This window comes from Vicia villosa, linkage group LG1 (genome assembly GCF_029867415.1).
Source record: "Vicia villosa cultivar HV-30 ecotype Madison, WI linkage group LG1, Vvil1.0, whole genome shotgun sequence".
Lineage (NCBI taxonomy): Eukaryota > Viridiplantae > Streptophyta > Magnoliopsida > Fabales > Fabaceae > Vicia > Vicia villosa.
Window position 1 is genome coordinate 128532871 of NC_081180.1, and position 54912 is coordinate 128587782.

The 54912-nt window shown below is 32.9% G+C and overlaps 2 protein-coding genes across 4 annotated transcripts; both read left to right on the forward strand.

The window, feature by feature from the left end:
• The first annotated feature begins 21583 nt into the window (after nucleotides 1-21583).
• Nucleotides 21584-37352, forward strand: LOC131644172 (histone-lysine N-methyltransferase SUVR4-like). 3 transcript variants are annotated; one of them, XM_058914595.1, is made up of 11 exons: nucleotides 21584-21914; nucleotides 22052-22133; nucleotides 22688-22743; nucleotides 23932-24305; nucleotides 24460-24904; nucleotides 25058-25632; nucleotides 28115-28380; nucleotides 32129-32195; nucleotides 32848-32898; nucleotides 34194-34287; nucleotides 36915-37352. In XM_058914595.1, the coding sequence occupies exons 4-11, from the start codon at nucleotides 24075-24077 to the stop codon at nucleotides 36962-36964; spliced, it is 1779 nt and encodes a 592-aa protein (XP_058770578.1). In that variant the 5' UTR covers nucleotides 21584-21914; nucleotides 22052-22133; nucleotides 22688-22743; nucleotides 23932-24074; the 3' UTR covers nucleotides 36965-37352. The 3 variants fall into 3 exon arrangements, with proteins under 3 accessions (XP_058770578.1, XP_058770579.1, XP_058770577.1); XM_058914596.1 differs by having other exon boundaries at nucleotides 21584-21910; nucleotides 23900-24305; XM_058914594.1 differs by having other exon boundaries at nucleotides 21584-21910.
• Nucleotides 37353-43293: 5941 nt separating this feature from the next.
• Nucleotides 43294-46391, forward strand: LOC131616670 (protein PHR1-LIKE 1-like). Its single transcript, XM_058888068.1, has 8 exons — nucleotides 43294-43446; nucleotides 43728-44170; nucleotides 44315-44549; nucleotides 44630-44706; nucleotides 44806-44845; nucleotides 45120-45174; nucleotides 45571-45640; nucleotides 45774-46391. The coding sequence occupies exons 2-8, from the start codon at nucleotides 43772-43774 to the stop codon at nucleotides 46053-46055; spliced, it is 1158 nt and encodes a 385-aa protein (XP_058744051.1). The 5' UTR covers nucleotides 43294-43446; nucleotides 43728-43771; the 3' UTR covers nucleotides 46056-46391.
• The last annotated feature ends 8521 nt before the right edge of the window (nucleotides 46392-54912 follow it).

The following is a 54912-nucleotide window of genomic DNA, read 5'->3' on the forward strand; positions in this document are numbered from 1 at the left end:
AATGACAATCTCATTTGGTCATTCCTAGCAATTTTATACGTGGTGAATTCCCCCGTCCACCTGGAGATGAAGTACCACAACGATTCTAGAAAGATAGTTGTAATCATAGTTAACCTACTTAGGGCGCGATGGATACATGAAGCAATGTTGAAGAGTCCCCTACCAGCAGTTGTCTTCCTTGAGAAGAGAAGGAATAAGGTCTGTGAAACAACAAGCATATGTGATAACTTATTATAGTTATGAATATAGGGGCCGACTTACCCACCCTAGGTGAATAAATGACTAGTTGAAGGATTGAGGACCAATGTTGATCACATCGTCACGTGATGCCAGACATAGACCTCAATGTATCATATACTTAATTAAAAATTGATCCTGGTGCCTAGTACATGCCCCAAATGAGAAGGCGACAGTCTTTTGAAAAGGCTAAGGTGACCATGGAAACAGTCTAGGGTTTGTTGGATGCTAAATTTATCTCTGAAGTAAGATACATTGAATGTTTATCAAATACGGTGTTAGTAAAATAAGCTTTCGGGAAGTGGAAAATGTGCGTAGATTACACCAACCTCAATAAAGTGTGTCCTAAAGACTCATACTTGCTCGTAAGCATAAATAAGTTGGTGGATAATTTGACTAGATATAAACTTTTTTCGTTTATGGATGTGTACTCTAGCTACAATCAGATGCTCATGTGTGATCTAGAGAGAGAAAACGACCATCATGAGCGAACAAGCCAACTACCGGTATAACGTAATGCATTTTGGCTTGAAGAAGGCAATAAAAACATATAAGAGGATGATGAATAAGGTTTTCAAAGAATAAATAGGTGAAACACTGAGGTTAACATGGACGGCATAATTTTTAAGTCCAACAAAGAGGGATTACACGACCAACATCTCGATTGTGTTTTCCGAAGAGTTCGACAGTATAATATGAGGATCAATCCAAAAAAATGCACCTTTGGAGTTATAGCCTGAAAGTTACTGGGGTTTTATATTATAAATAAGGGCATAGAATTAAACCCTGATAAATATGACGCGACCCTCCGGATGGCACACCTACAACCAATAAGGAAGTGTTGAAGATTGTTAGGTTTTGGTTTGTTGGATGTATTTTGGTAAAACAATAAGTTCAACAAGATGTTGGACATGATGTCATGACATGGTGCTACGCCATTGCAGCCTATGTTGTTTCTATTTCTGGAAGACCTATTTCTATTGTTCCAGAAGATTTGCTTTGTGGATCAAGAAGTGCATTAAAGATTGGACTCTCTGAAGGTTGTTTCAAAGTTGAAGAGATAACAAAATATATGTTTTTCTGGATTGGATGTCAAAACCTTTTACCTTGCATTTGAAGTTTTAATTAGGTATGGTTTAATTTGATTTGATTTGAAGAAGGTTATAGTCAGATTGAATATCCAAGCCCAAGCGTTGCATTGGCTTATAAAAGGAGATGTTTAAACCAAAGAAGATTATGAAGCTGGGGAATAAGGATTATTATCTTTTAGGGTTTTATATGTTCTTTGTGTATGTTACTCATGCATCTTGTTTGATGCATAGAGTTTGACTGATTGTTCATTGTGATTCACTCATGAGCTTGTAAGCAATAGTGCAACCTATTTTATTGGAAGTGTGTTATTTTGTCAATTGTTATTGTTGACAATTACAGGTGTGCAATTGTGGGAAGTGAGAGGGGGTTCTCATATTTAGGAGTGTCCTAAGTAGAAGTTGCATGAGGTAGTGATTATGTGATAAGTTGTAAACTAGGGTTATTTAGCTTTGAACTAACACTATCATAGTGGACTTCCTGGCTTAGTAGCCCCTAGAGTAGGTGAGTTGCACTGAACTGGGTTAATAATTGATTGTGTCTTTTACCTTCGACTATTTACTTATGCAAAATTTATTGGTTTGGTAAAAGTATTATGTCAGCAGATGATGTCTTAACATCTGTCTTGACATTGTGTTTTGGTGTTGGGACGTCAGTCTTGACATCAATTTTAAGTGCCAAAATTTCAGTTGGCATCAGAGCAGGCACCTTGTTCTATTTTTAGGTGAGCTCTAGAGAAAATACTTTATGTTACAATGGACAAGGAAGAAGGATACAATAGCATACCACCTATGCTAGATGGTGCAAATAATGACTATTGAAAGGTTCGTACGGTAGCTTTTCTAAAATCCATGGACAACAAATCTATGATAGTTGTTTTGAAAGGATGGAATCATCCTGTTGTGAAGGACAGATATGAGAGCGAGTCTTTGAAGCCAAAAGAACACTGGTCCAAAGAGGAAGATAAATTAGCTCTTTGAAATTCCAAAGTCTTGAATGCTTTATCCAATGGAGTGGACAAAAATGTTTTTCAAGTTAATTAATATCTATACTCTTGCTAAAGATGCTTGGGAAATCCTCAGAACAACTCTTGAAGGCGCATCTAAAGTGAATATGTCAAGACTTCAACTTCTTACTACCAGATTTGAGAATCTAAAAATGAAAGATGATGAGAGCATTCAGGACTTTCACATGAATTAGAAAATGCACCAGTGCCTTGGGAGAGAAGATGCCAAACGAAAAGCTTGTTAGGAAGATTATTAGGTATTTACCTAGAAAATTTGACATGAAGATAACAACTATTGAAGAATCTTAAGACATCAGCAGGATAAGAGCTGGTGAACTTGTTGGGTCACTTCAAACTTTTGAATTCGCTATTAGTGACAAGTCTGAGAAAAAGAACAAGCGTATAGCTTTTGTATCCAATACTGAAGATGAAGAGAGTCATGTTCACCTTGATTCTGAGGAAGATATGTCAAATTCCATTGTGTTACTTGGGAGGAAATTTAACAAGGTGCTGGAAAGAATAAACAGAAGGGTAAGACCTGATGTCAATAACATCTCACCTAACATTAGCAAGACCTATGACTTTCAGGAAAGAAACAGAGCTGAAGAGAAGTCATATCAAGATAAAGGTATTCAAGGTTTTGAATGTGAAGGCTTTGGTCACATTAAGTCTGAATGTCCCACCTTCCTCGAGAAACAAAAGAAGGGTTTCTCTATGTCTTGGTCTGATGGTGATGAATCAAAAGATGAAACAAAGGTTGAAACTTCAAAGCATATGACTGCTCTCAGTGGCAGATGGGATTTTGATGAAGACTTCCATGTTGAAGAAATGTCTTATGATGAATTAAATGTTGCTTACAAATAATTATGCATTAAAACTTAACTCAACTGCAAGCTAAAAAAGAAGATTTGTTTAATTGATATTTCTGATCTACATGATGAAGTGACTTTGCTAACATCTAAACTTAAGAATATGACCAAGTACATAAGGATGTTGAACAATGGTTCTAATGTGCTGGATGAAATACTTCAAGGTGTGTAAGGAGGTAGAAGATTTACATGTATAAGGTTTAATTATCAAACTTTGAAGAATAAGAAGAAATTTGTGATGAAATTTGTTTTTGGTGAAGTAAAGGATAAAAGAAAAATGCTTGACCAAATGTTACAACATCCTGTTAAGTGTCAGGAAACTCATATCAAAACCAAGCATCAGTCTTGGAAATGTCATAATTTTCGGAAATATGGACACATAAAGCCATTCTATTATAAACTGTATGACTATCCAAAACATTCACCACAACATAGAGTTGAGGGCTACGAATAGCGCCACCGTGATGGAATTCGCGTTTGGTGGCACGGGGATCTCCTGAAAAGTGTCGTCCAGTTGGGTTTGATTTTATTGAGAAGCATTATGGCGTACGTCCTCAAAGGAGGAAAAGGCGGTTTGCCCGTCCCCAGGGTGAGCCAACTCATGACCACTTGTCTCATTGTTGTCCTGGTTCCTAGTGAGGGTAAATGTGTTAAGGATGTTGTCTTGTTGGCGGGCTATGATAATCGGTAGGTTGATGTTATATTGCTTTGGTTTAGTTCAAGAAAATACGGGGAAGCAGAGTTTTCCCACAGACGGCGCCACTGATATGTGCTTGATCAGAAGATCTTCGTGACCTGTAACACTTGACTATGGTCAATCCAAAAAGGAGGAGTGGGTGTACCTGCAAGAAACTCCGATGCCATGGTGAGGTTTAGAGTGAGAAAGTAAGTATGAAGTGGGGAATGAAAGTGATTACACGACCCTCATATGAAAGAGGGTATTTATAGCCCCCAACGCTGGGCCAAAGTCTCTTATTTTAGGCTGAATTTACAAGCCCAAAATGGGAGACTTCTAGGATCCTACGTAGGTAGGGCAATATCAGCACATGATCTTACTCCTAGGTCAACTTCCTGTGATCTTCGGAAAGTGGAAGACCGAGTATTTTGGAAGGCAGTTGGCCACGTGGCCTCGGGTAAGCACGTGGGTGAGAAGCTCCCCAACGGTCATTGTTGTATGGGTCGCTCTTACTTGGCCTTCGTTGCAGTGTAGTGGACAAGGCTTTGCCCGACGTTGGGCCAACCATAGGCCCAGTCCAGAACACAATCCATCCTAGAGAATTTTTTCAAGCATCTTTAAGTTCCAAGATTTTATTATCTTCAACTAATGTTTTCATGACAAATGCTTTCACAAGAAAGATATATAGTGGTGGGTGTATATAGTTTGTTGTGGATTGTTGTCTTTGCAATATCTTGAGAGTTGTTCCTTTATGAATGTAGGGTATAGATTTGTTGTTAAGGCTTTGTAAAAAAGTCACTCAGTGTTTTTAAAAAATCGAGGGAAAAAGTATTTTCTTTTAATAATAAAAAATTAATAAAATAAGGTAATATGACTCAAGCAAAAAATGGTGAATGATAAAAAAAATGAAAGTAATATCTCATATTTCCATTTCAATTTTTTACCAGTCACCATTTTTTTTGTGCTTGCAATTTTACCTATTTTAGGAATAAATTTCTCAATGTTGTCAACCTAGAAAAAACAATATTATTTTCTTTTATTGACAACATTGAAAAGTTATTCCAAAAATACAACAACAACAAAAACATCAACACCAATTATATGAGATAGATTGTAAGGGCATACAAAATGTTTTGTTCAAGATAGATGAACATTGAAGATTTTTTATGTCTTGCAATCCACCCCAAAAGAATGATGCATATGAGTGTGAGACAGTTACATATAAGTTATGATTAGTTTATACTTTTAAAGAAATAAAAATATAAATTGCAATAGTTGTGATTCAAAACATGCCATGAATTGTTTGTCCCTTTCGTTATATTAAAAACCGAGGAAATATGTTGCAGTATTTAGTATTTGAAATGATTAATTATATTCGCGTTAACTCATAAGATGAAAGATGATGCAGTATTTAGTATTTTTGAACAACTAAATTATATAATGACTTTCAAAATAATGTTGATAATTCTCAAGTTAGCAAAACGTCAGAGGATAAGCAATGAAATCAATCAAGATGAAGGAATTTAGGAGTGTTCGTATGCCGGTTTGATTCGGTATATCGAGAGAATTCTATGCACAAGTATATAAAAAATATAGGCAAAATATCCTTTTTGGTCCCTTAACTATACCCCAAGGTACATTCTAGTCCATTATCTTTAAAAAGTGTCAAAGTGGTCCTTTAATTGTTAAAAAAGGTCCACGTTAGTCATTTCCGTCCATTTTTCTTGAACGGTGTTAGTTTTTGCTTAGGTGACATCTGACGTGACACTTGGTCATACGCGTGACACGTGACTAGGCACCCATTCATCTTCAAGGTTATTAAAATTCTAAAAAAACATTCCAAAACAAACTTACCAAGTCATTAAATTTGCAAGCAATAGCAACTTACCACTAAACCATTTCACAATTGATATTTATTATTTTAAATTATTTATACTAATCATATTCAGTTCAATTGTAATCAAATGAGCTATGAGCAAAACAAACTCCATTGTTAAAGCTTGCAAAACAAACCAGAAAAATAATATTACAATGAGCTATGAACAATATTTAATAGTTCTTAGATGTATTCTAATAGTAAAAGGAAATTGTTTTTCTAATGTTATTATACTTTAAAAAATAATGTAATAAGTATCATTGTTTGCATTTATTGTGTGACTTTTTTTAAAAAATCTTAACATTCTCTCATTTATATTTAATGAGGAAAATGAAGAAATTCTTAATTTAGTAAAATACATAATGCAATGTTACAAAATATTATATAGCTATTATTAAAAAAAAATCAAACGAACTGATTTGCACTGTTCATCAGCATCTCAATCTTTCCTAAATTCTTCCAAAGCCATCATCCCAGATCTTCAACCAAATCTTCCCAAATTTCAAATCAAAAGAGAAAAAACAGTAATAAATTCAAAACTTTCCCAATCAATCATCTCCAAAAATTGCACATAATCTCAATTTGCATTAAACCAGATTCAATCATCTCCACTAAACAAACACAAATCCGATAGAAACAAATGAAATTCCTAAACCCTTGTTCTTCAAACTATTCTCAAAATTGTGAATAAAGGAAAAAGAAATATCCTGAAAATAAATAATCTTTTGTTGATTTAGGTTTATAATGATTGAATTTTTAAAGATGTAGAATTTAGGTACAGAGTTTTCAGGAAGATGATGAACAACGTTTATGGGTTTGATATTGGTTGAAAATTGCGTCAATCTTTCTGTTGTTATCTTTTATTTAGGTAGTATTGAACAACAGTATCCCTTCAAATTGAAATAATGAACAACATTTTATTAATTTTTTTTTACTCTGTAACAACAATTCCATCAGTAGACGATTATATTCCATCAGTAGATGATTATGAAGAAGAAGGAGATGAAAGGTCAAGGTGAAGATGAAAGATTTGATATAATAATTTTTTCAGAAAAGAATTGTATTCTCTTTACTGGATGAAGAAGAAATGTTTGAATTGTAAATTTTAATTAATAATGAGAAAGTTAATAATAAATAATTAAGAATGCGTTAGATAAATATCAATTGTAAAGTGATGTAGTGGTAAGTTATTTCTCTTATATGTAAAGTGGTTTGGGTTCAAATCCTTTTTAAGTACAAAATTTGAGAAAAATGGATGGAAAGGACTAATGTGGACCTTTTTGAACGGACCAAAAATGATATTTTGCCAAAAATATAATTATTTTTCGTGTCAAATTTTTTGTCTAATTAATGACGAATTTAGCGATCGGTTTTTGAATTTTTCTGTCGCTAATTAGACGAAAAGGACTAACAGAAAATAATGAAGGGACCAATCTGAACCGAATGATAATTTAAGAGATCAAAATGGATATTTTGCCAAATATCTAATTTACATCAACTGATTTTGCATAATAATATAAAATTCATAATTTTTTTGTTTCTCCATATAAGTTATAAATATCACAAATGGTATTTTATTTTATTTTTCTTTTTATAGTGGAATATCTTATACTAGTTTTCAATGGAATATTTTATACTAATTTTCATGATAATGATGATATAAAATAAATTATATGAATTGATATGATTGGTTCAGATAAACGGACTCGCGGGAAGAGTTTTTGAAATTTGTTGTCCGACCAACTAACATCGAGTTTTATTGATTTGGTTCGATTTTCATCCGAATGTTTGATCCAAATACCATAGTTTGGCTTTGTTTCTGATTTGGTTCAAATTTGCTAAACCAATTAACACCCTTAAAAATAATGACAATCTCTCATCCTATCCCTTGGGGTTTCTCACGCACCATGTGCGTTTCAAAAAATACCCCTGCTTTTGAAGGTGTATCTCCGGAAACATTTTTTTATTTAACGTTTTTGGTTCGAATTTGCTAAACCAATTAACACCCTTAAAAATAATGACAATCTCTCATCCTATCCCTTGGGGTTTCTCACGCACCATGTGCGTTTCAAAAAATACCCCTGCTTTTGAAGGTGTATCTCCGGAAACATTTTTTTATTTAACATTGATTTGTTCCGTATGTGCATATATGGAACCTTTATTTAACGTTGTTTATACGGTTCCGTATTTAAACGTTAAATAAAAAAGTTGTTAGCGCAACATCGGGGGAGAGTCGAGTCGGGAGCATTGTTAATTTAGGGACATTCCATTTGAGCAACACACCTTTGTGGGAGACACACCACTTCTCCACCTAAAACCTTAAGGTGATAGGTGAGTGGGTTCTCCCACTTATATATGCTCAAGTCACCACACACATTTCCAAAGTGGGACTATTATCCATAATCACACTTGATTCTCTTCCACATACAATTGTATCTGTTGACTTCAACTACATGTATCCGTTGATTCTCTTCAACTACATGTATCTGTTGACTTTCAACTACAAGTTTTAGTCGGTCCCTTTTTTCTCGAACCAAAGGCTCATGATACCATTGTTAGCGCAACATCGGGGGAGGGTCAAGTCGGGAGCATCGTTAATTTCCGGGACATTCCTTTGAGCAACACCTTTGTGGGAGAGACACCACTTCTCCACCTAAAACCTTTGAGTAATTCCTTATTGTTAAAGATGACAATGAAGAAAAATAGGATTAGGGTTTGCGGAAATATTAAAAGAGAAGGAGAAAGTATTTTCTGCAGAGTTTCTCTCTGCCCACAAATTGTGGAAATTCTGTTATTCACTTGCAACTGCAACTTCTGTGAATACAAGATAATGGCTTGATTACAAATAATGAGGGTTACTCCCTATTTATAGACTTAGGTTAGCCTTCTCCTAAGCCAAAGCCCAAAACTATAAAAGCCCAAAATACCTATTTTGGAACTAAATCAAATCTAATATATTTTAAATCTAAATCAAATCTATCTAAATTTAAAACAAACTTATGTGTAACAAACTGTTACACACTTCGACACACCTTGTGTTCGAGTAACAACCTGCCTCGACACAAGGAATTACAAATTAACACACCACCTAATTCATTGTGTCTAAGCTATCCACATTCATCATAGCTCTTAGTCTTCTGAATATTTCGACCAGCACTCCCTTCGTCATGATATCTGCAATCTGATTCTCAGTTCTGCAGTGTTCCAAATTCATCTTCCCTTTAGCTACCTGCTCTCGAAGATAATGGAACCTCATTTCGATGTGCTTGCTTCGACCATGTGCTATCTGGTTCTTCGCCAGATCGATAGCTGACATGTTGTCGATCTTCATGGTAATTGCTCCATGATCTTTACCTGTTATCTCTTCGACCAAGTTCACCATCCATGTTGCTTGACATGCACAAAGAGAAGCAGCTATGTACTCTGCTTCGCACGATGATAGTGCCACTACTGGTTCCTTTCTCGAACTCCAAGCAACTGGTGCACCACCTAGCATAAACACATATCCTGCTGTGGATTTTCGATCCTCAGCATCACTACACCAACTCGAGTCGGTGTAACCCACTAATTTGCATTCTTTTCCCTTATCAGCTGCAGGAAACAGAATGCCATAGTTGAGAGTTCCTTTCAGATACCTCAGTATCCTCTTCGCCGCTGCTAGGTGCGATACCTTTGGCTTCTGCATGAATCTACTTATCATACCTACACTGTATGCTAAGTCAGGTCTTGTGTGACAAAGGTATCTCAATGACCCAATAAGTCTTATGTATTGGGTTGGGTCGACATCCTCTTCATCTGGGTTCTTCGACAGTTGCAATCTTGTTTCAGCAGGTGTCGAAGTCGAATTGCATTCTTCCATCTCAAATCTCTTGAGAATTTCACTTGCATATCTTCTTTGATGCATCATCAAGCCTCTACTACCCTTGTAGAATTCGATACCAAGGAAGTATGAAATTTCGCCCAAATCTGACATTTCAAATTCCTTGCTAAGATCACCTTTGAAGCCTTCGATCTCTTTCTTGCAGTTACCTGTTATTAACAAGTCATCGACATAGAGACATAGTATAAGCAATTCACTCTTGCTTCTTCTTACATATACCCCATGTTCAGTTGTGCACTTCACAAAGGATTTCTCTCTTAGGAAACTGTCGATCTTCTTATTCCAAGCTCTTGGAGCTTGCTTCAGTCCATACAGGGCTTTATGCAGTCTATACACTTTTCTCTCTTCGCCGTGTTTCACAAACCCAACTGGTTGTGTAACATAGACTTCTTCGTCCAAGGGTCCATTCAGGAATGCACATTTAACGTCCATCTGACACATGTGCCAATTGTTCATGTTCGCCAGACTAACAACCAACCTGATCGTTTCGATCCTGGCAACAGGTGCAAAAACCTCATCGAAGTCAATTCCTTCCTTCTGAAGAAATCCTTTCGCCACAAGCCTTGCCTTGTGTCGAGTCACTTCACCTTTGGGATTACACTTCACCTTGTATACCCACTTCACATCAATTGCCTTCTTGCCTTGAGGCAATTCGACAAGTGACCAAGTATTGTTGTCTTCGATGGACTTCAATTCTTCATTCATAGCTTTCACCCACTTCGAATCCTTCAATACCTCAGTTGCATTAACAGGTTCGACATCTTCATAGAAAGCATAATGTACCAGCTCACCTTTATCATTGACTACATCATCTGATGTAATCACACATTCTTGCAACCTTGCAGGCATGTGTCTTGTTCTCTGAGGTCTGCCTGGGCCTGCATCACCTCTGACTTCTTCTTGTCGAACTTCTTCTCTTTCGACTTCAGTAGCTGGTTCGTCATAAAGAATTCTCACTGAATCCCTTTTGACATTTTCAGTCCAATCCCATTCTTTAAGCTCATCTATGATCACGTCCCTGCTGATCACTACTTGCTTGTTCACTGGGTCGAACAACTTGTATTCTCCAGTCGAATGATATCCTATAAGAATCATTTGACTCGACTTGTCATCAAGTTTTCTTCTTAACTGATCTGGCACATGTCTATGTGCTATAGATCCAAATACCTTCAGATGGCTCAAGCTAGGCTTCACACCAGACCAACATTCTTCTGGAGTAATTCCTTCTAGCTTCTTCGCCGGACATCTATTTAGAATGTATGTTGCAGTCGACACTGCTTCTCCCCAAAATTCTTTAGGTAAATGCTTGCCTTTCAACATACTTCTCACCATATTCATGATGGTTCGATTCTTCCTTTCTGCAGTTCCATTCTGCTGTGGAGTGTAGGGTGGCACCACCTCATGCACAATCCCTTCTTTCTCACATAACATGTCGAAGTCTTTCGATACATATTCTCCACCACCATCAGTTCTCAAAACTTTGAGCTTTCGACCACTTTGTCTTTCGACCATAGATTTGAACTTGACAAATACCTCTATCACTTCACTTTTCTTCTTGATCAGATAAGTCCATAGTTTTCGACTGAAATCATCTATGAATGTAACAAAGTATTTGTTACCTCCATTCGAATCCACCTGGATTGGTCCACATACATCAGAGTATATGACATCAAGGATTGCCTTCGACTTGCTTCCTGCATCCTTGCTGAAGCTATTCTTGTGTTGCTTTGCCTGCACACATTCCTCACATACCTCGTTTGGACTGTCGATTTCTGGCAGTCTTGAAACCATATTCTTTCTTTTCAACTCTTTGATGTCATTGAAGTTGAGATGGCCTAGTCGATAGTGCCATATCCATTCATCTCTGCAAGCTGCAGTTGCAAGGCACTCGTGCTCCATCACATTGAGTTCGATCTTGAAGGTTCTATTTTGAGACATAGGAGCCTTCAAGATTAACCTCCCACTTGCATCGACAACTCTCATCATCTTGTCTTCGATCGAAACCTTGTAGTTCTTTTCGACCAACTGCCCAATACTGAGTAAATTGCTCTTCATGCCTGGTATGTACAACACATTGGAAATTACTGACCTCTTTCCATCTTTTCTCGTAATCATTACATCACCAATACCTTCAGCTGCTAGAGTATTGTCATTTGCAAATTTCACCATGTTCTTCATCGAGGGCTTTATGTTGACAAACCAATCTTTCCTTCCAGACATATGTGATGAGCATCCTGAATCCAAGTACCACTGGTCCTTGAATTTATCTTTATCTTTTGTTGTGACCATCAGCAACATCTCTTCTTCTTCTTGTTTTGCAAGCTTTGCATCACTTTCTTGACTTTTATTCTTTTCTGGACAAGCTGTCGAATAGTGACCATACTTCTGACAGTTGAAACATTGAATGTGACTCTTGTCAGGCTTTCGACCACCACCTCTTCCTCTACCTGCAGCACCACCTTTTTGGTTGCCTTGATATGAGGGTTTTCTCTGATTCGACCAATTTCCTTCTTGCTGATTTCGACCAGTTGAATTGTTGTAGCCATCTCAACCTTTATTTCCAGTCCAGCTTCCTTTGCCTTTCTTTTCGTTTGCTGACTGAGCCTGCAGAGCCACATCGTTCTTCGACTTGCCTGCAGCTCTTTCAGCCATTCTTTGTTCATGAGAGTCAAGCGTCCCTTGAAGCTCATCTTTTGTCAACTTCGACAAGTCCTTCGACTCTTCTATGGCTACCACGATGTGATCGAACTTAGGAGCCAAAGACCTCAATATCTTCGAAACAACAGCTTTTGTTGTTAACACTTCTCCACATATCTTGATTTGATTCACTAGTTTCGTAACTCTAGTGAAGAAATCAGTTATGCTTTCGCTATCTTCCATCTGAAGCAGTTCATACGTTCTCTTGTGAGTTTGTAACCTCACTTCTTTCACCTTTTCTGCACCTCCAAAAGACTTTTCAAGAATCTCCCAAGCTTCTTTTGAAGATTCTATATCACTAACCTTTTCAAAATTGTCTAGACTCAGACATTGATGGATTATAAAGAGAGCTTTATAATCTTTCTTCTTCAATTCTTTATGTGCGGCCTTTTCTTCCTCCTTCGCACCTTCTGCAAGCGGTTCTATCCCTTCTTTTACAAGATCTCAAAGATCTTGACAACAGAATACAACCTTCATCTGCTTGCACCAATTCTCATAGTTATGTCCTTTCAGAATTGGTAGTGTTGCTGGAAAATGCCCATTCGGATGATTCATTGCCATCGCCATTCTTCTTGCCTTGAATCGATTAACCGGAGCTCTAGATACCAGATGTTGGAATTAGACTCTCAAACCTTTGAGTAATTCCTTATCGTTAAAGATGACAATGAAGAAAAATAGGATTAGGGTTTGCGGAAATATTAAAAGAGAAGGAGAAAGTATTTTCTACAGAGTTTCTCTCTGCCTACAAACTGTGGAAATTCTGTTATTCACTTGCAACTGCAACTTCTGTGAATACAAGATAATGACTTGATTACAAATAATGAGGGTTACTCCCTATTTATAGATTTAGGTTAGCCTTCTCCTAAGCCAAAGCCCAAAACTATAAAAGCCCAAAATACCTATTTTGGAACTAAATCAAATCTAATCTATTTTAAATCTAAATCAAATCTATCTAAATTTAAAACAAACTTATGTGTAACAAACTGTTACACACTTCGACACACCTTGTGTTCGAGTAACAACCTGCCTCGACACAAGGAATTACAAATTAACAAAAGTTGCTTCCGAAGATACATCTCTAGAAATAAGGGGCAAAAATGAAATTTTGCCAAATGCCTTAGTGTATTATGAGGTGAATTGAGATATTGTCAAAAAAAAATTTTAGAATATCATTACAACTTTATTATAAAATATTAAACAATAAACTTATTTTTATTATTATTTTAAATTAATATAATTGATTTTAAATTTTAAATATTATTATTTTATATATCTCATTAATTTTCATAATAAATTATATGTATAAATTTAATATATTTTGAGGCTATCTTCAATTTTTCATATATGTTAAAAATGTTTTCTATATTTTATGAATTTAATTGATATGCGTCGATAGTAAAACAGTTTTATACCATCAGTGAATCGTGACTGTTAAATATTTATTAAAATTTAACTTTTATTTTAATCATTTATAAAATAATATTTGTGAATAGTTGTGATGCACTAAATGTATAAAAAATTTACATTGACCGCATAGTAATTAATCTCTATTTTTATCAATACATTTACTTTTATCAAGTAAAAATTAATTTAATCATATACTAAAATAAAATAATGAAACTATTAATTTATTAATTAAAAATATTTTTTAAATTATTTTATATTTAACTAATATAACAACTAATTTATGAAACACTCAAATTTATTTGTCAACACCATCAATCCTCAGGTTTTCTCCCTATCTTCATCAAATAGTACATCATTCATCTTTTAAGAGGCAAGTCCCATTGTATTGTGTTATCTTTCATTCATTTTCTATTTTCATTCTCATATATGCTCAATATTTATATGTTAGTATTGTCGCAGTAGTTGAAACATAAAATTTGAATTTTTTGTGATGGGTGGAAAATTCAGTACTAGAATTTGGTAGAAATTATTTATGGTTATTGCACATAACTTGTATGATTGATTGTGCAATCAAACTCCTTCATAAATTGATAGTTTTAACGTTACAACTTTATTTCAGTATTTCTGTAATACTTTCGTTTATTTTATTTGCCACTGAAATTTGAAAATGAGTCTTAGTATTGAAATTTGAAAATGAGTACTAGAAATTCTGAGCTTTTTTTTTTTATTTTGGAGTAAATTAGTCATTAAAAACCTATATTTATTCAAATTCAAGTTTGATGAAAGATTAAAAATTGAAATATAAAGTTTTCTAGAAATATTTCATTGTAAAATTATAGTGATTTTTTTCATTCTCAATAAATTTTATGGTTTTTTCTTGCGTATTTGAATTTGAATTTGTATTTTTTCCAACCAATTAAACATAAATTTGGTTAACTTACACCTACCTAAATTGAACAGTTTGTATTATTTCTTGCAAATCAAATTAAATTTTGTTAGCATACACCTACTTAAATTGAATTTTTACCTACAAATATGTATTTTTTCCGATGAATCAAATTTAAATTTGATTAATATACACATATTTAAATTAAATTATTTTTCTCACAAAATTTATAGTTTTTTTTCCCACAAATTTGACCTAAATTTGGTTGACGTAATCCTACTTAAATTGATTTTTTTCACCCAAAGTGTGTATTTGATTATTGTATAACCAAAAGAAGAAAAAAAAATCAATTTTCTTTAATACAAAATCAAATTCCCACCATATAAATTGTGTTGACAAACAAACGGGTATACTTAACATATGTATAGTTAACGGTATACTTAGCATATGTTTAGTTACTTTTGGAAACTCAAAAAGCTAAGTCTTTTTTATATCTATCCCATTTTTAAATATATTTTGGAAATGCATCTTCAAAATACCTCATGTAATTATTTATGATATTTTTATTCATTGAAATGATTTTATTAGCCATTCATAATTAACAATTCAATAATATTTTCGAAGATAAATATTCCAAAAATGTCGAAAGAAATTGAATAAAATAGCAAGATCTTCTTCTTTATGTCAAAAAGATCTCCCCTCAACTAAGGGCAGTGGTAACTTTTTACAGCGATAGATGAAAGGTAGGTAAAAAATATTTTTTTGGTACAAAAGAGAGAAAACAAAGAATCTAAAGAGAAATGTTAACTAACGTATAGACGATGACTATGTTGTTCAAATTAAAATTACGACATATATCACGAATTTAGAATCACTCTAAACTAATAAATTTATAAATTGCTCAAGCCAATCAAACTCTCGTTCAGGTAACATATCCACAGTTAAGCAATAAACACATCATATATGTTTAGCTTATTGTTTTTTATTTATTTTGATTACAAGTGAGTTTAATGTAAAATGATTTATTCTTACATAAATTTATGTAAAATTAGTTTGAACAGTGAATTTTAATAAAAGTTGATGTTTACACTTAAAAGTTTCAAATTTTAAGTTAAGCATAATCAATTTTAAATATAAAGCAATTCTATTTTAAAAAAAAATCTAATACTTCAACCTGATTTCAAAATTAATTTTCCATCTCACTTAATATGAACTTAGAAGTAATAGGGATCGCATTTCAAGATTAGTACTCTCTCCGTTCCAAAATATAAAAAAAAAACAAAACACACACTTATTAAGAAGAGTAAAAACACAATAATTTAGATGATGATTTTTTTGTATTTTTCTTGTAATAATTGTCTTGGAAATATGTAAAAACTAGCAAGAGACTCGTGCGTTCGCACGGGTCGCACAAATGTAATTATAAATAATAAATAAATATAATATAATAATGGTTAACGTATATAAAGATATACAAATTAAAAAGAAAAAATATTTGAAATTGTGATTGTCATATAAACATTAATTTAATCTATCCGTTCGCAAATATGTATAGTAAATATAGTGATGATTAAATTTTTTTTATAAAACATATACATATTAAGTAGTCGGAAATACGTATTTTAGTAGAAAAATAAATGAATTATGTATTTAAAAATGTCAGTAAATATCATTTATAGGTTAATATGTACCTATAAAAATAACCAAAATAATTAAGTAATCATCTATCCATGCAAACTGTCAAGCAAAGTTAAAAAATTGTAATAAATAAATATATTTTTTTGGCTAAAAATTTCAAAATCATCAAACTTTTCTAAAAAAATTGTAATAAATAAAAAAAAGAGTGAAGACCTATTTTGGTCCCTTATAAATATTACATGAGTCAAATTAGTCTCTCACAAAAAAATTGACCCAACTTAATCCCTTACAAAATTTAACCGGATCATATTAGTCCGCCTGCTAATATTTTTCTCAAATCGGTTTTTTTTCCTACTTCTAAACCGGTTCTTTTCATACTTTTAAACCGTGACTGGACTGACACGTTGTATTTTTTTATTTTTTATTTTTTAAATACTAAATTAATTTTTATTTAATTTCATTTTTAAACAGTTATCAATGAATAATATCAAAAAAGCCAAAATTATTTCTTATTAAGTAATTTTTAAATAAGTAATTTTCATGATTTCTACTAATATTAACAAATTTTACACATAAATTTTTATCTATGAGGTCTCAAATCCAAGTCCCTTCAAGTTAAATGATTTTCATTTTACAACTAGACAAATCAATTTCTATCGTTAATAAAGTGACTATCATTTACAACTAGAAAAATCAATTTCTATTGTTAGTAAAGTGACTATTATTTACAACAAGACATATCAATTTCTATTGTTAGTAAAGTGACTATCATTTACAACTAGATAAATCAATTTCTATTGTTAATAAAGTGATTATCATGTACAACTAGACAAATCAATTTCTATTGTTAGTAAAGTGACTAACAGTTACAAATAGACAAATCAATTTTTATTTTATTAAATTGACTGTCATTTAATCTGAAGAGACTTAAGTTCGAGACCATATTGATACAAATTTTGTATTTTTTTATTTTAAATTTAGAATTGTTTAAGATTAACCACATGGGCCTGAGTTCAACTTCTTATGAGAAACAATTTTGGCTTTTTTATATTATTAATTTATAATTGTTTAAAAATGAAATTAAAAAATAAAAATTTAAAAAATAAAAATAAAATAAAATCCAACGTGGCAATCCAGTCATGGTTTAAAACTAGGAAAAAACCGGTTTAAAAAAAATATTAACAGAAGGACTTATATGATCCGGTTAAATTTTATAAGGGATTAAATTGGGTCTATTTTATTGTGAAGGACTAATTTGACTCGTGTAATATTTGTGAGAGACCAAAATGGGTCTTCACTCTAAAAAAAATATAGTTTTAAAATTATCAAACTTTTCTAACATTAAAAAATAAAATAAAAATAAATAAGTGCATTACTATTATTGTCACATTTTTATTGCCATTAAAATTGATTTTAATAGCTAGTTATGATTGTCACTTTACTCAATTACATTATTATCAATGAATAATGTATTATTATAATAATTTTAAAACATTTAAATTAATTGTATTTAAACATTTTAAAAGTTTGAAATATAATAGTTAAAAATACAATATCTTACGCTAATTCTCATTATTTAGAATCTTATTTAATAAAACTTGATCAAATATAATTAATGTCAAATTATTTAATAATAACAAAATAATATTTAATTGAATCGAAAATTAAATTAAATTAAAATGTCAAAAAAGGAATATGATTTAATAGCACAATATTGATTGTGTCCAAATAAATGGAGTTCATAATTTACATTATTTGTTAGACCATCTACAATGGTTTCAACACTCAACACCCACTTTTTCAACTCCCAACACTCCACATCATTTTCTCTTTCTTCGACCTAATAACTCAACACCCATTCAACTTTTACCCTCTCCAATGGTTTTTCACTCAACTTCCTACCCCACCACTTTTTATTTTCATATTCTTATTTAAATTTTATTTTTATTTTTATGATTACATAAAATTACAATTATCGATTAAAATTAAATTAAAATAATAAATACTTAATAATTTATTTTTTAATTTTTTATAATAAAAACGAAATTTATTTAAATAATTGGATACGATACAAAAGACACTTAACTTAAAAAAAAAAACACTAATAGAAAGATAATAATAGAGAAAGATAGTGAAAAACTTGGTTTTTTTTTCTGTGTCCAAATCAAATGAACCAAGTCTCTATTTATAGAGAAAAAAAAATCATGAATTTTGGTAAAAAAAAATAATAATAAAAAAATAATTTGCAACGAAATAATTGAGTTCAAAATATTAAATGGATAAAAATCTGGCCAGCCAATCAAGACCAGCCACGTCAGCCCCTGCGTCAGTGTACATGATGTTGAGTTTTCTCAACATCTCTCTCCTCCAACACACACTCAACACTACTCTAAACACACCATTGCACATGATTTTGCGATGTTGAGTTCAATTAAACACACCATTGCACATGGTCTTAGTGGTAATCATTCACCAATCACATCATAAGTTAGAGGAAAAGAAAATAAAGCAGTTTCAAAATTAACAACAACAAACTTTTGTTTACTTTTTATTCTATAAGGATTGTCAGATTGAGATATGATGCAATATTTTTCAAAAAAAAAAATTTGTATCTCGCTAAGAAGGAATTTGCTTAGATTAGATGAATCAATCGACTATTAATTCTCTTATATAGATAGATGAATCAATCAATGATAACATAATTTTATCTTCAATCACCATAATTACTGTATTAAAACATAAATAAATAAATCAATAATTGTGGAGAGCATAATTAGATATGTGGATTTTTATTGTTGAGTTTTAGGGTTGTGATTGGAAAATGTAAAGGCACATATGATTTTGGATATTGCTGATTAATTGTATTGAAAACATAAATTTGTAAGCAAAATGAAAAAATAATAATTAGAAATATGTGTTATTAATGAAAACATAAATTTGTTAGAAAAAAATAGAAATATGTGTTATTAATGACAGAGAAATACCAAAAGGCAATTGCAATTTTTGGAAAAAAACAAATAATTAAGAATGTTAATTATATAGCCGTAAAAAAAAATAGTAGATAATTTGATGGTCTAATATATTAAAAATTAATATATTTAATAACACCCTAAAATTTTAAAGCAATATTTAGAAGATAATACTCGTTCTATACTCATATAATATAACAAAATATTTAATAAAAATAAAAAATAAACAAAATATATCTCTCTCAATAGAATGCTCTGTAATTAAACTTTTCCACTTTCTATTTCTCATATTTTTTTTTCTTTTTCAAAAAAATAAAGTAAGAGTAATGTAGAAAAATGAAAAGTTAAGAGTTTAGAAAAAAGTGGGAAAATTAAAACCTTTCACTTTATTTATTAAAAAAACTAAATCTTAATAATTAAAACTAACGACTCTTAATTAATAATAATAATAATTAATAAAAATAATCCTAATTATTTTTATAAAAAGTGCTTATTTCACTCCAAAATCATTTTTTCTTTCTCTGATTTATGTCTTCTCTATTGTAATAAAAAGTAAACAACATACTCTCTTTCTTATCTCATTAAATCAACTCCACGTTTCTTTGTGGTTTCTTTGTGGTCGTTCTTGATGCAGTCAAATTTTCCACTCTTTGTCACTGCAAAAAAAATACATTAATGAATTAAAGGTAAGGAAACTGAATGCAGATGATGGTGCAAATCGCAAATCTATTATAAATCAAAACAAAAATTTGACTTCACATATCTGAATTTAAAATCCTGAAACAAACAAAAATTATATTAGAGAATCAAAAATTAAAATTGAAAATCAAATTCGTAGATATGCAGAATAGTAAGATCTGAAGTTAAGCAGAGCAACTGAATGATGGCAGAGCAGTGAATGAGGAACAAAGGAAGAGAATAAAAAATTGAGAATGCAAAGAATGAAGAAGGTGGAAATAAATAACATATAATGAAAGAAAAAAAGATATGCAAAGAGATAAATTGAGGGACTCATACAATGGTTCAACAATTCGCAATACACTAAACCGTAAAAGCAATAAAAATACTGTTGTGTATGGAATAAAGCAAATGGGTTTAGGGTTGAAGGAGAGATTGAACTTGTGGATGAGAGATGCATTATATAGTTATTATAGGATTGAAGAGGCAAACGAAATTGAATGAGAGGAATGGAAAAGGGTATGCAAATTTGAAATTATGTAGACTTCACTTGGCCTCTATGTCTGCATGACCCAATGAAAATGCACCGATGCATTGTTTAAAGAAAAAAGGCAATTAATTTGGTATGTGAATGATTACAAAGTTATGATTCCAATAAAAAAGTTTTGCATTAAATTAGTTGTTGGAATGTAATTATGATTAGTTGTGTAATTACACTCAGGGGTATGTAAAACCATCTTAAATTGATTGTGATTAGGGTAATCAAGGAATTTTGGTGGTAATCAACTTTTATATATTAATTTGAAATTATGTAGACTTCAGTTGGCTCTATGTCTGCATGACCCAATGAAAATGCACCAATGCATTGTTTAAAGGAAAAAGGCAATTAATTTGGTATGTGAATGATTACAAAGTTATGATTCCAATAAAAAAGTTTTGCATTAAATTAGTTGTTGGAATGTAATTATGATTAGTTGTGTAATTACACTCAGGGATATGTAAAACCATCTTAAATTGATTGTGATTAGGGTAATCAAAGAATTTTGGTGGTAATCAACTTTTATATATTAATATATTAAAGTAGACAATTACAATGGGTGGTTGCTTATAGAAAAAATGAGAGAGAAAATAAATTAAATGCAATTTGCATTTAATTCCATCTTGAAAAGATGAAAGTTAATTTTTTTCTCTTATATTTTAGAAGAAAAGAATGTTTTTTTTCTCTTTATAATATGAGACGGATGGAGTATATATGGTAGACTATGATAAACTATTTCCTTATGATATGGCAAATGTGTAACAAGTGAATCAATTAATCTCAAATTATCAATTGAAATTGATTTATTAGGTAAATATATTTTCATTCCACATCAATTATAAGCATTAAACATCATAATAATTCCTTTGATTCTTACTCTTTCCAATAGGTATTTTTAAGTGTTACTCTTTTTCTTGAAAGAAATTTCAAGTGTGTCTTAAAATAATACTTTATGAATAATGCTAGTAGCTCTTCAAAACTTTTTCTTAGAAAGTCAATTCGCAATCAAGATCTCTTGCCAAATCATATTCTAAATCTAATTTTTTTACTCTTTACTCGCTTCTCGAGGCCCAATTAGAGAATAAAAAAGACAAATTTATCTCATGTACTATATAACCATAAACTGGACCCAATATCAAACCCGCGACTCTCCGACTCCCCTGACTAAATACACCAACGCAGTCGCACAGCACACCTTTTTTCACTGATTTTTGGGAGCAAAACGGGATACACATTCTTACTCTTTTTTCAGGGTTTACGATTCTTGAACTCGTTCTTCGTCTCCACTACTACTGCTATTCCCTTTTCGCTCCGATTTTTACACGCCACGTTCAGGTTCCGTGTGTTTCAAGGGAAGCTTCATTCTTCGCTGTTAGATCGATCAATCACGTTTCCGTCATTTTATTCTTGATATTCGTTTTTCATTCTTCCATTCAAATTACTTCTTCATCAGAGCTACTGCATGTATGTATGTGAAATCGATTTTGTGTTTTTTTAAATTTATTTGTATTTTGACGATTGTGCTTGCATGGAGGGTTTTGGTTCCGAGACAATGACAATGTCAATTGGAATGAAAATTTAACCTACGTTTTTTCGTTTGTGTAGGATTCAGTTCAGTGGCTCAGCGTGATTTTGGTTTTGTCTCCGTTTGCTGAATGCTTATTCACTGGAAGAGTACTAATTCACAGTAAGTCTTCGTTATAATGTGCCACTCTTTCATCACATTAGTTATATTTTAATGTTCCCAAAGCAAAATGAGGTGAAAGGGGCCTGTTCAACGACTATAATACACATTACTTATTTATCGCTGTGGAATGTTTGGATTGACTTATTGGACATTTATCTATATCTATTGGTATTGGTGGTATCGTTTGTTTGGATTGACTTATTTAAACTTGTTTAACGGTATCGGCATGATCATTTGTGAGATTGTTTGGAAAAGTTGATGGAAACAAACTATGACACTTGTTTCAACTTTTTTAAAAGCTCTTTGTGATAGGTTATGAAAACATCTTATAACTTTTTTTTATAGCTTATACATAAACCCTTACTCTCTTTGGTTACTATTAAATTTAAAATAGACTTTTTTTTATCTTGTTGATTAACTAATATATCTGGTTTGTATAATAATAAAGGGCTTATGTATTGCTTTCCCGAGATTGGATTCCAAATTTTAAAAGCCTTGTAATGTTCACTGCTGTATATCTCACTTTGGCGCCACTCTTTCCTGTTTTGATGCAGAACAGAAGTTTGTTTTTCTAAAGGAGCAAAAAGCTAATCAAGTTTTCCTTCTCCGGGTAAATTAAATGCATTATTGTAGGAGCCTATGCATTTTTGGTATATTAATTATTGAGCATAATAATGAACCTTAGAAAGTAGCACAGCAGCTTAGAACTCGTTTTGTTACTCTTAGGTTGCGGGTTCGAGTCATCAACTCCAATTTTTCTATTTTTATTGTTTTATTTCATTAAAAAAATGCCAATTCAAGGACTTGATCCAAGGCACACTAGATTTAACCTTATATACCACTATACTAACATATGGTTATGATATTAAATTGAAACATTTTATGTATGTATTTCATCAAAATGCATAGTGACCCCTTTAAAGTGAACACTGCACAGGTATGAGTTTATATTTTCTTGAATTGTAGTGGGTTAAGCTGTCAAGGCTTATAACTTAAACTAGGCGAATAAAACTTAACTCAGGTCCATCATACAAAGACAACAAGATAGAAAAAGAAATCAGCATATTATCTATGCAGGGTTGATGAAATGTAGGGATACTAAAGATTATCATGGCTTTGTTTAATTTGTAGTTGACTTCATCTAGTGAAATAATGCTTTGGTTGTTGCTAATGCTGTTAATTACATCTTTATTTGCACTTTTAGAACAATCTCACTTTAAAAGACTGTTTTCTCAAAAACTGACATTCGTAAGAAGATTTTAAACATTGGAATGTAAGCAATCAAAACATAAGCATAGTTTCGTTTTAATAGTATTCCAACTGCTCCAAATTTTTAGCAAAACCTTAAAGCAAAGATACTGAAAAAGGCCCCTCTAAGTTAACTCTTCACATTTGTCAGTAGTTTCCTTGGTAGGCAATCAGGTAAGTAGGAAGGACTGCTATAAAACCCTTACCACAACTTCTAGCATACCCTTGCATTGAAATTTGATGGCCTTTTCTTCTCCTAAACTGTTATTTAACAATGAAAAATTTCTATTCTAAAAGTTGACAAACTTGTGATGTTTCAGTTCGCAAGTGTTGGATCAAGGTCTGTCAGTTTACTGTAATAACACCTTAAGTTTGCACTATATAGAATATGGAGAAAGACGTCTCTTTGATGTTTTCCTTTATTTTATTATTCTTCTGTAAAGTTCTCTTGAAATATACTGATAGTACTGTATTTGTTCTACAATAACTTTCTGTTTAATCCACTGACCCTCTTTTAGGCATTGCTATGATTTCATTTTGCGATTTGCAGGAAAAAGATTAACCATTGTGACTTATAAAGTTCAAATTGATAGCAAGGATTGGTAAAAGGCCATTTGGAGTAGCAAAACGTCTTGGCATACGAGTAGCTGTTGTGATAGTGTAGAATTGTGCAAAATTACTTTTGGAACTATCATGACTACTGATCCAAGGGCTACTAAGGGCTATGATGCTTCGAATGACTCAAGGGCTATTAAGGCCTATGATGCTATGAAGGATTTAGGAATCTCTAAGGAAGATGTGAAACCAGTGCTGAGAAATTTGCTTAAAGTGTTCGATAAAAATTGGGAGCTTATTGAAGATGACAACTATCGGGCTCTTATAGATGCGTACTTTGAGTCAAAGGAAGAGTCAAAGGAAGATAAGGTTTCTTGAACATCCTTTGCTAGTTTTTATATATATAAACAAACATTGATTTCATCAAAGTGTTTTGTATGTCTTTACTTGCTAATTTTCTGTCCTTATAATAACTTGTATTGTTAGTTTGTTTCCTGACTCATTGTTATTTTCGTTCTAAAAGCCAGAAGAACACAAGAGAAAAGTTCCACTCAATTCTCACGATGGGGAAAGACCAAAACAGAAACTTCACTTGGCAGATAGGGACAACAGTGTTCCATCAGCTGCCAACTCAAGAGAAGTGGTGCTTGTAGAAGACAATGACATACCTGTCAAGACTCTTAAACAGAAATGTATAAAATCATTTCAAACTTCATCATCACACAAACTTCTATCACAGAGAAGATTGAGTGACGATGAAAGGATATCAAGCTTACCTTCCATGGCTGCTAGAGGTCAAAAAAGTTATCCTGGGGCAGCTTCATCTGCAGGGCTTTATTCAGAGGAATCTAGCCATCCTTCTATTCTGATGAAAAATATGTCAAGTGATCACCATCAGAAGAAGATTACAACATCAGGAACTGAGAAGCCTAAGTTTCGTGCTGGAGCTTCTTCTACGAGTTACAATGGTAATTATGACAGACTTTCTAATTGATTGTCTTTTACTATTTTCCTTTTGTTGTCTGATGTCTTAAAAAAAGCATGTATTGTTATAAACCTGAACTTAGTTTGAAGTTTCTTGATATGTATGCTGCTTTGTGAATTTCTTTGATTTTCACTAGGCTCACTTGGCGCTTCAAATGGAAATCTTTCTGTCAAATCCCTATCAAAGGGGTCAAGACAAGCTCTTGTTGAAGATAAAAAGAAATTCTTTCGATATGTCGATGACATAACAAAAGGTTCTGAAAATGTTAAAGTTTCATTATTAGATGAAACTGAAAGTGAGGAGTTTCCGAAATTCAATTATATCCCGTCTAATATAATCTATCAGTGTGCCAATGTCAATATTTCACTAGCTCGGATTGCGGATGAGGGTTGCTGTACTAATTGTTCTGGCGACTGTCTTTCCTTATCATTTCCTTGTGCTTGCTCTCAAGAAACTGGTGGAGAGTTTGCTTACTCTTCGAATGGTTTATTAAAAGAAAAGTTTCTCGCAGATTGCATAAATGAACCCCAAGCTCATCATTATGTGTATTGTAAAGAATGCCCAATTGAGAGGTCTAAGAACGAGAGTAAACCTGAACCATGCAGGGGACATCTGGTTAGGAAGTTTATAAAGGAGTGCTGGAGGAAATGTGGATGTGACATGCAGTGTGGAAATCGGGTAGTACAACGAGGTTTAAGCCGGAAATTGCAGGTAAACTTTTCTCTGAATGACTTGCAATTTATTTGATGATAATTTTATTTACTTATGAAGCGCCGACACGCCATTCGGAAGGCGTGTCGCTGCGTCGGACACGTGTCGGACACGGATACTCGTACGACACGTGTACGACACGTTTTTGCAGTGTCCAACGAAAAAAAATAATTTAATTGCAGCGGGCACGGATACGACACCTTGTTTCAAATAAAGGACACACCTAACTCGGAAAATTTTAGATTTTTTTTTATAAAAAAATACCCAACTCAATAATTATCATATTTTTATTTATAAAAATAATAGAGTTTTTTTACTTTTCATATTTCGCTTCTCCACTATAAAAATAAGTAAATAACACATGATTCCTTTTTTTTTTTTTTTTCCTTATTCCACGATTTATAGGATAGTTTTATCAATATGGAGTGACTATGATATGATTTGTATTATTTTGTTTTGGTGGATTTATGTTTTTATTTTTGTTGATTGAAAGTACTAAGTTTAAATATATATAAATTTTGCTTCTCGTTTTAAACTCTTTATAAACTGTGCTCATACATTGCATTATTATATTAATATATAAAATATATATAGCCGTGTCCGTGTCCTATATTTTCTATATTAGCGAAGTCCTCGTGTCCGTATCCGTGTCCCGTGTCCGTGTCCGAGTTCGGGCTTCATAAAGTAATACTTTGTTATGGTCAGTAGATGAAGTTAAGGCAGGTGAGATTTGCAATATGTTTAGTCAAGGATTTGTGTCTTTGATCCACTATTTCTTTAAAACTATTCTCTGAAGTCTGAATACTTTTACAACTTGTTTGTTGAAATATTTATTTACTTTTGTTAGTTTTATTTTGTTATGGTTATTAGATGAAGTCTTCATTTAATTTTGTGGTGACAAAAAATGATTTAGATTAAAAGTGAGTTGAATTTAAAGTGATTTATGCTTAGAAATGACAATGTTCATGATATTTTTGCCCTTGTGTTGCAAATGGTCCTAACTGTTACAGCACTAGGAGATATAAGTAGCTACTTTTTCTTTTTGTTATGGTTTTATACTCTATCACATAAGCTTTTCTTGGTACAAAACCTTCACTATTTTTTATTGTTATGCTGTGTACTTTAATGGTTGGTAAATAGGGGCTAACATTTTAAAATTTTGAAGTTTTCTAGTGAGTATTAGTGACCATTATACAACTTTCTTTGAAGGATTCAAACACAGTATTTTAAAGTTGCAAATTAGGTTCTTACCTCTAGATAACTTTTTTCTCAATGACAAATGGTTAGTAGTGAATTGTTAGTATATTAAAAGTTTAAACAATACCCATGTCAATAATAGTCATCATTGAAGCATATAAGAGTATACAAACTTTATTAAAAAAAAAGAGTACAAAACCTTTGCTATGCATATACACAATTATCAATTTGCAGTTTGCACTGTGCAGAATTCTACAGCCTATACCAAGTACTAACTAGTTTTGCATTTATGGATTAAGGGTTCAAGATTTAACAACAAAAGCTAAGGATTCAGTGATGCTAGTTAAGAGTTTTATCCCGAAAATTGAAGTTCAACATTGATAAATGATAATCGATTCCTTGGCTACTAGCATTTGTCTTCCTGTCGAATGTTTATGTGTCAAATAATCTCCTTACTTTCAGATCTTGACAAGGTGATTGAAACTAGTAATGAACACTTTGTCATTTGAAACTGTAATGAACAAAATGGCGTGTAAAATATGCTTAGTGGTTTGGACATGTAAAGAGAAGACATGTAGATTGTGTTGTAAGGAGAGTAGTTCAGATGGAGAGGAGTCAAACAACTAGAGGGAGAGGAAACCTAAAAAAATATAAGAGAAACTATTAAAAAAGATCTCGAGATTAACAAATTGGATAGAAACATGATTTTGGATAGAACATTATGACAAAATTTAATCCATGTAGCCAACCCACTTTATACCAAATTTATACTATGAGTTTACCACAACACTCTCTAATATTTCCATTTCTAATTCTATATCCTCTATTCTTACCATACACTCAACACAACATTCTCATTTCTACTAAACTTCTTTTATTTTGGTATTTGTTTTTTACCGCCAACATTCCATGTTGTCCGATAAAATTTTCCTTACTATTTGAATGGTATTTTAATGTGACAAACACCTTCAAAGTCCTCATCTATTTCAACCACTCAATTTGAATTCGATAGTTTATGTCTCATTTTATTTCTCATCGTTTTGGAGTGAAAAAAATCATATACCTGTCAGAAAACCAAACTTCTAGATTAAAATTAAAAAGTTAAGTTTATGGAATCATATTGTAGTACCAAACTCCTGTATGTTTTTAGGGTCACTGCATTACTTTGGTTCTATTAGTGTGGCAACAGTCAATTCACTCATCTTGCTGCAATTGGCAACATTTTATTTGATAAATCAAATTTATTGTGTTTTTTCTATGATTGACACGTTATGTTATTTATCAGGTGTTCTTGACTGATCAGGGAAAGGGCTGGGGCGTTAGAAGCTTAGAAGATTTGCCCAAGGGAAGCTTTGTATGTGAATACGCCGGAGAAATTCTAACTAACACAGAATTATATGATAGGATTGTAATGAGTACCGGCAATGACAGACATACATATCCTGTAACGCTTGATGCGGACTGGGGCTCAGAAGTGGGACTAAAGGATGAGGAAGCATTATGCTTGGATGCAACACATAATGGGAATGTTGCAAGATTCATCAATCACAGGTGATTTTCAAAATTCAATAGAATACTTCTCGTTGACTAAATTGAATAACCTCAAACACTTTTTCTTTAAGGTTATATTTTGCAATGCTGTTTTTTAGTATACTTTATGTTTTCCTACCTCCATTATTAAATATAAGACCTCGTAAAATAAATTACAGGAATTAATAAAGTTAATTAAAGTATTAAGTTTATTGACTATTTTGTATAATTTTACAAACTTATTCTTATGAAAAAAATTATTTTATGTGTGTTTTTGGTTCTTATTTTAGAAGAGTCAAAAACAATTGCATGAATATATTCAAACATAAATTATTTTACTTTCCACTCAGAATTAAGTAGAATAAAAATAAAATTTTATGAATACAGCATCAAACGTAATTAAGAATATGCATGTTATAGAAATATAATTAGAGTATATGAATAAAAAAATTGTTGAAGCACTATGAAATTCAAGAGTCTTGTAAAAAATGGACAAAGAAAAAATTTAAGAGATAGTTCTATGTTTCCTTTCTAAAGACCCATTTTAATGATGGGACATGTGGTTCTATGAATAATTCCCTGAGAAGTTAGGAAGTAAGTGAGAGGTTTAAATTCACCAACAGCATCAGTTTGGACAGCCTTTATTTTGAGATTAAGTCGTAGCTCAACAAGAGCTTTGAATTGAACAAAAGTTGTGAGCGTATGGGACTTTAGTTTTAGGGGATAACCCATTTGTACCGGGAGGAATTAACTTGCCAACCCCTTTTTTATATCTGGCATCCCCCATATTTTTTTAATCTAATTTTACGTTTGTTAAAAAATGTTGAGATACAAAGAATTTTCGGTATACCGGAAATTTGAAATTTTTGGTACATACCAGTTTTTTCTTATTTTATGGTATCACAGTTTTTTTTTTTTTTGCAAAAAATACCGGAAATTTCAGTTAAAAGAAAATTTCCGGTATATCATACCGGAAATTTTAGTTAATTTGAAATTTCCGGTATCACAGTTTTTTTTTTTTGTAAAAAATATCGGAAATTTCGAAAATCCGGTAATTTTTTTAAAATTTTCAGTACACCCCCCAAATTTCCGGTAGAAACGAAACTTTTTGAAAATTAGTAAATTTAAGCAAGGGTATAATGGTAAAAACATAGCTTTGGGGGGTGGCAGGTTTAATTTTAAGGGTGACAAGTTAAATTCTCTTGTACCTGCTATAAGCACCAACACAGGTGAGGAAATAAGTGTATCTACAGGAAGAGTGACAGGAGATTGCTGTAATGCTTACCCATACAACAAGCATTACAACAATCATTTAAGCTTTTATTAGGAATGTGTATATTACAGGGTTGAAGTACATGCTTTAAAGTCTTATGACTAGGATGCCCTAATTTTTGGTGCCATATTTGGTACAAGCTGGAACTAGATGAATGAGGACTAACATTATTACAACTGATAAGTAAAGCTAGACTAGGTCCTTTCTAAGATAAAGTGAGCTTGTGTCTTGATGTTGGCTTTGTGACCCTGAGGACTTGAGAGGAGGATGGTTGAGGAGAGATATCAAATTTGTAAAGGCCATCACTATCAAGTGAGCCACTCAGCAACACCTTAGAGGTTGCCTGACATTTGACAAAACAAGTGTTAGCATGAAATTCAAAAAAGACTAAGTTATCTTTAGCAAACTGACTGGCACTCACAAGATTCTTAGTAATTGAAGGTACTAAGAGAAGATTGTTCAGTTTAAGAGATGTATTATGGCATATATTGGAAGTAAAATTCATAGAACCGAGAGGTAATATCCAAACCTTGTCCATTTCCCACATGGACTTGACCAAAACCAGAGAGAAATAGAACCCATGAGATTTGAGGTATCAAGGGTGACATGGTGAGTTGCTCCAGAAACAGGGTACCAGACCTGATTGTAGAATGGAGAGTAGTCAGTGCCAGCAACTAAAGCTTGAGGCCATGGCGCTGTGTATTGAGATTTGAGACTGCATAGAGGGGTTTACAGGCCTGGGTGAGAAGAAAGAGTTAGAATTAGGCGCCCTGTATCCAGGTTGTGTCCACACCTTGGACTGATGATGCATACCAAGATTTCCATAGGCTGGAGGTATACCATAAGGATCTTGTGTGCGGGCGATAGTAACAGTAGCTAGCATCATGTCCAGGTTTCTAACAAATCTGGCACTGAACAAAGTTCCTATTTCCACTGCGTGCACCACAACCTCTGAACCGGCCACCACGATTATCTCTACTACGTCCACCAAAACCATATGTAGGCATGTTAAACTGGTTTGGATCATTCATTTCAGAAGTTTGAGGGGTTTGAGGTTGTGGAACTCCTTGAGTTAGGTTCACAGACACAACTTCAATGACTTCTTTGTTAGTCTTCTAAATACGTGCTTCTTGAGTAAGAAGTAGGGACTCAAGTTCATCAAGAGAAACGTAATCAGGTCGTGAATTACGTTTTAGGAACTCGAGCTAGAAACAATTTTAGGAACTCGAGCTAGAAACTCAGCATTGGACCGCGTGCCTTAAGAAAGCAATCGCAACTCAGACCTCAATTGTCTTGAACGCGTTTTCACCTGGATGTGACAGTATGAGTGAATCTCCTCCCATACTTGCCACAAGTTGCGAAGCAAAATGAATCCCGAGAGGAGTGAACCAGAGATGGTCGATAACAACCACGTGCAGCGCAAAGCATTTTGTTCCTCCCACGCGACATAGTTAGGGTTTTCAGAAACAGCTTCCTGATCAGCACTGGAGAGGAAGTGTTCAGGTATTTGAGGTGCAACGATGTGTTTCACCATTTTCGTACCTCGAAGCACACCTTTGACCTGTTGCTTCCATTGGCAATAGTTAGAATCATCCAATTTCACAGAAATTTTCTGTTTGAAGGTTGTATTAGCAACAGCGGAAACTGCATCGCTTCGCTTGCTGTGGAAGTGTGCGATGCAGAGGACGTAGCCCTTGATGCCAGAAACAGGTGCAAAGAATCAAAGAAGCTCTATGATACCATTTTAGAATCTGCTAATCACATAGAGAATAAAGGAAGAAGAAAAAGAAAAGAGAGAGACAGAAGAGAGAAAGAGAGAGAATAACAGAAATTGTGAAATGAATGTTATTTCGGATATACATATCCGAATTATACATAATCATAAACATATTTTGTTTTAGCATAATCATAGTCAGTACCATAGAAATATGAAAAAAATTAAATCGGTAAAAATAAACAGCGGTAAAATGTTGAATAAATATATTATAAAGATGTATCAAGAAATTCAGTTATAAAATATAATCATTAACTATTTTTATGGGCTTAGTTTAATTTGATTAATATATGAACTTTTTATAAGTTAATTTATATAATTCATAGTAGTTTATTATATTCTTTCTTAATTTATGATTGTTTCTTTTTGTTTGTTTTGTTTATGTCAAAATCTAACATGGAACAACATTTTCTCTTTCTACTTTTCTTTTATTGATATATTTTGTTTTCTCTTAAGAGTAAATATGCACAGAAAAAATATTCAACTAAAATTTGTAGTGAATTTTAGATTTTCCTTTAATTTATTGATAGTTATCTTTAAATTCTCATTATATTATATGTATCTTCTATTGTGTTTTATTATATATATATCTTATTGCATAATATTTAATTTAATTCACTTGTTTTAGTTTATAATATATGTTAATTAATGGTTATTTTTGGAGTTCTTTTGTATTATATTATGGTATATTTATTATAAGTTGATTTTTTTTTTTTTTTCAGATGTAACGATGCAAATCTAATAGATATTCCTGTTGAAGTGGAGACACCTGACCGTCACTATTATCATGTGAGAATTTATATTTATAAATATCAAAATTTTGTTTATCTATAAAGATATAAGTAAATATTGTGGTTGAAGATTAACTTTAAAATAATAAATTACACTCATTTAACTTAACTACCTCTTCTTAATCCAGCTCAACCACCTCTATATATTTATAGAATAAATAAAGAATTTTATTTTTAAATTATCATTAATAAATATAGTAGGCAAAATTAAGGCTGCATTTTTTAAGTCTTACTATTATTAAGGATGAATTTTTTAAGTCTACTTTTTTTTTTTTCAAGTTGGTCCGTGATATTAAATTCTATTTGCACTCTTAGCCTCTAATATATACTCATTTTATATTGTTGTTTTTTATATTATATTTTATTATTATGTCAGTGCCTTTTGTTCTATAATAAATGAACAATATTGAGGGACTCGTTTATTATGCTTCACACCAAAGATAAATTACTTCAGAATTAGGACTAGTGAATTTAAACCCTTGTTTTTGATTTAGAGTTTAATCTCCGTTAACAGAATTATTTTTTATTTTCTCATAATGTGTTAATTAAAACAAATTGTTGATGGTTATTTTTCTATTAAATAAATGGAGGATTATGAAAATTAAATGTTTGATGATGGTATTATAGCTTGTTTTGATCTTTGTATGCAGCTTGCCCTCTTTACAAAAAGAAATGTGAGTGCATACGAGGAGTTGACATGGGTAAGTAGATTAAACAATTCTGAGACCTTTTCTTTATTTGTTTTTAAAAAATAATAGAGTAGTTAGAATTATGAATTTTTTCAAATTAAAATAAATTTTTCAAAAGTATTTGTCGATATTTTAAAAATTGGACTGATCACCAAATCGATGACGATATTGAATTACTGGTTCATTGGTCAAACTATTGGATCATCGATCAAACTGCATGACTAAATCATATTAAACCGAATAAGTTGAAGAATGAAAAAGAAATTCTAAGAGATAAAACATACTATTTTTTTTAAAAAGCTAAAATAAATCTTTAAGATAAAGAGGCTAAAAAAAGATTAACATAGACTTTTTTAGTGAATTGATGAAAATGAATAATGTGGAGCAATTTATATGGTTTATTGGACCATCAAATCTGATTTGGGAAGTAATTTTGACATCAGGTGATTCTAGTCATTTCCGTTTCAATTACGGAATATTCTTTTAATTTTTATATTTCATCTATATAATAGATTAAATATATTAATCATTCATTAAGTATAAAAAATATATATTTTTTATTTTTGAGAAAGTATTGTCATCCATCTACGTTCCAATCTGAAGGTGTTTGTAAGCCCCTTCTTTCTCATGTTTGTGGCTACTTCTATAATAAACTATCGTAGGTTTATTTTCCACGTAACAATTGATTGATAAGTTACCTAATAGTTTATGACTGATGATTGATAGCTTATACTAGCTTATAGTTGATGATTGATAATTTATACTAGCTTATAGCTAATGATTGATAGCTTATAATTTATAGCTGATGATTTAACAATTTGGTAAAATTAGTCGATAAATATAAAATGTCATAAAAAATATTAATACATAATTATTTTATTTTAAATTAAAATAATTTATAAAAGATACAAATAGATTTTTGTTAAAGTAATAAAGATAAAAAAGCAAGAAAAAAATGAAAAAAATATAAATTATAAACTAAAACGTTATTTATAATAACGTCTGAAAAATAAAATATAAGTTAGCAAAATAAGTTATAAATTCGTGATGAAAAGACTATTATTATCAAATAAATCTTATAAATTATAAGCTCAAAAATGTATCTAACCGAACATAGCGCCTAAAGCACATTTGGCCCAATTCATCCTCTACATTCCTCTCAGTATAAATGTCCCAAAAGATTAAAAAATGAAATCATGCCAATCCACTGCTTGATATGTACAGTAAAACTGTCATAGAAATGACATACATTCATCTGATGTTTATTTGAAATCACCTGAGATCAAGATGCGACCAATTGTTTGCAGGATTATGGAATTGACTTTGATGATCATACCCATCCTATCAAAGCATTTAAATGCTGTTGTGGAAGCCCTCTCTGCCGTGATAAGAAACAAAAAGGTCAGATTCATAATTTGTTCTTGCTCGTGCTATATCTTGTTTTACTGATTTTTTCTTTGAAGTTGAATAATGTTTACGTCACACTCTTAAATGTATTCTTTTTATTTAATTACAATTTTCGTTTATATATTATATTAAATATTTTTAATTATTTTTTTAAAATTTAAACAGTTTTAGTTTTTTTAATTTTTTTTTTAAAGATTATAAATGTATTTATTTTTAAATAACATGTAATTAACTAGTAACAAAAGCACGGGTTCTGGTCTGGTACACGCATTTGTTTACTTAACATATTTATTTTAAATAGAATGTTAAAAAAGAAAATAAATATTTAAATCAATAATAAATTTTTTTCGTATATAAAAAAATATTTAAATCAATTTAGATTTTTTTTCTATACAATTATTGGATCATAAATGTTTGGTTCATATATACTCCCTTTCATATAGAATATTTAGATCAATAATAAACGTTTTCCCGTATACAAATATTATTTATATTTAGGTATCATTTACAAAAATATCTGGATCAATGGTAATTTTCGTATATAATAATATTTAGATCATTAATAAAAATTTTTCCCGTATACCATTTTTGAATCAAAATTTTATGAATCATAAATACCATTTTTCGTATATAAATATATTTAGATTAATAATAATTTTTTTTCCGTATATAAATATTATTTATGTTTAAGTATCATTTACAAAACTAATTGGATTAATAGTAAATTTTGGTATATAAAAATATCAATAATAAATTTTCGTATATAAAAATCTTTAGATCAATAATAGATTTTTTTCCGTATACTTTTTATGGATCATAAATATTTAGATCCTAAATACTATTTTTTTATATATAAATATTTAGATCAATAGTAGATTTTTAGGGTTCTACAAATATTTTTTAAATTTCATTCTCACATTTTTTTATTGAAAATTTACGACATGTCTATTTTTTATCTTTAAAATTTTACTAAGGTTTTTATATGATGGTTTGACACGTTATTTAAAAAAACATATTATTTATTTTAAATACAAAAATACGAGAGTATGTTTAGATTGATGATATAGAATAAAATGAAATAGTAGATAATGAGATTCCATTATTTGAATTTTTAAATAATGGATGAAGTGAAATGGAACATGATGAAGTCCATTCTATCTAATTCTCTATTTTTTGTTCTATTTGATTTGGGGTTGTATAAAATGGAATGAGATATTTTTAATAAAATATCCAAACAATGGAGTGAGATATATATTTTATTTTGTCGTGCTCCATTCCACTCTACTATGTTCCATTCCGCTCTACTTCATCCTACTTCGTTATATTTTATTCCGATCTACTTTATTTCACTCAATTATGTATCATCAATCCAAATATAGCCTAAGAGGGAGACTATAACTATTTGAATTTGAAATAGATGCCCTAATTTCGTAAATGAGGTAAAATAGAATGATCAAATCAAACCTATAATGAAACCTATATTTTTTAACACGTTTATTTTATTGATTAAAACTAATGTGTTTGATTTAAAATAATTAATTGATCTTGAATTAATTTAGATTGAGTTAAAGATAAATTATTTATGTATGGATATAAAATATATTCATTATATAAAAAAAATTGAATAGTAAAATTCAGTATAAAAATCTCATTTCAAATTAAAAATTACATATTTCGGCTTCAAATTTAATCACATATATATAGACTTAATTAGTTTTATTTTAGAAAAACTCAATTAGTTTTATTTTAGAAGAAGCAAATTCAAAATCAATTCTATATTTTTAATACCCTATAGAAATGCCCTCTCTTTTTTAATTTCCATATAGTGTCTAGTGTACCTCTAATTGTTCGATGCAAGAGAGACCTTCGTCTTGAACATTTTGTAAGTGGTGAAAAAAGTTGATTTTGATAGAGTTGAGTTTGGTAGAATTGATTTTGATAGAATTGAGTTTAGCATAATTGATTTGTGTTTAGATACTTTTATGTAAAAGTGAGTGGAACAACAAATTTCACCGTAAAAATCATGTTTAAACTCATAAGTTACAAATTATAGTTTCTAGTAGAATTAATTTTGGATGAGGAATCAATTCTACTTTAGAAGAATCAAACACCTCAAAATCACTACATAATCAATTCTATATCTTTAGAATTGGTTTTGACTCTTTCAAAAGTTAAACCAAACATGCTATAAGTGTATGATTGGTTTTGCGGTGAGGAGGATTGATTATGAGTTAATCGATTCTGGTTTAAAGTGAATTGGATGTAAAGTTATTTATCTGTGTGGATATATTTATGTAAAAGTGAGTAGAACAATAATTTTCTGTGTAAAACTCACGTTTCAAGTAGAATCAACACTGGAGTCATAATTATTTCTACTTTAGAATAACCAATCACTTCAAAATCATTTCAGGATCAATTCTATATTTCTAGAACTACTTTTGCCTCTTTCAAAATCTAAACCAAACAATAATATATGTCTTTTGCAAAGTGGAAGCTTACTCATGCTTTCTTTGCCCTTAATAATTCTATTCTATCTTCCGAGTTGTTCATTCTCTTTACTTCCAAACTCAAATAAAGGATAAAAAAATTTGTTACTCATATTTTCTGTTATGTTTTTGCAGGAACTAGATCAGCAAAGACTAAAAAACTCAAGCATACGAATGCACATTGATAGAATAGTTGAGATTTTACAGTCCGCGTTGGATTTAGCAGAACAATTTAGACTTCACAACTTGACGAATTTGGATTCAAATCTCAACTGAAAGAGGTATCTGCATTTGATGTTCGACGATATATTGCAGAATATGTTTGATCATCATCAGTAGAGAGAATCCCTGGACAACAAACTATTGAAGTTTTTTTTGTTAAATTTTCCTTTTTGGTTGGAAAATGCTTGCAATAGATTTTCAAGTGATTTATTTTTGGTGCTGTCTCGGTACATAGCAGCCACATAGCAGGAACTTTTATGAATTTTATGATAGATATTCTTGAATAGTTCCAGTTTTTGGAGCAACATCATTTTGTTGCAAATATTGAACATACAAAATAATAATGGTTAAAAGAACGTATTTTGTTTAAAAATTCTTTTGTTTTTCTTTCATAGGATTTTTATTGATTGACGAATTATGTGTTTGGATTGACGGTGGACAGAATTGATTATAGCAGAATTGAGTTTAGTCGAATTGATTTTAACAAAATTGAGTTATGTTTGAATATATTTATGTGAAAGTGAATTGAACAATAAATTTCACTAGAAAAATCACTCAGAATCAATTCTAGAGTCAGAAATTACAAATCATACATCTCAAAATCACTCAGAATCAATTTTACACCTTTAAAATTGATTCTGGAAGTTCCAAAAACTAATTAAGACATACTAGAAAATGCTTAATATCTATTTATTCTCTTAATTTGTAAGTGAGACTAAATAGATAATAGTTTAGTAAACTATATTCTAATAATTAGACTTTATTAATTGGTTAGTGAGATTACTGAATTGATATTTAGATTAAGTGAATTGATGCTTATTAAAAAAAAAAGATTAAGTGAATTGATTATTCAAAATTGAGGGTAATAGTAAATGGATTTAATGGGCAGATAGATTCCAACTAGTATGTTATATATTGAAAATGGGATGGGAGATAATCCCCTTTGATTACAACAATGGCAACACTTCAGGGGATGCCTACCTCCCAATGTCATGACTTGAAGAAAAAGATTTACATGTACAAGAAATAAGATTATTTGTCCCTGAATCCAATTTGCTCACTGCTGTCCAGCCTCTCATGATGACTGGTTGTTCGGGTGACAACATCGTTGATAATGAAACTTTCTCATTGCTAGAAATTATCTTAGGAATAGAAGCAATCACATATTGGCTCAATATGTCAAATTGAGATATTGATTCCACCAGCTATTTCTGTTACCAAAATCCTTTGTTTTTTTTTTTACTTTTATTGGTTTTCCAAGAAATCTTGACTCTTGTTCATCTCTTGGATTTATCTATGTCTTTCTCACTTCTGGTTCTTTGCTTTTTCACTTGAGATGTCAGTGGTTCTTGCTTCTCTTCGTTTTCAAGAAGTTGCTCCTCCTTGTTGGAGCTTCCACTTGAGGGCTATGGACTCACATTTAAGGGAATTTAAGGGAAAGTGTTGAGAATAATGCAAGTGTGAGTATGGGGAAAATAGTCCCACATTGGATATGAATGTGGTAACTTGAATATTTATAAGTGGGAGAACATACTCACCTATCACCTTAAGGTTTTAGGTGGAAAATTGGTGTGTCTTCTAAAAAGGTGTGTTGCTTAGAAAAAAATACCAAAAATAACAATGCTCTTCGCTCGATTCTCCCACGATTGTTGCGCTAACACTCTTTTGAATTATTTAATTACAAGAAATACTTTATTTCACTAAGACGATTAAAGTATGACCAATCTTTGAGTTTTGCTACTATTTCTTATTATGTTGTTGTTGAAGATGTATTTTGAGCATGTGTAATACATATATTCGAGAAATTATATGTTTATCTTTTATAAATAAAGAGTCAGGATTTTAGGATGTTACACGCCCGACCAAGAAAGAGTCTCACCGGTGTCAGGACGAATTTGACCGAGGTGTGTAGGGATAGTATGACAAGTACTCCCCTTTGACCGTTTCTCGGGAGAAGTTCTATCAGGATTGTTCCAACACCAAATTTCGGAAGGGGCGAGTCTAAAACCCTTACCCTGTCTGAGAAACATCTCGCACTGATAAATCGAAGTAGTGCAGCTTCCATAAGAGTCACTGCCACAACATTGACGATTGCATTTAACTAAAGGATGCCATCAAAGGGAATATTAGGAATGTTCAACCGACCAAATACATCAAGCGGACAAAAAAGACAGAGAGGAGTCTCTTAAACATAAATCCCCCTCGCAGACTGCAGATGTCGGAACAACAGTGGAAGTAGATGGGCCAATAAGGGAATATGCTCGTACATAACTACCATCACTAGTGGCGCGTCCGGGAAAATCTCCCCCCTAAGGAGACTACATAGAGAAAGATTATTGAAATGATAGTTGTCTACATAAAGGATGCAAGCACTTCGACAATAGTTCCTGATCGACCCATGTTAGGGTTCTGGGACTTGGAGAGACTTGGAGAAGGTCGGAGGCATCCCCAACGAAATTTTCACTAGTAATCACTACCACAGTTGGGCAATTTGATGTCTCCCAGACCCTCGTCAATGGTAGCTCCTATGACATTATATACTCGGAGTTGTTCAAGAAGATGGGCCTCGATAGAGACAACTTATGGCTATATGAAGGCTCTGATCTATAGGAATTCAATGGAACAACTACCTATTGATGAGGATATATGGAGCTTATGGTCGCCATAGGCGATGGGAAAGACGTCCAGATGGTCAATTCATAATTACTTGGTGTCCCTTACTAGGGCGTCTATAGCTGTATCCTAGGAAGGCCTTTGGCAGCTACGCTAGACGTTGTAGCTTCGTCGATGCATCTAAAGCTGAAGTATCACAATCTCTAGGTAAAACTGGCCACCTTCAACGCCGAACTCGAGGGGAAAAAATAATTTACCAAGCTCTCTAGAAAGATCAAAGAGAATGCGTGGCAATGGTATCAATGTAGCCTCCCTCACTGAAAAACTCAATAGGATGTACATTCCTTCTCCAAAAAATGGCTAGATCTGCAGAGGCTAGCCAAAGGAATAAGAAAAGCTAGCCCACCTGATTATGTTTTCTCTGTCCCATTTATATTAAATATTGTGATTGTATAAATGTTTGCCGTGAAAATTGGTAAACAAGCGTTAGTCTTCCAAAAACAAGAATCTTTGGTTACTCACAGGATTAACTATATTGATCCTATGGCATGTGCTTTAAATTTCAAATTTTATTCTTGATGATGAAGAACACTTCGACTACATTCATGTTCTTATTGAAAAGTTTGTTTGATCTACATGATTCTTTAAAGTAATGTTATAAACTTGAAAAGAAAATAAAGTAAAAGCAATTGAAGATAAATTGCAAGAATGTAAATCTTGAAATAACAAGTTACATAAAACTGTAAAAAGAATGTAAAATGGTGTTTACACGCACATTCTCAAATGACTCGTTTTTCAACACGCGGATACTTTGAGTTTTTTGGTGAGATTTTGTACACAAATGAACACACGAATCCTAAATGCTAAGACTCTTATATTTACTACTTCAAAATAACTATTTTCAACGGTCTCTCGATCAGGGCATGTCACGTTTCACTTGGCATGCCTTTATTTCTCCCTAGAGCTCCGCGCATCCTATGATAAAAACGGATAAGGACAAAAGGTAGGTATATATTTGTTCAAACTCTACTTCCCTATCAAACACATCTCTTCGTCGAACCAACCATAAAACTTAGAAAATATTTCTAAGTCCAAGTCCAACACTTTCTCCTATCAGATGCGTCTTCGACAGGTTTTCTGAAAACACATTATTTCGTCAAAAACTCATAATATCCTTAGCAGATATTTTCTTTCCCTAATAATCATGGAGTCGAAAACTCAAGCTAACAATAACCGACATCCTTATGTGTGGAATATTTAGCGATCATGAATGAAATACTACATTATCTAAAATATTTGTTTTTTCAACATATTGACGGCGAGTCTGGGGTACGAACAACGAGATTGAATCCCGATATACCAAAATTCAGGGGTGCTACTAAAGACGCTTTGCACATCTGGCTACAATAATGAATTCTTACACATGCATAAAGAACACAACCAGAAACTAAGGGGGGCTGTCGGAGACGCTTTATACATTTGATTACAATAATCAATTCCCCACCGAAAGTCAGGGGTGCTGTCGGAGACACTTCAAAGTTCTTCTACATCAATCAATTACCCACCTAAAGTAGGGGTGTTGTCTGAGATGCTTTGTATATCTAACTATAGCAATCAATTACATGCAAGCGATAACAATACACCTCCTCTAGCAACTAGCCACTTCAAATGCCGCGATGGTTTGACCATACATTTATCCCTGATTGTATTTTAGTCTGGTGGGGGGAGGGGACTGACCTTTGGCCGAAAATGGCCCAATGACGTCCAATTAACTTCGAAGGAAGACCTTGTAAGTTTGCAAAGATCCTAAGCTATGCACTATAAGAATCCTACAAATGCACCTTAAACGTATAAAAAAGCTTCATTCCCTAAGTGACAATATATACACATATCTATTTATATTACAGGGTACTCTCAGGTAGGACACAAAAAATCAGAGGTCGACGTGTCTACTTCGGAATAGAAGCATTATTTCCATCTTTGACCACTCATTCCAGTCAAATTTTCTCCTTGGAGATAGTCAAAGGAAGTTGAAAATTCTCCACTTGATGCAAAGCATTCTCAAACGACTTCAAAACTTCCTTAAGGGTAGTTGTCGTACATTCAACCAATTGCTAAGTCACCTGGTTCTTCTTCGCCATGGTCTTCACCAAATGAGTTACCTTGTTCTTCTTCGCCGCGGTCTTCACCAGATGAGTCACCTGGTCAGAGTGAGGATTGTCAAAGATGTATAAGCTATTTCTATTAGCTGCAGGTACTTATCCTGCTGGAGCTTCAGGATGTGAACGTTCATTTTAAGCCGCTACTTCCTAGTGATTGCCATTAACAAGAGCCAAAACGATGAAAGCACGCCATACATGTCGAGTTAGAGTTGCTAATTCTTCATCCAGAGCATGTCTGAAAATATTAGGCAAGTAAGAGTAGTTGTCGTTCAAAGGAGGGTTTCATCGACTTCCGGCAGAATGGGAGCTAGACCTCGTCAGGAGCAGACTAGCATTCAAACCTAAGATACTCGGTAAAGTCGGTAAGGTCTCCAAAGCAACGTCATTTCCGTTCAAATGTATTCCCCACCTTATACGCCATAGTTGTATTTCATTCTTCATATAATATGATCATAGTTATTGGTAAAACAAATACGTCACCAGCAGGTAGCTTAAAAATAAAAGAGCTTGAAGTTTCTAGAAATTACTAAAATTGACCTTTCTATCTTCCCAGAATGGACATTTATAGCAATCCAAATTCAATAAGGCGTTGCAAGCGTTTCTTTTCAACCTCCCCCACAGGGGTACCTGCCTCATCAAAACGATCTTCGTCCTTGTATACATACATGTTGTTCCCATCATAAAGTGACTCTCAGTCCAGTATTTAGGAAACAACTCAACACATCTCCCCCACTCAGCCTCAACAACGCAAACATCGCATGCGCCTCTGGGTAAGTGAGAGTGACCAGAAAGAAACGGTCTTCGAAAGGTTCCAGCTTCGGAACAAGCCCGAAGCCGCGCATAATCAGCTCCAAAGAAACTAACCCAATGCTACGTCCCGAGCCACGAGACTACAACGACAATTAAAGAGATCAACTAACAGGGTTACATAAGGCTTTCCTTTCAGATACTCACGTCAATACTGGCTTGAGTCTTACAGTGATAACCTTGCAAGTCCCCTACTCCACTGCATATGAAGCTTTGATTTCCTATCACCACCGCTTCTCATCTCATCTTTGATTCTTGAGCCAAAAAATATGATAATTTATCCTTGCATAAAAATTATAATGAATTCATTAAAAATTAAATATTATATTAAATTAATAATATTTATAATAATTTTATTTTAAAATATTATGATTTAAATTAAATAAATGTTACCATTTGTTAAATTTTAGAAAATCACAACAAAACTCCAATGAACAAACACTAAATTGAAACCAAATTATGATTTCATGTTTCTTATGTCATCCAACCCAAAAATTTGTTTACTCAAAACACATTTGACCATTAATAATAATTTAAGAATTATATCATTAATTTTATATTTAATACAGCTAATTGAATTTCAAAATAAAAAAAGTAGAGTCAACAATTTAGAAAAACATTTGAAGATACATCTGAATCCGACGGCGGAGGCGGAAAAAAACATAAATTCTCCATAAAACAGAATGATCCAAAGGGTCAAAATCAAAAGAAACATAAAGTGGGGTTAACCTCCTTTTCCTATACCTACGTCCTCTCGTTCCTCTTATAAGCCAAACCTCAATCCCCAATTCATATTATATATATTCTTAATTAATTAAACTTTCTGCCGCACCTTCTCTTCTTCTTCATTCTTCCATGTCAAGGTTCGTTCACTCTTCATATCATTCTCTCTCTAATTCAAATTCAATTCACTTTTGTTCTTTTCTTTCTGTTAGTTTCATTAGTTATATCATACACGATGATACGATACTTCACTTTATTAGGTTTTGTACGGTGATTGTGCAGTGAATTATGATTCCTGATTTGTGAATTTCAATTTTGCATTGATTCAACTCTCATGATTTTGATATTTTTGCCTGTTACCGAATATATTCCACTTGCAAAGCAAGCATTAGTTTACTACTATTTCTTTACTTGAAATCAGGTCATACGAAGTTGATTGATTGATTCACTTTGAAGCCTAAAGCTATGTCTTCGTCTTATCCGTCATCCTCGATGCGAGCGACGTCGATTAATTCCAACAACAGAACTGCCGGACACATGTTTTCGAACCCTGCTGAGCTTCTTGATAACATCTCGTTTTCGCCTGCTTCGGAAATGCATTCTATGCCGTTTCCTCAAGAAAGTGATGCTGTTTCCTGGGGGACGGAGCTGTTTGACGATATGCTTCTGTTTTCGGATAATGTTCCCGTCCAGAATGATCATGTGGGATACAGTGGTGGTTCGGATGTCTTGGGTGGGAATGCTAAACCGACGGAGTTTAAGGAGTGGGTTGATCAGTTGATGTCGGTTGATGATGATGATTCTCTTAATCCTAATTGGAATGAACTTCTCGGTGATAATAATATGGCAGAACCAATAGCAAAGGTTTGTATTTTAAAGCTGATATAATATAAGCATGCGTATGATTTGCTTTGGTGTGATTAGGTTTTTTTTCTTTATGAAAATTAATTCTTTGTTTTAGCCCCTAAGATGGTTAAATGTATAAATGTACCATTTTCTCTGATGCAGGAGAATCAATTTTCGCTGCAGGAGGCTCAAGTTTCGCTGCAGCAGTATGTACCATCTAATGAAGTTTCACTGCAGGAGAATCAAGTTTTAGTGCAGGAGAATCAAGTTTCACTGCAGCAGTATCTTCCTAATTCTTCTGGATCGACTACATCACAATCTAAGCCTAGAATGCGTTGGACTCCCGAACTTCACGAGGCCTTTGTGGAAGCAGTCAATCAGCTTGGTGGTAGTGAGAGTAAGTTCACTTCTTAATTTTGGACTTCTTGTTATTCTCATTGCAGATTTTCCTTGTTATCTCATGGTGTTTGTATGCAGAGGCTACGCCAAAGGGTGTCTTGAACCTGATGAAAGTTGAGGGCCTTACCATTTATCATGTGAAAAGCCACCTGCAGGTGCTTTTTTTTTTATTTATTTTTCCTTACTTTGGAACTCTTTTATAGGCGTGTGTTTTTGTCAAAGGTTTTAATGAATTTTTGTTCTTTTAATTTTAGAAATATAGAACTGCCAGATACAAACCGGAGGCATCAGAAGGTACGTGCAAGTCTATATGGAAATTTAATGTTCATATAAACCATATGGCTTTTTGTTTATATCTATGGTTTAGGGCTTCCTCAGTTTTTTCACCAGGTTCTGAACCCTGATCCCTTAATTCCCTTAACACCAGGATAGTCAAACCAGCTGTTATGTATTGTTGCATGATCTCTTTAGGGTTTAAATACACTTAATAATCCCATCGAGTTGCACCAATTTTATAGGATGAATCTGAGATTACTGGTATGAATGACATTTTCTTCACTATCTACAGGAATTCCAGAGAAGTTAACTTCAATCGAAGAAATGCCGCCTATAGACTTAAAAACGTGAGTTCCCTCCCCATCTTATCTAGAAATTATTTTTTTTGTATTGATTGACCTTTTTTTTGGTGACAATGACATCCCTAAATTGTATGCATTGAGCAGAGTGTAAATGTATAATGCTTCATTGATATTGATTGTAAAAGGACATATAAAATAAGATAATTTGTGTTGGCTAAAATTATTTATACTGTGGTCGGAGGGAGTATCATATATTTGAATTTATTATATAAACTATGACAAAGATATGACCTAAAAACTGATTCATACAGATCCAGTGTTTGCTACGGTATGATAACTGTTGTCCTCATTTCCAATATTTGAAGCTATTCCTATCACTTAAATTTCAATGAGATGAAATATTAATGTTTAGAAACATACTTTGGGTTGTCGGTTATGCAGGCCTAAGGGCATTACCGAAGCATTGCGGTTACAGATGGAACTCCAGAAGCGGCTTCATGAACAACTTGAGGTATATTTTAGTTGCTAAAGTTCATTGTCTTTAGTGAGCAATCTTTGGATGAAGGAGTGTTCTTTATCCCCATTTTTTGTAAGGAAGATGACAACGCGTTCTGTTATTATAACTAAAATTAATTATTACGCAGATTCAAAGAAATCTACAGATTCAAATTGAGAACCAAGGGAAGCATCTACAGATGATGTTTGAGCAACAGCTCAAGTCGGGCGAGCCTTCTGCTCCGTCATCTAGCGCCGCACTACCTTCTCCAGTTGAAAATTTAGAAAACTCAAATGAGGGTCATGAAAAGATTGGAGTCAACTGTAGCACTCCAGACACATGCGCGGAGCAAAAGGCAGATGATGCTAAAGTTACCGATGAACTTGACCAGTTATCCGCACCACCCACAAAACGAGCGAAGACTGACTAGTTGAGTAAAGAAGAATAAATTTAGACCTTGTGAAGGCATCTAGTGTTTCTGCTTTTACAGATAACATACTGGAATTTCCTTTTTGCTTTTGACCATGACTTACTTGATCAGTGATTTGGTTTTGGTTTCACGGTATCTATTTCTTGTCCTTGATTTAGTTTAGGGTATAACTTGCATTGGGAAACTTCACAGTATCTAGATATTTGTTGTATATTAATGGAATGTTTAGACACTGGAGCACCTAGAAACATTGTTGGCTCCCGAGATGTTTCAGCCATATTATTAGTGTTTAATAAGTTATGGGAGTTGCCATTTGCATTCCCTTTTTGCCGATTATTCTCTGCGTCTTTCCAATTTTATCGGATGTTTTTGAAGGGACCACAATCTCTCATAATCCATTTGGAAAGTAAATTTCTGAAATATCTCTTCATTCTTTTTCCCTTTCCTCTTCTTTGATCGCCTACTCGAGTATCCTGAGTTAGGATGGCAGTAACATAGCCATCTTTTAGATGAATGCAAATAAAGCTGTGTAGAGGAGAATGCATGAAGCCATGAAACAAAGCATGAGTTTTGGAAACAAAATCACATTCAATGAAGGGCTCTGCCAAGTCGGCACATATTTATGAATTATTGAAGTTAATTTTCAAATACAAGAACAAAGAAGATTCATTTGAGTTATTGAAGTTAATTTCGAAACTGTTGATGTGTTTTAGCTGTTAGCTTCTAGAACGTAAAATATATGATATGAAGTTAGCACCAAGAAGGTTTATCAAAGTTAGAGGGGTTGAATTGTATTAGAAAAAATTTTAAGGGGAGGAACAAGTTAGAGTGGTTGAGTTGTATTAGAAAAATTGAGGGGAAATAAGTTAGAGTGGCTGATTTGAATTAGAAAAATTAAGGGCTGCAGATAGAAATTTTCTTAGGCCCAAAATGTAGTCTTATAAGTATAGTTTAATCCAAACAATTCACATCATTATATTTATAAAACAAATAAAATATTACAATTTATAGTGTATTGATTTTGTAATTATTTTACTAATATTGGTTAAAAGCGGGGAATGTCGGTAGATACATATTAGAGAGATGATCAATATTGGTTAGAGTGGTGGTGGTTTATAATGGTAATTTACAGTGGTCGGAATCGTGGTAATGATGTTAGCCGATGGTAATGACAGGTGGTCAGATTGGCGATAAGAGGCGAATGATATGGTGATTAACTATGATCAAGGTGGTGGTGAATGGTGGTCAATGTGGTGGATGGTGGGAGTTATAGAAGTGGTTGACAATTGTTAGAATGGTGATTGACAATGATGGTTATAGTAGTGGTTGACAATTGTTAGAATGGTGATTGACGGTGATTAGAGTGGTAGTTGGTGGCGGTCAGAGTGGTAGTTAATGGTGGTTAGATATAAGATAATATGTGGATAAAAAGGTGATGAGAGGTGGTCATTGTGGTTAGGACAAACAATGAACCAAACAAACTCGAATATACTTCGAAACTCAATTCGATAATTAAATCATTGAATTTGGTTCATGAACCAAATTAGTTGAATATGATCAAAAAATTAAATTCGTTAATTAAATGAGCTGAACTTGAATTATGTACAAAAGCTCAATCATAGGGCCTAATATTGAAGATGCAGACGACAAACAAGAATATGTGAGACCTCAACCAAGCACGAAACATGTGATCCTGGACTCTGGCCTAACTTTCACCATCAAATCTAATCAAACAGCAATTCGTACAATGTGTTGAATTAATCAAGAGCGATTTTAACTACTCACCCTATATAAACTCCACACACACCAATTTCAGGGTTTTTTTTCTTCATTTTCACTCTAAATTTCTTGAATACTTTACTAACTTACACATTAGACTGATAATCTTACAAATTCATCTCATTCTCCCATATAAGAAGCACTAACCATCTTATAATCTTACAAATTCATCTCATTCTCCCATATAAGAAGCAATAACCATCTTACGGTAAGATCTCGCTACAATTACGTTTTCCCATATAAAAAGCCCTAACCATTTTACCGTAACATGTCGCTGTATTCCTGATTTCTTAAAGCAACAATTAATAATTAATATCCAAATTCTTAACAGTGGTTGAAGATCAAAAGACCATAGACTACCTTAAATCAAATACTTGACTTCAAAAATTGAATATTCCTTTGTGTAACTAGATTAGATTATTATTTAATTTTTACCTAATCTTTTTAAAAATAAGCACGTGCAATTCACGCACAAAAAAATCACAGTAATATAGATAAAATCTGACAAAGACACACTTTGTATAACTATATCAAACTTAAAAAGTAATTTATTTACCCCTATCCAACTCCCTTATAAAAATTTGAGTTAGCTCAGCCATTCAAAATGACCATCTTTTTTAAATAGAACATATGAAACAAGTGACACTATCACGTGTTTATATAAGGGAGATGACCATCTTTTTTATGATTGATGAAAGCAAAATTCATTAATTAAATAATATAGAAAAAGGACTACAAAGTCTCTACCATCTGGCATGCCACTTTTCTAGGTAACGAGAATTGAAAACTTCCACTTGAAAAAAGAACCTTGCTAATCCCAGATTTTGGTCCAAAGACAGAGCGATACTACATTTACTATTATTACTCCCTCTTTTCTTTTGTAAAACATTTCTTATTACTCAATCTGTCTTAGAATAATTCATTTATTTATAAACAAACTATATCATTAGGCTACTATCTCAACCTTTTTTCTTATTGGTTTTTTTTTTTTTTATAAAAATATTCGGTAAGATGTAAGTATTTTATTGGACTTTTCAAATTACCGGTAAAAATGCTCGTGGTTTAAGTGAACATTTAGAAAATGTGGATAAAAATATGTTCTTAACAAAAAAATTGTATAAATCAAAATTACCGATAAAAATGCTCATGGTTTAGCTGGATATTTAAAAAATGCGGATAAAAATATATTTTTAACAAAAAAATATGGTATAATTCGTCAATTGTCTGGCAAAATACAACTTAATTGAATAAAATTTGATAGGTAGCTCAAAATGTAAGGTATATCGCATAACTTTTGAAAAAATTCGAAATATAACAAAGAAAATATGAAAATAGATTTTTAATATGCTAGGGTAAAATAATAAAACTACTGCAATGAGGAGTGTCAAGTATATCAAGGGTGGCATGACATAATTTCCTTGCAAATTTGAAGTAATATAAAAATGAATTGGACCTCCAACTTGAGTCGGTATTGACCTGTTTGGCCAACCCACAATAATTGTCTTTCAAGTCCTTGAGAAACGTGAACCACACCACCAAGAATTGAGATCTCATCGTGAACTGTTTAAAGTACTTAAGTATCTTAGGATATAAAGGATATCATTATTCTCAAACAATGGACCACATCTCAGGACTTCCCTATATTATATTGTCGAAAAAGAGAAAAATATTTAATGCATTTGTTCTTGATGCTAGTGACTTCTCGTTAAAACTCTTCACTTACTTCAGTTATCAACTGGCCTAAAGACGCGCACGGTGAAATACCCATTCTATTGAAATAAAAACAAGGATTTGGACGACAACTGTTTTGGGTCGTTCGCAAAGCTCACGACGAAAGGTCCAAGAGAAAATTTCAAATAGAAAGATGCAAGAAATAGGTAAACCATCACTCTGATCAGAACTTACGATTATGTCCACCAACGCATCAATCACCGTTCAATTCAGTCAGATAGATGTCTGCACAATACGTTGCATCATGCGCGAACAATTTCTACCACTCTTAATATATAAGGATAAAACACATTCTTTCAAGTATTAAAATCATTTCTCATTCTGACATTACTTATGATTTTCTCACTGACTTATGTGTTGAATTGCTAACTTTATAGATCTACCTCACTCAACCGCATCGAAAGTATTACATCACCGCATTAAGACACTAATCCACAACCCCACCTTCTTCTTTTAGTCTTAACCAAACAAAAATAATGAGAAATTATCTCATATCTAAAACCCTTTATATACAAACAAATAATAATGAGAAATTATCTCATTTCTGAAACCCTTTATATACAAACAAAATAACCTTATAATAAGTCATTCTCCACCAATAATGTTTTAGGAATGTGATTTTTTACTCAAAATAAACAATCCTTTAAGAAAGATAGGAATAGCTATATGCATGGGAATAGACAAATAACCAATGGAAGATATAAAGTTATCAATGGATCCTTCACTACTTAAATATCTTTGAGATTTTTTAACTTTAGTGACCTAAACAACTACTACCTCCGTTCCTTTTTATAAGAGATAAGTCATTTTTTAAGTTCATTAAATAACTAATATATTTGGTCTCTTTATAGGCTAGATACATTATTTATTTAATAAATCTAAAAAGTAAATTTTCTCTTATAAAAAGGAACGGATGTAGTATTTTAGAAGACTTTTGAAGATCTTAATCTTAATATTATATATTTCATATGTTATAATTCATTATTTCTCCATGGTTATCCAAAAATAGTTTTTCTTTATGATTAAGTTTTATGTTATATTAAAGTTGATTATTTTCTAAAGATAACTATGTTTTTATATAGACCATACGAAACATACGGCTCTATCACATGTACCCTTATTTATTTTATCAAGTAAGTAAACACAATTTATTAATACTGATAATCATAATTTAATTTATAGATCACGCCAAATGGGGTAATTCCTCATCTCTAGGTTGTGAAATTGAAAATTCCACGTGAAAAAAAGTCTTATTTTGGTTCAAAGCTACACTATATTTTATACGTTATGAAATTGAGAGGGAATCACAACTCAAAAGAGTCAATGAAAAGAAGAGTTCTTTTTAAGCAACTATGGGAAAAATTTACATGATTATTTATTTATTCACTCAAATAACATTTAATCAGACAATAAACTGTGCCGCTATCCGTTTTAGATAAAAATTATACATGATTATCTTCTTTTCTATTTGGACCCCATCATTTTACAACTACTGTTGTGATTTATGTTACTATTGATGATTAAGTATACAATTCATAGTTAAATGTTACAATTTTCAAAGCACTACATGTGTATGGATAATTTTCCTTGTTTATGTACAAATAATCAAATATACTCCCTTCACCCTCCCATGAGAGTTGTGTATCTTATTTTAACTATCTGAATTGGAGAGTGAGATTCTCTCCATGGTTGAACAATTCTATTTAATCTTGAAAATTTCTTTACCCACCTCCCTATGGGGTCACCCCCTGCGAAATCGCAAAACTACCTCTGCTTCGGAGATGCATCTCCGAAGTTATTTTTTTTTTGAATTTTTTTTTACTTCAAAAATGCATCTCCGAAAACACTAAAAAAGTGGTGTTTTCGGAGATGCATTTCCGAAGTAAAAAAATTCAAAACCGTGAATATTTCGGAAGTTCATTTCCGAAAATATTCCTGCATATACAATTTTCCCTCCTTCACTATTTCATCATTTTTCTCCAAAACTTTTCCAACCCCTCTCCAAAACCCAATCAATCTCCATCCATTTTTCGTCCTAAAATCAAGTTTCAAACCGTTGATCACGTTAAAGGGAGCATAGAAAGCTACAATTTAAGGTAAACATCTCTCATTTCATCCCCTATTTCACTACATTGATTGATGAATTTTATGCTGAAACCTGCGATGGTTCGGAAGTTCATTTCCGAAATATATTACCTAACAAATTTCGGAAATGAACTTCCGAAATATGCCCTGGCAGTTAAAAAAAAACAGTTTTGGCCAATTTTGATAATTTTTGCATATTTTAGGTATGGTGCATCCGGACAACAATGTGCAAGACAATGACGCAGTAGTTCCGGCAGTTGTCAACGTTAATAACGATCCGGTTATCGACGTTAATCCTATGATCAATGCGGTCGATGTTCGGCAACAATTTACAAATGATCGGAGCTTCGGTAGTCGCGAACAATTGATTGATTGGGTTCGGAACGAAGCTAGTAAACTTGGATTTGGTATTGTTATTTTAAGGTCCGACAATGGAAATAGTAGGCGGAAAGCTTTCGTTGTTTTGAATTGCGAACGGGGTGGGAGTTATGCACAATCAAATCGGGTTCTAAAACACGAAGACACGGGATCGAGAAAGTGTGGGTGTATGTTTAAGTTGCGCGCGACTCGGAGGGTCGATGATTTGTGGCGTTTAACCGTAATTTGTGGAATTCATAATCATGCCTTGGAGACCAAGTTACACTGACATCCAATGGCGTGTTGTTTGTCCCGCGAAGAGAAGAATGTGATTTCGGATTTAACGATAGTCAAAGTGGCGCCTCGCAACATACTTGCCGATTTGAAGCGTAAAAAACCGGATAGCGTTTCAAATTTCAAGCAAGTTTACAATGAATGGCACAATCTCAAAGTTTTGAAAATGGGCCCTCGGTCGAAAATGCAACAACTTTTGAAACTATTGGGTGATAACAAATATGTGTCAAGCTTCCGAACGTCCGAGGACAAAGTTACGGTGCGTGATATTTTTTGGACTCATCCCGAAAGTATCAAATTATTCAAAACATTTCCAACTATTCTTATCATGGATTCGACGTACAAGACAAACAAATATAGGCTTCCTCTTCTAGAGATAGTAGGTGTGACCTCGACGGACAAGACTTATTCGGTCGGGTTTGCTTTTTTGGAGTGTGAAAAAGAAAACTTTACATGGGCTTTAGGCATATGCAAGTCTTTGTTAGTTGACCAAAAGTGTATGCCAAACGTCATTGTCACCGACCGGGACAATGCTTTGATGAATGCGGTCGATACCGTCTTCCCGACATCGACCGCGTTACTTTGCCGGTATCACATAACTTCCAACGTGAGAAGTAAGTTGAAACCCGCGGTTGGGACAAAAGATATGCCGGATGAAAATGGTAAAGTAATCAAAGCCGGTGTTGTGGTTGATAGGATAATGGCGGCATGGAGGGAAATTTTGGATGCATACTCCGAAGAGGTGTATACCGAGAAATTGGTACACTTTAGGTCTTTGTGTGGTTCCATTAAGAATTTTTGTCATTACGTCGAATCCACCATTCTTGACAAAGTAAGAGAAAAATTCGTGTGCGCTTGGACAAATCGAGTTAGACATCTTGGTTGCACCACGACTAACCGAGTTGAATCCGCACATGCGGTCTTCAAGAGGTGGTTGGGTGATAGCAAGGGAGATTTGTGTCGGGGATGGGACACCGTGAACCAAATGCTTGAAAATCAACACAATGAAATTCAAACATCGTTCGGTCGGAGCAAGACGGTTATGGAACACCGGTATAAGGGTCAAATTTTATTCTCCCAATTGATTTACAACATATCCCGATCGGGTTTGAATTTTTTGTTTCATGAAGCGAAGCGGTCGGAGACCACGGGGCCGGATAGTTATTTATGTGGGTGTACCATTAGAAAGACATACGGCCTTCCATGTGCTTATATACTTGCAAAAAAGAAGAAGTTGAATTCACCAATACGCATGGATGAGGTAGCCGACCATTGGAAGAAGCTTCGTTTTGATGATTTTGACCCGCCGAAAGAAAATGACTCCAAAATCACCATCTCCGACGAGTTGGAAGTGATAATGGAGAAGTTTGATAATGCGGATGATACAATGAAAATGCACATTAAAGAACAATTACGAAAAAATGCATTTCCGGAGACCACCGACTTGAAACCGCCATCTCAACCGGTTAAAACGAAAGGTGCACCGAAAAAGTCCAAAATTACACAAGATGACACTTCAACAAAACGATCTCCTTCCTACTTTGAACATGTTGATGCATCGTTCCCGGATTCACCGACGCCGAAGTCCAAGTGTAGTGGTAACAAAGGAACCCGTATTTCGAAGCCACCTCGCACACCACCGATCAAAAAATCACCCATTGTCTACATTGATGAAATGCCACTTTTTATGCACAAATATATCGATAACATCGTTGATGTTGGAGGCGACGACAATTGTGGATATCGGGCTGTTGCGGGTTTGCTTGGTAAAGGGGAAAATAATCACACTTTAGTCCGACGGGAACTTATTGCGGAGTTGACTTCGTATCGGGACATCTACGGCCGACTATATGAAAATCAAGAAAAGTTTGCGAAAATTCATGCTTCACTTGTTCCATCACTTACTGGTATCGCTCCGGTTTCGAAGTGGATGTCATTCCCCGATATGGGTCATCTAATAGCAAGTGCATATGATATGGTATGTGTCGATTTGACGATGTTTGGACTAAGTGAGACTTTCTTTCCACTTCATAGTCGACCGCCATTGGACGCGTCGAGCCGGATCATATGCATCGGGTATCTACGATCGCGGCACTTCGTCCAAGTGTTTTTGAAACCGGGATGTCCTATACCGGCTACTTCTTGTCAATGGATGGCACATCATTCAAATGAAGCGGAGACTTGGCCGGATCCTTTCGTTTCAAGAATGGCGGAGTTTGAAGAAATGATGCGCCAAGAGCGCGAGCAAAATAGAGAGCGGTCGAAGAACATACCTATTTTGGACTTAGGATCCACCGATTGGTTCGGTGAATTTTAGTTTATTCCGGATCGTTTTTTGTTTGTAATGATCATTTTTGTATGTATTGTTGATTATCATGTAAAATCGGACTGATTCAATACATATATAATATAAGTATGTTTTATGCCATCATTTGCTAATTTATGTGTATTTTGAATTCCTTTTGTATTTTTTACACAAAACACTAAGCAATCAACAAAATGCAAAATTTAGTTATGTTTTTTGCATAATTCGGAAATGAACTTCTGAAATATGCTAGGCTGCCTCCAATTTTCGGAAGTTCATTTCCGAAAAGTCCACTGAAGCAGGATA

Excerpts from the sequence above, each read along its gene's own strand:
- LOC131644172 (XM_058914595.1), top strand. The coding sequence starts at position 24,075 with ATGACTACTGATCCAAGGGCTACTAAGGGCTATGATGCTTCGAATGAC. Across the intron at positions 28,381-32,128 it reads GCAAGATTCATCAATCACAG|ATGTAACGATGCAAATCTAA; the intron begins GTGATTTTCAAA and ends TTTTTTTTTCAG. Across the intron at positions 32,899-34,193 it reads CATACGAGGAGTTGACATGG|GATTATGGAATTGACTTTGA; the intron begins GTAAGTAGATTA and ends AATTGTTTGCAG.
- LOC131616670 (XM_058888068.1), top strand. The coding sequence starts at position 43,772 with ATGTCTTCGTCTTATCCGTCATCCTCGATGCGAGCGACGTCGATTAAT. Across the intron at positions 45,175-45,570 it reads CCGCCTATAGACTTAAAAAC|GCCTAAGGGCATTACCGAAG; the intron begins GTGAGTTCCCTC and ends TCGGTTATGCAG. Across the intron at positions 45,641-45,773 it reads GGCTTCATGAACAACTTGAG|ATTCAAAGAAATCTACAGAT; the intron begins GTATATTTTAGT and ends ATTATTACGCAG.